At 45.9% G+C, this 72089-nt stretch overlaps 2 protein-coding genes across 5 annotated transcripts; one reads left to right on the top strand and one right to left on the bottom strand.

Moving 5' to 3' along the window:
- Positions 1–17613: 17613 nt before the first annotated feature.
- LOC141085397 (zinc finger protein 574-like) lies at positions 17614–28718 on the top strand. 3 transcript variants are annotated; one of them, XM_073570737.1, is made up of 2 exons: positions 17614–17993; positions 23263–28718. In XM_073570737.1, exon 2 carries the CDS (start codon positions 23296–23298, stop codon positions 26038–26040), a length of 2745 nt encoding a protein of 914 aa, XP_073426838.1. In that variant the 5' UTR covers positions 17614–17993; positions 23263–23295; the 3' UTR covers positions 26041–28718. The 3 variants fall into 3 exon arrangements, with proteins under 3 accessions (XP_073426838.1, XP_073426837.1, XP_073426839.1); XM_073570736.1 differs by having other exon boundaries at positions 17939–18065; XM_073570738.1 differs by lacking the exon at positions 17614–17993 and adding an exon at positions 18059–18143.
- A 16370-nt stretch (positions 28719–45088) lies between these two features.
- GSK3A (glycogen synthase kinase 3 alpha) lies at positions 45089–71859 on the bottom strand. 2 transcript variants are annotated; one of them, XM_073570734.1, is made up of 11 exons: positions 71716–71859; positions 52153–52340; positions 51437–51520; positions 51248–51358; positions 51030–51160; positions 50837–50943; positions 49930–50027; positions 48614–48709; positions 48348–48534; positions 48171–48239; positions 45089–47928 (listed from the first exon to the last, which is right to left on the bottom strand). In XM_073570734.1, exons 1-11 carry the CDS (start codon positions 71828–71830, stop codon positions 47864–47866), a joined length of 1251 nt encoding a protein of 416 aa, XP_073426835.1. In that variant the 5' UTR covers positions 71831–71859; the 3' UTR covers positions 45089–47863. The 2 variants fall into 2 exon arrangements, with proteins under 2 accessions (XP_073426835.1, XP_073426834.1); XM_073570733.1 differs by lacking the exon at positions 71716–71859 and adding an exon at positions 54721–55155.
- Positions 71860–72089: the final 230 nt, after the last annotated feature.

The following is a 72089-nucleotide window of genomic DNA, read 5'->3' as shown; positions in this document are numbered from 1 at the left end:
AGGGAGCGGTTAGCCCATAATAATGTGTACAGGGGAATTGTGGGGGACATCTTACTGTATATATGGGAGCTATGGGCCCATCTTACAGTGTATAAGGGAGCTGTGGCCCAACCATGCTGTGTTTAGGGGAGCTGTGGGGGATTTACATTGTGTATAAGGAAGTGGTTGACCAATTATACTGCGTACTAGGGAACTGTGGGGGATATCATACTGTATTTACGGGAGCTGTGGTCGCACCATATTATGTATAGGGGAGCTGTGAAGGCATTATACCGTGCATAGGGGAGCTGTTGACCCATTTTCTAGAGTGGAGCTCTGTCTGCATAAGACTGTGTATAGGGGAGCTGTGGCCTCGTCATACTGTGTATAGGGGAGCAGTGGGGACATCATACAGTGTATAGGGGAGTAGTTGGATCATCATACAATGTATAGGGGAGCTGTGGGGACATTATTTTGTGTATAGGGAATCTGTACATGTGGAGAACCTAGAGGACATTAATAAATGTTAAGTTGGGACTTAAGCATTATTGTTATAGGGGCACTCAAAGTATTGTGACCATCAAAGTTGCATATATTATTCCTTTTTTGGGACAAAATGTGGAGGGCACTATCACAGGGCATTATTATTTTATAGGGGGGAATTTTACTATCTATAGAGCATAAAGTAAGGGGCACAGTGGTGGCAGCATTTTGTGGGGTAGTAAGAGGAGTATTGTTAGGGTAGCACTGTGGCTCAGTGGATAGCACTGCAGCCTTGCAGCCCTGGGGTCCTGGGTTTGAATCCCACCAAGGACAACATCTGCAAGGAGTTTGTATGTTCTCCCCGTGTTTGCGTGGGTTTCCTCCGGGTACTCTGGTTTCCTCCCACATCAAAAAGACATACTGATAGGGAATTTAGATTGATGATAGTGATGATAATGTGTGCAAACTGTAAAGCTCTGCGGAATATGTTAGCACTCTATAAAAATAAATATTATTATTGTTAGGCCGGGGTCACACTTGCAACTACAATGCGAGAAACTCGCATCAATACCTAGGAGCGGAGCGCTCGGCTGTATAGAAATACATGCAGCCGCACACTCCAGTCCCAAGTGCCGGCGGCAGTGCCAGGTATTGAGATGAGAAATTCGCGTGACTTTCTCGCATTGCAGTTGCAAGTGTGACCCCGGCCTTATTGTATTACACAGCAGGTGCTGTAGGACACATATGGCAGCAGTGGCTCAGTATTGGGGTATCAGCGGAATGAGTAATTTGTGTAGGTTGCGGATAGATATGGACGGTGTTGGAAATGTGAGACGTCAGATGTGTCATTGTAATCTCTGCAGCTGAGTCCTGGCTGGAGAAGTTGTCTTGTTGGTCTGGGCCAGATGGAAAATATGGGAAAAGTGAACGACTTCATAAGAAAGAAATATGGGAAAAGTGAACGACTTCATAAAAAAGACCATCAGCTGTAAGTCACCATCTAAAACTGTACTGTGATATCTTATATGGTCTGCAGGACTGGTATCTAACCACTATATGGTCACCATGTATACAGTAGGTAGTTAGTACTGTAATATCAATGTTCGTTTTTGTATGTAGATTTATTTTCAATCACAGCGCAGTCATCTGGTGATGTTCCCCTATACTCACAATTAAGGGGCGCCACAGCAGCTAAAGTCAGGATTGTTAGGGACCCACTCAGACCCACTCAGATTTTTTGCCATCCCCCAAGCTGAAACTCTAGCTACACCTCTGGCTTGTACTATATATTAATAATAGCCATGCAGATGTTGTGCTTTATAAAATATATTGCCTTTGTTGGAATAAACATTTAAGCACAATCTATACAGAAAAATGTGGCTCCCTGCACTGAAATACACGCCACAGGCCCAATCAGAAGCTGGCAGCTGATGGCATGCCCATTACTGGCGGCGCATGACGTGACATCATGCATTGTGCTGGGCAAGCCAAAGTCAGCTTCCACCATCTATAGAAGGGGACCCACACTTCATAGGAGCAGAGAAAGGTAAAGATAATTGTTTATTTAAAAAAAAATATGTTGGAGAAGAGCTGGGAATGATATTGTTGGAGCTGCCGAGGATGCTGGATGTAATATACAAGGAAGAGACCCAGGTTTGTGGTCATTATACAAGGAAATGGCTCAGGATGGGGGTTATTATGCAAGGAAGGTTCGAGGATGAAGGACATTATGCAAGGAAGGGGCCCAAGATGGAGTATAGTATACCAGAAGGGGACCCAGAATGGCAAACATTATACCAAGAAGGGGATCAGGATGAAGTACATTGTTATAGGATGGGGGACATTATACCAGGAAGGGGCCCAGGATGGGGAACAATATATCAAGAAGAGGCTCAGGATGAGGAACATTATACCAGGAAGGGGCCCAGGATGAAGTACATTGTTTTAGGATGGGGGACATTATACCAGGAAGGGGCCCATGATGGGGGACATTATACCAGGAAGGGTGATATTATACCAGGAAAGAGACCAACATGAGGGGCATTACAACAGAAAGAGGCCCAGGACAGCAGATATAATAACATCAAGGAGCACAGGATGGAGGACATTATACCAGGAAGGGGCCTAGGATGAGATACATAATTACAGTTTGGGGGCCACAATAGGTAAGATTATTAAAGGCAACAGCCAGGATGGGGGACATTATTACATGGAGGCTCAAACACACATGTATTTATAAGATCTAGAATGCTACAAGGGAACATACATCTGACCAACATACAAGTTGGGGTCCAGGTGCAAACTTTGCACAGGGGACCTTTGGACTCTAGTTTTGCTACTGGTCAATACATCATGCTGCCACACATGACCAGGACCCGTTGAAGCGCAGCAGCACAAAACGGCCGTAGTCCGTACTCAACACATTTCTCCCGTGCCGATGTATTTTAGTCCTGAATAAAGCCTTCTACTTTTGAACGGTGAGTGCCATCTGTTGTGAGTTCATTTTCCCCTTCACCATTGAGGTCTGATGAACTCCCTCTCCTGGTGAAGGAAGGTAGTGAGGCTGATTACCAAGCACCTGAGCAGGATGATGATGACTGAGTGACTGGAATTGCTGGCTGGATATAAGGCAGCCGACGCCCTTCTGCCTTGCTGGTGATTTCTCAGTGGGATTCTAGGAGACCAGTCTGATTCCTTCTCCTCAAAAGCTAAGTTTTCTGCTCTGCCTTTTGCATTTGTGTTTTGGTTTTGTTTTGCCTTGTTTTTCTGATTTCTGCCATTCCCTGTTGGGGTGCGCTGTATTCCTTTTTGCTCTGTCTTCAGAAAATACCTTAGTACTGATATAGTCTTTTTGAAGCCTAGTGTCTTCAGGGTTTTTTTCCCTATCAGTCTGTTGGCTCTTGTTTTGATAGGGTTTTGGCGGATTGCAGACAGCAGCTTTTCTATCCTGTCCTATTTAGTTAGCTTGGGCCCCATCATTTGCTTAGCCTATCTTTCTATCTGTGTGAGTGTTTTTCACCTTGCTTCACCGTCATTATATGTTGGGGGCTGCCTTTTGCTTTGGGGTCTGCTCTGGGGCAGTTTAGATTTCCCTTTCTGTCTTTAGGCTATGTAGTTCTCCGGCTGTGATCGAGGGGCCTAGGGCACAGTAGGAACCCCCCACAGCTACTGCTAGTTGTTGTTGATAGGTTCAGGGGTCTGCAATCCGATAGCTGCCAACTTCTCTGGTTTTCTGGACTTAGCTAGTATTTCTCTTTTTGCCTCCTACGGTGACTCATTCATAACAGAATCACCAGCCATACCGCAGATCCTAGGGTAGTCAATAGCAGGAAAGAATTGTAAAAAAAAAAAAAGTGTGTAGATTTTTTCCTCTATATCTCTGAGGCCGTAGGGGGAATTTTTTTTTTCTCTCAATGGAGATAAAGCAATTGTCTGATCGTGTGGAGCAGCTCGCTGCAGAAGTGCGGGGAATTTCCGCCTACCTCGCTCATTCACATGCTGCTGAACCAAAGATCCCTACTCCTGATGTGTTTTTTGGGGATCGGTCTAAATTTTTGAATTTCAAAAATAATTGTAAATTATTTTTTGCCTTAAAGCCTAACTCGTCAGGGAGCTCCACGCAGCAGGTTAAAATTGTCATCTCTTTGCTGCGTGGCGATCCCCAGGATTGGGCGTTTTCTTTGAAACCAGATGATCCTATTCTGACTAATGTGAACGCATTTTTTCAAGCCTTGGGGTTGTTGTATGACGAACCTAATGCTATTGATCAGGCTGAAAAGACCCTGTTGGCATTGAGCCAGGGTCGAGATTCTGCAAAATTGTACTGTCAAAAATTCCGAGTGGGCGGTCCTAACTACCTGGAATGATAATGCCTTGGCAGCTCTCTTTCGGAAGGGTTTGTCAGAAGCCGTAAAAGATACTATGGTGGGATTTCCTGTTCCCTCTGGTCTTGACGATTCTATGTCATTAGCCATTCAGGTTGATCAGCGTTTACGTGAACGCAGGACTGCACGAGAGGTGTTGCCACCTGTTGAACAAGTGTCTGAACCTATGCAATGTGATAGAGTTTTGTCCAGGGAGCAATGTCAGGAGTTCAGAAGGTGTAATAAGCTGTGTTTTTTTTGTGGAGATGCCTCGCATATTATTTCTGTCTGTCCTAAACGAGAGAAACGTTTTGCACACACGTTTCTGTGGGTGGTGTTCAACCTATGTTTCTTCTGGCAATTACTCTGATCTGCTCCCTGTCCACATTTTCCGCCAAGGCTTTTGTGGATTTGGGAGCAGCCCTGAACCTAATGGACTTGGATTTTGCTAAACGTTGTGGATTTCCGATGACACCTCTGCGGACGCCTATCCCTTTGAGGGGGATTGATGCTACTCCTTTGGCGAAAAATAAACCTCAGTTTTGGACCCAGGTGGTAATGCGGGTTGCCCCAGACCATCAAGAAAATTGCAGATTTTTGGTGTTGCATAATTTGCATGATACCATTGTTCTGGGGTTTCCCTGGTTGCAAATTCATAATCCAGTTTTGGATTGGAAATCTGTGTCTGTGGTGAGTTGGGGTTGTCGGTGTGCCCTTAGTGAGGCTCCGGTTTTTTCCACCTCTCCTCAGTCGCATGATGTTCCTGACTATTTGGCGGACTTTTATGATGTATTTAGTGAGAATGAGTCTGCGTCTCTGCCTCCTCATAGGAGTTATGACTGTGCAATTGAACTGAGCCCGGGGTGTAAATTTCCCAAGGGTCGGCTCTTCAATTTATCTGTACCCGAGCACGAGGCTATGCGATCCTATATTAAGGAGGCGTTGGAGAAGGGTCATATTAGACCATCCTCGTCACCCTTAGGTGCCGGGTTTTTTTTCGTGGCCAAAAAGGATGGTTCATTAAGGCCTTGTATTGATTATCGTGCCCTCAACAAAATTACTATTAAATATCAGTATCCGTTACCCCTGATTTCGGATCTATTCTCCAGAGTTAAAGGTGCTTGCTGGTTTACCAAGCTTGACCTCAGGGGAGCGTATAATCTTATCCGCATTAAGCATGGGGATGAATGGAAGACGGCGTTTAATACTCCGGAGGGACATTTTGAGTACCTGGTGATGCCTTTTGGGCTCACTAATGCCCCTTCTGTCTTCCAGTGCTTCATAAACGACATTTTCCGGGACTTTGTGGATAAATTTTTGATTATCTATCTGGATGATATTTTGATCTTCTCCAAGGATTGTGATTCTCATGTGGAACATGTTCGGACTGTGTTCCGGATCTTGAGGGAGAATTCCATGTATGTCAAAGGATCGAAATGCCTTTTTGGGGTACAGAGGATTTCATTTTTGGGATTTATTTTGTCTCTGTCAACTATTGAAATGGACCCGGCCAAGGTACAGGCCATTTATGATTGGGTTCAGCCCACTTCTTTGAAGGCCCTCCAGAAGTTTTTGGGTTTTGCTAATTTTTATCGGAAATTTATAGCAAAATTTTCTAGTATTGCCAAGCCATTGACTGATCTGACTAAGAAGGGTGCTGATGTGTTGAATTGGTCTCTGGAGGCTGTTTCTTCCTTTCAGGAGCTGAAGCGAAGATTCAATTCTGCCCCGGTTTTGCGGCAACCTGATGTCTCACTCCCGTTCCAGGTAGAGGTGGACGCTTCTGAGATTGGTGCAGGAGCTGTTTTGTCCCAAAAGGATCCTGTAACATCTATAATGAATCCCTGTGCTTTCTTTTCCCGAAAGTTCTCTCCATCTGAACGTAACTATGATGTGGGGAATCGGGAACTGTTAGCCATGAAATGGGCATTTGAGGAGTGAAGACATTGGTTGGAGGGAGCTAAACATCAAGTCGTGGTCCTCACTGACCACAAGAATTTGATTTACCTGGAGTCGGCCAAACGCTTGAACCCTAGACAGGCTAGGTGGGCCTTGTTTTTTACACGTTTTGATTTTGTGGTCTCTTTTCTTCCTGGCACTAAGAATGTCAAGGCTGACGCTCTCTCTAGGAGCTTCTTTGCTGATTCCCCTGTGGTGACCAAGCCTGCTACCATCTTAGGCGAAGGGGTAGTTCTTTCTCCCATCTTGCCCGATTTGAGACGTGCTCTGGAAGAGTTCCAGGAGGACAAACCTGAGCATTGTCCCAGTGGAAAGTTGTATGTTCCTGACCAGTGGAAGAAGACAGTAATGTCTGAAGTTCATTGCTCTGCATTGGCTGGTCATCCAGGTATTTTTGGTACTAGAGATCTGGTGAGTCGGTCTTTTTGGTGGCTCGCCTTGTTTCGTGATGTCAGGAATTTTGTACAGTCCTGTGGGACTTGCTCCCGGTCTAAACCTTGTTCTCGCTCTAGTGGGTTGTTGATGCCTTTGCCGGTCCCCAGGAGGCCATGGACCCATATTTCAATGGATTTCATCTCTGATATGCCTGTCTCTCAGAGAATGACTGTTATTTGGGTGATTTGTGATAGGTTCTCTAAGATGGTTCATCTTGTACCACTCCCTAAGTTGCCATCTTCCTCTGAGTTGGTGCCCCTGTTTTTGCAACAGGTGGTTCGCTTGCACAGGATTCCTGAGAACATTGTATCTGACAGAGGAGTTCAGTTTGTGTCTAGATTTTGGAGGACTTTCTGTTCCAAGCTGGGAATTCAGTTGTCCTTCTCCTCTGCTTTTCACCCTCAGACCAATGGGCAGACAGAGAGAACAAACCAGACCTTGGAGTCGTATTTGAGATGTTTTATTTCCGCTGATCAGGATGATTGGGTTTCATTTTTGCCCTTGGCCGAATTTGCTTTAAATAATAGAGCTAGTTCTGCCACTTTGATGTCACCTTTTTTTTGTAACTTTGGGTTTCATCCTCGATTTTCTTCAGGGCAGGTGGAGCCTTCTGCCTGCCCAGGTGTTGACACTGTGGTGGAGAGAATGCACCAGATCTGGGACCAAGTGGTGGATAAGTTATCTCTCTCCCAGGAAAAGGCCCAGCGGTTTTCCAACCGACATAGGACCATTGGTCCCCAGTTTAAGGTTGGTGATATGGTTTGGTTATCATCAAAAAATATCGCTATGAAGGTGGCTTCTCCTAAGTTTAAGCCTAGATTTATTGGACCTTACAAGATTTTGAAGATTATTAATCCGGTCTCTTTTCGTTTGGCTCTTCCTGTCACATTTAAAATCCATAATGTGTTTCATAAGTCCTTGTTGAAGAGGTTTGTTGAAGCAGTTGTTCCTGGGGTGGCACCTCCGGACCCTGTATTGGTTGAAGGTAACATGGAATATGAGGTAGAGAAGATACTGGATTCCCGTCTGGCTAGACGGAGACTCCAGTATTTGGTTAAGTGGAAGGGTTATGATCAGGAGGATAATTCCTGGGTCTCTGCCTCTGATATTCATGCCAAAAGATTGGTGCGTGCCTTTCATCGGGCTCACCCTGATCGCCCTGGTGGCGTGGATGAGGGTTCGGTGACCCCTCCTCAAGGGGGAGGTACTGTTGTGAGTTCATTTTCCCCTTCACCATTGAGGTCTGATGAACTCCCTCTCCTGGTGAAGGAAGGTAGTGAGGCTGATTACCAAGCACCTGAGCAGGATGATGATGACTGGGTGACTGGAATTGCTGACTAGATATAAGGCAGCCGACGCCCTTCTGCCTTGCTGGTGATTTCTCAGAGAGATTCTAGGAGACCAGTCTGATTCCTGCTCCTCAAAAGCTAAGTTTTCTGCTCTGCTTTTTGCATTTTTGTTTTGGTTTTGTTTTGCCTTGTTTTTCTGATTTCTGCCATTCCCTGTTGGGGTGCGCTGTATTCCTTTTTGCTCTGTCTTCAGAAAATACCTTAGTACTGATATAGTCTTTTTGAAGCCTAGCGTCTTCAGGGTTTTTTCCCTATCAGTCTGTTGGCTCTTGTTTTGATAGGGTTTTGGCGGACCAAGAAAAATATCAGAAAGGCAGAGAAGAAGAATGGTGAGAACAGTCAAGGACAATCCACAGACCACCTCCAAAGACCTGCAGCATCATCTTGCTGCAGATGGTGTCACTGTGCATCGGTCAACAATACAGCGCATGCATAACGCCTTTTTGTATGACCAAACAACTCAATCTTTGTTTCATCAGTTCACAGGACCTTCTTCCAAAATGTAACTGGCTTGTCCCAATGTGCTTTTGCATACCTCAGGCGACTCTGTTTGTGGCGTGCTTGCAGAAACGGCTTCTTTCGCATCACTCTCCCATACAGCTTCTCCTTGTGCAAAGTGCGCTGTATTGTTGACCGATGCACAGTGACACCATCTGCAGCAAGATGATGCTGCCGGTCTTTGGAGGTGGTCTGTGGATTGTCCTTGACTGTTCTCACCATTCTTCTTCTCTGCCTTTCTGATATTTTTCTTGGCCTGCCACTTCTGGGCTTAACAAGAACTGTACCTGTGTTCTTCCATTTCCTTACTATGTTCCTCACAGTGGAAACTGACTGGTTAAACCTCTGAGACAACTTTTTGTATCCTTCCCCTGAAAAGCTATGTTGAATAATCTTTGTTTTCAGATCATTTGAGAGTTGTTTTGAGGATCCCATGATGCCACTCTTCATAGGAGAATCAAATAGGAGAACTACTTGCAAGTGGCCACTTTAAATACCTTTCCTCATGATTTGATACACCTGGCTATGAAATTCAAAGCTCAATGAGGTTACAAAACCAATTTAGTGCTTCAGGAAGTCAGTAAAAAGTAGTTAGGAGAGTTCAAATCAAGAAAATGATAAGGGTGCCCATACTTTTGCACCGGTCAAATTTTGTTTAAATGCAGATTGCACATTTTCTGTTAGTACAATAAACCTCATTTGAATCCAGAAATATAACTGAGTCCATCAGTTATTAGATATATGAAACTGAAATACCTGTTGCAAAAACCAAAATTGTTATAAAGAAAAAAGGTTAACATTAATAGGGGTGCCCAAACTTTTACATATGACTGTAGCTAGTATTTCTGTTTTTGCCTCCTACGGTGACTCATTCATAACAGCCATCCTTCATTTCTTCATATGTAGGTACTCTACTTGTTTTGTTTCATGGATTTAGCACCCGTTCCAAGTGGGTTTTCTGGCATTACAGAGTATGTGTGTGATTTCTGGTGGTGCTGAGTTCTTTTTTTCTTTAGATTTCATATAGTGTGATAATGTTCACTATGTTTTGTGTACAGTTTAGGGAATGTGTAGTACTCTTGGTTGGACACTAGAGGGGGGCACTCTAGTATACAGAATAGTTAGTAGGTAGTATAGGGTTAAGTGTAGGAGGGGCTGCTGAAAGTTAAGGTTAGAGTAGAAGGGAAGTTAGTCAGATGGAGTGTCCACATGGGCTATAGGCCCAGGACGGCTCGTCAGCCACGCAACAATAAGCAACTGCAGCCCACGTTATCCACGGCCACTGGGCATCATTGCAGTGGGCCAGTACAGTAGGAAGAAGATGTGGCGACTCATAGCCTGGGCGAACGCCTTTAGGGCAGGAGTCAGTTGGAGTGAGGAAAAGAAGGAAGTTGAAGCTTTGCAGGGAACGGAACAGACAGGCCAGATGCTTTTCCAGAGGCAACTAAACCGGGTGGCAGATAGTTTCAAGTCTGGGGCGAAACAGGCAGAAGGAATTGTCATCATGGCGAGGTTAGGACAGGAAGAATCTGGGGAGCAGTCTAAGACTGTCCGGTCTGGACGTCTGCCGCACAGAAGCATCAGCAAAACAGGGAAAGCTAAGGAAACAAGTAAAGTTGAATGTGAATTCCATGATGTGGCAACAGTGGATATTCTCATGATCCAGGTTGGATCTGACAGACTAAATGTTCAAGTAACCTTTTTTTTTTTCCTTTAGCTGTGCTAAAGGTGGTCTTCCCCCCGGTGGCCATTAGGGTCATTGCACTCTGGTTCTTTTGGTTTAGTGCACGTTATTATTTAACAGGTGTGATTGCTCTATAAGAGAGTGTCAGGTGTGTCAATCACTGTTGGTGATAGTCCTCAGTTACAAGCAAGCCTGGGTGAAGGATGGACCTGAAGGAGAGTCCCGGGCAGCTCAGTGAGAGTCCTGGAGTGGCAGCTATGGTGTCTGCGAGGAGGGCTGGCATGGCTTGGTGGAGTTGCAGCTATGGTGTCAGCAAGGAGTTCTTGCATGTCTTGGTGGTGGCAGCTATGGTGTAGAGCTGCACTCATGATGCTGGACTCGGTTGATGGAAAGCTGCACTCAAGATGATGAACTCTTTTGCTGGAAAGCTGGACTTTGTTTCTGGACAGCTGCACGCAGGTGGTGGACTCTGTTTGCTCCAAGGCTGCACTATGGTGTTGGATCCGGTCGGAGGAAAAGATGCACGCAGGTGGTGGGCTCTGTTGCTGGGAGCGTAAGCAACAGAGCAAAGCTAAGTGGTGTTTCCCTGTTCTGTCTCTTTTCCTTATGTGTGTTTTAGTGCAGTGGTGGGATTAGTTTCCGCACCGTCCACTTCACTAGTGAGGGTTTAGGTGCAGGGCGAGCTAGGGATATTAGGTATCCTGATCAGCGCCCGCTGCGGAACCGGCCTAGGGAACATTAGGAGTGTAGAGACACTGACTCACGGGAGTGCAGGAGGTCTCCACTTCCCCGTTTCCCTATCGCAGGGCCACCATTGTTATTGTTACCCAGGTTTTCCCTTTTATTGTCTTGTATTAGTTACCGGCCTGCGGGCCGCGTCACACTGGACAATTACATGTGCCTTGTCCTGTTGTATTAGTTACCGGCCCGCTGGCCGTGTCACACAGGACGGGGCATGTGACAGATATAATGTGTGAAGTTCTAAGTAAAGAGAATGTTCAAGTTATACTAGACTGTGTCTCCATTACTGGGGGTCGCCTGGAAGAAGGGCCGTCACTGTCTGGGAAGCGCCCAGAGGGACCTAAACCTGAAGACGCAGGTATGCTGAGCAATAGATTACAGTTTTCTGTGAGGGAAGGTCGGGACACAGATGCTTCAGTGTCTCTGGCCATGACCACAGTTCTGGCCTCCCCTTATACACGCACTAGCTGTGCCACCGGGAAGCATGTGCGAGATGCACAGGCCATGAATCAGGGACTTGAGATGGGGACCAAGCCGTGCGGCCGAAGCAGTGAGGATGCTGGCATTTCTTTATGGAGGAGGATGAGGAACCACCACCCAGGGGTGAAGATTAGCGTTCAGGCTATTGAGTGTTCAAGTCCCATAGTAGGATTAAGTCAAGCCATGCTGAGAGTAGTAGTCGCACAACAGCTGGACTGTCACAGGTTACAGATGACTGTAACAAAGTAGTAATAGGGATTATTTTTTTCATAGCTGAATATACAGTATATGTGAAACAGAAGGGCCTAGTTATGGTTAGTAGTGATGAGCGAGTATACTCGTTGCTCGGGTTTTCCCGAGCATACCCGGGTGTCCTCCGAGTATTTTGGCGTGCTCGGAGATTTAGTTTCTGTCGAAGTAGCTGCATGATTTATGGCTGCTAGACAGACTGAATACATGTGGGAATTCCCTAACAAACAGGCATTCCTTACATATATTCAGGCTGACCAGCAGCCGCAAATCATGAAGCTGCGTCGACAGAAACTAAATCGCCGAGCATGCCAAAATACTCGGTCACCCAAGCATGCTCGGAAAAACCCAAGGAACAAGTATACTTGCTCATCACTAATGGTTAGTAAGCAGGATACACGCAGATTAGAGGCTCTATTGCATAAGTAACGTGGATATTCTGACTTTTGCACTGGAAACAGCTATGGCCCAGCTGGTGCCAAGAGCTGCATCATCAGCTTTACAATGCAAGATCTCCTGCTGTAGACAGGTAAGGAAGAAGCCGCTGGAAATCTTTTTTCATGGGGCAGTCTATGCTCATCTACCCTCCAAACTCACACTCACTAAAAACTTCCAGAATTCGCACTTCAGTCGACACAATTTACTCCTCTGCTCCAGAACTGAACCCCCTCACGATCAGACATTACTGCTCACCACTAACAGCAAGAAGTGATAATGATGGATTGGCTATTTTGTAGTTCATTGTTGACGAACCTATTAATGAATATACAGATAATTTACTTCCCATTTCTTTGTGATGCTGATCCTTCATCTTATGTTAATCCTTTTCTTCATTGGTATATTTAAAGGAATTGTCCTATAACGGCACCAAGTAAGGTATGATTGCAGTCGTAAAGGGCACCAACACATCCAGACAGGAGGTTCAGGGTGGCCCAGAGATGTCCATATCAGAGGAAACCACCCGTACTCTGCAGTGACATTGGTGGCTCCAGGGGTGTAACTATAATAGGTGCAGGAGTTGCAATCGAACCTGGGCCCCGGAGCCAAGGGGGTCCCAAAAGTCCCTTTTGCCTATATAAAAAGACCATTCGCCAAGAATAGGTACTAAATCTTACAGTTAAATCATATAAAACAAATCCTTTATTATAATACTTAAAAGATAATTTTTATATTTTTCCATAAAATATAGATTCAAGTCCAAATTTTTGTCTGTATTCAAAAAGAGGAAGTTTTCATCACCCTAGTATCTAACTAGTGTCTCCCTACCTGCCTGCAGAGGTTGGCACACTAAGGGTGTGTGCACACAATGTGGATTCTGCTGCAGTTCCGCAGCGGATTTTGCCCTGCGGATCTGCAGCAGAACTGCAAGTGATGTACAGTACCATTAAAGGCAGTGTAAATCAAAATCGGCAGAGCACATGCTGCGTTTTTTTCCACGCAGATTTGCTGTGGATCGAAAACTGCAGCATTTCCCTTTTTTTTGCCGGTCTGCTGCAGTTTTCACCTGCTCCATTCTAGAAATCCGCAGGTGTAAAACTGCAGGGGAAAACCGCACAAACACTGCAGTAAATCCGCAGTACATCTGCACTAAATCTGCAGGTAAACCGCAGGTCATTTTACCTGCGGATTTAGTAAAATCTGTGCGGAAACTTCCTCAACAGATTCCGCACAATGTGCACATAGCCTAAACCTGCGCAGTGGCGCCCCCTGCTCGTCGTCTATCCCTCCCTTATCCTGGATGGTCCTGTTTAGAGGATAGAGGGTGCAGGAAAAAATCAAATAGTAAGGTACCATATGTTTTGTAGGTCAAGGTAGTATCTTATGTCTGATACAACATATGGTACTTGCACTATATCAGATAAACTATATAAAAACACCAATACCATTAAAAAATTACAATAATTGGGGGCCCCGTTGGAACTTTTGCATTGGGGCCCATTAACTTCAAGTTATCCAACTGGTTGGCTCTGTAATATGGGCAGGCGATGACTTCTCCTTCCCCTGGAAGTTACCCCACTGGTTGGCTCAGTGTATAATATGGGCAGCCGATGACTTCTCCTTCCCCTGGAAGTTACCCCACTGGTTGGCTCAGTGTGTAATATGGGCAGCCGATGATTTCTCCTTCCCCTGGAAGTTACCCCACTGGTTGGCTCAGTGTGTAATATGGGCAGCCGATAATTTCTCCTTCCCCTGGAAGTTACCCCACTGGTTGGCTCAGTGTGTAATATGGGCAGCCGATGACTTCTCCTTCCCCTGGAAGTTACCCCACTGGTTGGCTCAGTGTGTAATATGGGCAGCCGATGACTTCTCCTTCCCCTGGAAGTTACCCCACTGGTTGGCTCAGTGTGTAATATGGGCAGCCGATGATTTCTCCTTCCCCTGGAAGTTACCCCACTGGTTGGCTCAGTGTGTAATATGGACAGGTGATTACTTCTCCTTCCCTGGAAGTTACCCCACTGGTTGGCTCAGTGTGTAATATGGGTAGGCAATGACTTCTTCCCCTGGAAATTACCCCACTGGTTGGCTCAGTGTGTAATATGGGTAGGCAATGACTTCTTCCCCTGGAAATTACCCCACTGGTTGGGTCAGTGTGTAATATGGGCAGGCAATGACTACTCCTTCACCTTGGAGGTTGCCCATCTGTGATAAATACTTGCTAAAATGCCCCATACACAATAGATGGTTCTGTCTCTCCTGTATAGATATACATATAGATATACAATATCGTTACATACCTATATTGTATATCTATATCTCACCTGAAGAAGTCCTGATTGACTTTGAAACGCGTTGAGATTGTGAATAAACCACCAATTTTTCATCTACGAACCTGCCTGGTTTTCAATTTGCACAGCAGTGTGGGGATTATCCACAAATATTCAAGTTTCTATACTACGATTAGGTCACTAGTTTGACCTGTGGATCTGCAGCAGCTGTCGATGAGTTTACATGCTCTTGTGTAAAATACATCAGGTGAGTGCAGTCTGATTGTAATCTCTAATACCTCCATCGGATAATACCTTATTGGCGCTTTTCTCTCCTAGTGTTAATTATAGACAATGAACAAAGCAAGGGTTTGCATGTGGGACCAGAGCCCTATTCTCGGTAAAAGTTGGGGACCTTGCGATCAGTAAGTTATCACTGATACTGTGGATAGTGGTACCTTGCATTTATGGCCCAACATTTTAAAGTGACCATAAACATTTAATAGCTATTACCCCGCATACATAGTTGGGAATACTAAGGGGACCATCATACATACAGTGGCTTGTAAAAGTATTCACCCCTTGGCATTTTTTGGTGTTTTGCTACCTCACAACCTGGAATTTCACTTCTTTTAGGGTTTGCATCAGTTAATGTAAAGAACATGCCTACAACTGTGAACATTTGGTTTTCTTTTTGTTGTAAAGCAAACAACAAATAGGGCAAAATAACTATAAACGTCAGTGTGCATAACTATTCACCCCAGGAAAGTCAGTACTTTGTAGAGCCTCCTTTTGCTGCAATCACAGCTGTAAGTCGCTTTGGATAAGTCTCTATGAGCTTTCCACATCTTGCCACTGGGATTTTCGTCCATTCCTCATGCAAAACTGCTTCAACTCCTTCAAGTTAGATGTCTCCTCTAGTGAACAGCAATCTTCAAGTCTGACCACAGATTGTAAATTGGATTAAGGTCTGGGCATTGACTAGGTCCCTCCAAAACATTTATGTTTCCCCTTAAACCATGCGAGTGTTGCTTTAGCAGTATTGCTTTGGGTCATTGAGTTGGAAGGTGAACCTCCATCCCAGTCACAAATCACTGACATAGTGAAACAGTGTTTGCCCAAGAATATCCCTGTATTTCGCACCATCCATATTCACCTCGACTTGGACCATGCTGCTGAAAAACATCCCCACAGCATGATGCATGATGATCTCATCACTGTGGATAGTGTTCTTGGGCTGATTAGCTGTGTTGATTTGGCCCCAGACATATCGTTTATCATGGTGGCCAAATTTTGAAATCATCTGACCACAGCACCTTCGTCCATACATTTGAGGAGTTTCCCATGTCTTTTGGCAAACTCAAAATAAGACTTACAATTTTTATGTGTAAAGTTTTTGTTCTGCCCATTCTTTCATGAAGGCCACCTCTACAATATGTATGGCTTATTGTGGCCGTATGGACAGATACTCCAGTCTCTGCTTGGGAACTCTACAGCTCCTTCAGGGTTACCTTTGGTCTCTGTGATGCCTCTCTGATTAATACCCTCCTTGCTTGGGCTGAGAATTTTGATGGGCGCCCTCTCTTTGCAGGTTTGTTGTGGTATCATGTTCTTTACATTATATGATAATAGATTTGATGGTGCTCCGGGGCATCATCAGAGATTGGGAGATTATTTTTATAACCCAACCCTGACTTGTACTTCTCAACAACTTTGTCCATGACTTGTTTGGAGACCACCCAGGTCTTCATGGTCTTGTTTGGAAATCTCCTTGGTCTTCATGGTGGTGTTATGGAGATCTCTTTGTTCTTTATGGTGTTGTTTGGAGATCTCCTTGGCCTTCATGGTGTTGTATGGAGATCTCCTTCGTCTTCATGATGTTGTTTGGAGATGTCCTTGGTCTTAATGGTGTTTGGTTAGTGGTGCCTCTTGTTAATGTTGCAACCTCTGTGGTCTTTCAGAAAAGGTAAGTTATATACTGACAGACATGTGACACTTAGATTGCACACAGGGGGACATCCTGTCACAAAGCATGTGACTAATGAAGGTGATTGCCTACACCAGAAATTTTTAGGGGTTTCCGTACAAAAGGGGTGAATACATATACACATGCCAATTTTTAGTTATTTGGTCCCATAAATGTAATTTTTGCTTATATTTTTCTCACTTCACCAACTTAGACTATTTAGTGCCGATGCATCGCACACATCAGATTACAAAAATATTTAAACACTGGTTGAACTATAAGAAAATTGGTAAAAAGCCAGAGAAGGAATACTTTTCCAAGCTGCTATAGTGGAGACTGCTAATGGGGCCATAACAAAGCATGGGGCTACTAAGGGAGAACCTCATACAAAGTGTGATCTATTAAAGAGGCTTTTCTACAGAGTGGGGGATAGTGAAAGGTCCCTGCTACAGAGTGCAATCTCATAAGGGGGGCATGATACAGAATGGTGGCTACTAAGGGTGTCCACATGCAGAGTGGTAGCTACGAAGTGGGCCCTCATACAGAGTTGGCCCCACTAAGGAGCCATCACACAGAGGTGGTGCTAGTAAGAGGATGAGGAGTTTGTGCAGGTTGGGAATAGATGGGGACAGTGCAGGAAATGTGAGAAGTCAGATATGTCTTTGTTGTAATCTCTGCAGTCGAAAAGTTGTCATGTCAGTCTGGGCCAGATGGAAAAGATGGGAAAAATGATCAATTCCATCAGAAAGAACGTCAGCTGTAAGTCACCATCTGTAACTGTGCTGTGATCTCTAATATGTTTGTAGGACTGGTGTCTACCACTGACCATATGATGGTAAATTCAGTGTTGGTCTTTCAGTAACTGCAAGGTCATCTGCTGAGGTTCTCCTATGTCCACAATTAGGGTCATCCACTGTAGTTATAATTAGGGTTACGTGGTTAGGGGCCACTTGGATATTAAAGAACAGCTACACTACTAGTTATCAGCAATCGGACATGTAACATCCTTTTCTTCCCTGACGTCATCTGCCAGAGAGAATTTGGGGGACCCTCATAAACCATAATGTGTAAGTTTAAGGGGGTCTTTAAGACTTTCTGATCTATTTGTATCCTTATTAATTTGGGAGGAAAAGACTTAGAAAACCTAATTCTGCCATTTTGATTAATTTTCCATTTCATTGTTTGCTAATTTTTTCCATAGAATTTACATTCTTGAGACTACCGACATGTGACAGCAGTGACAAGCATTAGAGGTAATGGAACAATGTAACAACTTGATCTTCAGGTGGCCAAAATCAAAGTCCATGACTGCAGCTTTAATGCAACATCCCAAAAGGATGGTCAAACCCAATATACTTTAAAGAAATCAATCAGAGCTCTTATTATAAACCAACCCCCCCAAAGTGTGGCATCAGCAGCCTCATTACACAGCATTTGGCCCAATACTGAAGCTCTGCTCAAAAGAAAAATAAAATAGTCGCCGCAAAGCACTATGGGATTGTTCAGCCTCGTCTTCACCTCAGACTACGTCATTCTGCAAGTCCTCTATTCCAGAAGTGGAGGTGCCGCATTCCTATAGGACGAGGAGTTGCAGCCAATCAGGTGAGAGGATGCTGGAAGGTTCCCGAAGAGACGGCAGCTGAGCAGGAGGAGGGGAAGTCGGGCACTCAGTGTGTAAGTGCCGGGATAGCGGGAGGGCGGAGATATGGCCTCAGACATGGCGGCAAATGGGCAGGGAACGGGAGGCGGAAGGTTAGTGTGAGTCAGCCCGGAAGGGTGAGGTAGAGATAGACACGGCCCCGGGAGTGAGGGAAAAGCTGTCAGCTCTGGGGAAGTGGCGCTGTCGCCTGGAGCAGCCAACTTTTATTCTCCTTGGGGGGTCTGTAAATGAGAGCTATGTTCTGATTGGTTGTTCCGCTATTTTCCATTGTTTTGGCCTTTTTTAGTAGAACTACAACTCCCAGCTATACCAAGATTTGACAGCTGAACTCGCACACGTACGGCCTGTGCGGGGCACACTAGTCTGCTGCATTTAAGGCAGAAATTGGGGAGACGTCCCCTTCCTGGCCAGCGTTTGCGGGTTGCAATATGTTAGTATTAACCCTGAGTCTATAAATAAATATATATATATATTTCACACCTCGCTGTTTTGGACTATTTACACCAGGGGTGGGGAACCTTTTTTCTGCCGAGGGCCATTTGGAATTTTATAATAGCGTTCGGGGGCCGCATAAAATTATTAATAATGATCAGCGAGTATACTCATTGCTCGGGTTTTTCGAGCTTGCTCGGGTGTCCTCTGAGTATTTTGGCGTGCTCGGAGATTGTTTCTGTCGACGCATTTGCATGATTTGCGGCTGCTGGTCAGCCTGAAAACATGTGGGGATTCCTTAAACAGGCATTCCTCACATGTATTCAGGCTGTCCAGCAGCCGCAAATCATGCAGCTGAGGCGACGAAAACTAAATCTGAGGTCCCCAATAGGCAGGTAAATGTCACTATTAGGCAACATAGGTCCCCAATAGGCAGCACAGGTCCTCCAATAGGCAGGTAACTGTCCCCATTAGACAGCACAGGTGCCCAATAGGCAGTATAGGTCCCCATTAGGCAGCACAGGCTCCCAATAGGCAGGAAAATGTCCCCAATAGGCAGGTAAAGGTCCCCATTAGGCAGCACAGGTCCCCATTAGGCAGCACAGGCTCCCGTTAGGCAGGCAAATATCCCCATTAGGCAGCACATACTGACCTGGTGTTGAACACAGTGACTCCTGGATGGCCCCCAGGCCCCGCACACACAGCAGCACACGGTCACCACCGCATTGGTGACCGGGGTGATGAAGGCAGGCCGCAGACTAGTCCAGCGCAGCTCACACTCTGGCGCGCGGTTACTCGTCCTCTTCATTAGTATCAGTGCGCGGGGGCCGCTGGGGTCCAGTGGGGTGTGCTCAGTCCCCGTCAGTGCGTGCACATATCAGTGCGCGGTATCCAGCGGGCGGGGCTAGGAAGCAGAGAAATAGTGCTCCTCTGGCTCCTGCAACAAGGTACCCGATCGCGGCTCTGGAGCGGCTGCGGGCCTGATCAAATGATATGGCGGGCCGTATACGGCCCGCGGGCCGGACGTTCCCCGCCCCTGATTTACACCGTGGTGGTACATACAGCATAGTGGTGGATTGGTGAGAGTTGTAACTTCACAACTGCAAGTCACTGATCTGGTCCCAACACAACTGCAACTCTTGCCTCCTCCTGTACCGATGCCGACGGTCATTCTGTATTATACTCCAGAGCTGCACTCACTGTTCTGCTAATTGTTATATGAAGTGACTGTACAATGCCTGGTAGGAGATTAAAATATGAGCATCCACAGTCTGCCTATAATGAACTAGTAAGGAATGCCTGAACCTGGGATATTAGGTCTCTGAATTCTGCAGAATAGTGAGTGCAGCTCTGGAGTATAATACAGGATCAGTAATGTATGTACACAGTGACTGCACCAGCAGAATAGTGAGCGCAGCTCTGGGGTATAATACAGGATGTAACTCGGGATCAGTGTAATGTACAGTACAGACCAAAAGTTTGGACACACCTTCTCATTCTTTATTTTCATGACGATGAAAATTGTAGATTCACTCTGAAGGCATCAAAACTATGAATTAACACGTGGAATTATATAATTAACAAAAAAGTGTGAAACAACTGAAAATATGTCTTATATTCTAGGTTCCTCAAAGTAGCCACCTTTTGCTTTGATTACTGCTTTGCACACTTTTGGCATTCTCTTGATGAGCTTCAAGAGGTAGTCACCGGAAATGGTCTTCCAACAGTCTTGAAGGACTTCCCAGAGATGCTTAGCACTTGTTGGCCCTTTTGCCTTCACTCTGCCGTCCAGCTCACCCCAAACCATCTCGATTGGATACAGGTCTGGTGACTGTGGAGGCCACGTCATCTGGTGTATCACCCCATCACTCTCCTTCTTGGTGAAATAGCCCTTACACAGCCTGGAGGTGTGTTTGGGGTCATTGTCCTTTTGAAAAATAAATGATGATCCAACTAAACACAAACCGGATGGAATAGCATGCCGCTGCAAGATGCTGTGGTAGCCATGCTGGTTCAGTATGCCTTCAATTTTGAATAAATCCCCAACAGTGTCACCAGCAAAGCACCCCCACACCATCACACCTCCTCCTCCATGCTTCACTGTGGGAACCAGGCATGTAGAGTCCATCCGTTCATATTTTCTGTGTCGGACAAAGACACAGTGGTTGGAACCAAAGATCTCAAATTTGGACTCATCAGACCAAAGCACAGATTTCCACTGGTCTAATGTCCATTCCTTGTGTTCTCTAGCCCAAACAAGTCTCTTCTGCTTGTTGCCTGTCCTTAGCAGTGGTTTCCTAGCAACTATTTTACCATGAAGGCCTGCTGCACAAAGTCTCCTCTTAACAGTGGTTGTAGAGATGTGTCTGCTGCTAGAACTCTGTGTGGCATTGACCTGGTCTCTAATCTGAGCTGCTGTTAACCTACGATTTCGGAGGCTGGTGACTCAGATGAACTTATCCTCTGCAGCAGAGGTGACTCTTGGTCTTCCTTTCCTGGGGCTGTGCTCATGTGAGCCAGTTTCTTTGTAGCGCTTGATAGTTTTTGCCACTGCACTTGGGGACGACTCCGATCTCTCCTTCACCTCCCATATACAATCTCTTGCCCGCTCATGCTGCTTACACCTAAAGAACATCTCTAGAATTCGCCCTTTTCTCACCATGGAAACAACAAAAACTCTCACTGTCGCCCTGATCCACTCCCGCCTAGACTACTGTAATGCTCTATTAATTGGCCTCCCTCTCACTCGACTCTCCCCTCTCCAGTCTATCGTTAATGCAGCAGCCAGGGTTGTCCATCTGGCTAATCGTTTCTCAGACGCGTCCACTCTTCGCCAGTCGTTACACTGGTTGCCAATTCATTACAGGGTACAATTCAAAGTACTTGTTCTCACCCACAAAGCTCTCCACAGTGCGGCACCCCCTTACATCTCCTCCCTCATTTCTGTCTATCGGCCTAACCGACCGCTGCGCTCTGCAAATGACTTTCGACTAACCTCTGCCCTAATCCGTACCTCCCACTCCCGACTCCAAGACTTCTCCCGTGCTGCGCCAATCCTCTGGAATGCTCTACCCCAAAATATTAGGACCATCCACAATTTGCATAGTTTTAGGCGCTCGCTCAAAACACATTTGTTCAGAGCGGCCTATCACATTCAGTAATCAAAGTCATGTTTGTGTGTGTAGCCCATTCACTATCTCCATCTAACCCCCACCCCCTGAAGATGGCTGGACCGTCATTGTAAATACATAATTGTAAATACAAACCTGTGCTTTGTATCCCCCCCACCTCATTGTAGATTGTAAGCTCTCACGAGCAGGGTCGTCTTATTTCGCTTTAATTATTGTATTGTTAACGTTGTTACTTATGACTGTTGTGTTTGAAACTGTTCAACTGTAAAGCGCTGCGGAATATGTTGGCGCTATATAAATAAAGATTATTATTATTATTATTATTAGGGACACTTTCAAAGTTTTCCCAATTTTTCGGACTGACTGACCTTCATTTCTTAAAGTAATGATGGCCACTCCTTTTTCTTTACTTAGCGGCTTTTTTCTTGCCATAATACAAATTCTAACAGTTTATTCAGTACGACTATCAGCTGTGTGTCCACCAGACTTCTGCACGACACAACTGATGGTCCCAACCCCATTTATAAGACAAGAAATCCCACTTTAAACCTGACAGGGCACACCTGTGAAGTGAAAACCATTTCCGGTGACTACCTCTTGAAGCTCATCAACAGAATGCCAAGAGTGTGCAAAGCAGTAATCAAAGCAAAAGGTGGCTACTTTGAAGAACCTAGAGTATAAAACATACAGTATTTTAAGTTGTTCCACACTTTTTTTGTTAAATATATAATTCCACATGTGGAAATTCATAGTTTTGATGCCTTCAGAGTGAATCTACAATTTTCATAGTCATGAAAATAAAGAAAACTCTTAGAATGAGAAGGTGTGTCCAAACTTTTGGTCTGTACTGTATGTACACAGTGACTGCACCAGCAGAATAGTGAGTGCAGCTCTGGAGTATAATACGGGATGTAACTCAGGATCAGTGTAATGTATGTATACAGTGACTGCACCAGCAGAATAGTGAGTGCAGCTCTGGGGTATAATACAGGATGTAATTCAGGATCAGTAATGTATGCACACAGTGACTGCACCAACAGAATAGTGAGTGCAGCTCTGGGGTATAATACAGGATATAACTCGGGATCAGTACAGGATCAGTAATGTAATGTATGTACACAGTGACTGCACCAGCAGAATAGTGAGTGCAGCTCTGGGGTATAATACAGGATGTAACTCAGGATCAGTACAGGATCAGTAATGTATGTACACAGTGAGTGCAGCTCTGGGGTATAATACATGATGTTATTCTGGATCAGTAATGTATGTACACAGTGACTGCACCAAGAGAATAGTGAGTGCAGCTCTGGGGTATAATACAGGATATAACTCGGGATCAGTACAGGATCAGTAATGTATGTACATAGTGACTGCACCAGCAGAAGAGTGAGTGCAGCTCTGGGGTATAATACAGGATCAGTAATGTAATCTATGTACACAGTGACTGCACCAGCAGAATAGTGAGTTCCGTTATGGAGTGTAATACAGGAGGTAACTCAGGATAAGTAGGACATGCTTGCAGATTATAACCTTGGAGGCTCAAGAATTGTAAGGGAGTGGCATCTGATGGGTCAGGACAAGGGGTGGTGATTGGGATGATATATTACCTTATTTGTATTTTTATTGGTTTCTCATTTTCTCTTTACAGCTGTCGTACAAGTAGTGATCCCTGTTTTTCATCATGGCGGAGGATGTCCAGGCTCCAGTGGTCTTTCAGCACCAGTACATGTGCTCAGAATGTGGTTTGCTGTTCAACGCTCTAGAAGACGTATTGGTTCATCAACAGAACCACATTGGAAGTGGAGTCCAAGCGACGCTTTCCCAGGATGTGTCCCTGCAGTTGGGGGAGTTGCAAGGCTTAGTACAAGAAAGCCAGTACCAGTGTTTAGAGTGTGAACAAGTCCTGTTGTCCGCGGACGAGCTGCTGCATCACCAAGAGATGCACATGCGAGAATTTCCTCATGCCCTTGCATCTCCCTCATTAACCAATGGCCAGATACATTACCAGTGCTCCGACTGTAAAGAACTCTTTACGTCTCCAGAACTGTGGCTGACTCACCGCCAGAAACACGAGAAGCAGGAGCACCAATCTCAGCAAAGCGTCGTCCTCCAGACCGGATCCGGCATCCAGGCCGTACTCAGTTTGCAAAATGTTCTCTTAGACGAAAGGACGTTAAACGGGTGGGGAGTGGAAATGCCAGCTGTAGTAGCGGCTGACGGTGCCGTAGAACCTGTGCCAAGAACGTCGTCTGAAAACTCATCTGCACTGGGAGAGGTGATCCAGCTCCCAGAGATGCATCCATACGAGTGCTCAGAGTGCAGCCAGGTATTTCACACGCCTGAGGAGTTCCTTGACCACCAAGGTCGACACTTTTTGGAATCGGAGAAGGAAAGTTCGGCGTCTTCACTCTACGGAAGCTCGGATAATGCCTCCCCTTCACCCATAATTCTAGAGAGGCTGCGAAAAGACTGGATGATAGAAGCAAAAGACGAGTTTACCAAGGATAGGTTTGGGGTAGTTCATAGGGTGTACCAGTGCCAGGAGTGTAAGAAACAGTTCGGTTCTAGTGAGGAGCTACGGAAGCACCGCAAGCAACACCAGAACGAGGAGTACCCCTGTCCAGACTGTGACCGCCTCTTCACCTCTGCTAGCAGATTGCAGTCCCACCGTCGGGTGCATGTGGAGGGCACCTTACAGTGCCCAAATTGCTATAAGGTTTTTAAAAAAGAGGCGTCCCTGGAGCAGCACATGCGAGTCCATCGGGGGGAGGCTCTATACCTATGTGTGGACTGTGGTGTAGGTTTTGGCACAGAAATCACCTTAGTCTTACATCGCAAAAGCCACACGGCGGACCCTCTGCATCGCTGCCACTGTGGGAAAACCTTCAGCAACATGACAAAATTCTTATACCACAGAAGAACCCATGTTGGTAAAAGCGGCACACGTATACCCCGGCCGGAGAGGCCTGCCATCTTCAGCAAGGAGAAGCTTCTTTCTTTGGGTCATTTTCCCCAGATTTCTGCAATGCTGACTCCAGCGATTTTGCACGCCCCGGAGGTGCCGCTTGTGGCCGTGCCCAATGAACAAGAGACTATAGAGAACGTAGGGTCCAAAGAAAATGGATTCGCTACCACCCACATTTCATCGGAAGAACCAAAGACCGGGCCGGACAGTCAGACTGAGTGCTTCAAGTGCCCTCAGTGCAGCAAAGAATTTTCCACCCGTTTGAAAATGGTGCAGCACAGACGGGCCGTGCACGTCACCGAAAGGAAGCACAAGTGCAGCGTGTGCGGGAAGAACTTTAAGAAACAGGTGGACTTGCGGAACCACATGCGCACTCACACAGGCGAGCGGCCATTTCCGTGTACATCGTGTGGCAAGGCTTTTGGGACCCATGCCAATCTGATACGTCACCACCTCATCCATACGGGAGAAAAGCCGTACACGTGCGAGGTGTGCGGCCGTCGCTTCACCCAGAATTCTAATCTTCAGCAGCATCGTGCCTTGCACACCGGGTCCAGGCCTTTCCCCTGTAATGTGTGTGGCCTGGAATTTAACACCGCTTCCAAGCTTACATTGCACCAGATAAAACACACGGGCATCCTCCCTTACAAGTGTCCAGACTGCGATAAGTCTTTCTTGCGGAAAAATTTAATGCAGTTGCATGAACTCGATCACCAGGGCAAAGCTCCTATCTACTGCAAGGAGTGCGGAGCAGTGTTCGTGGACGAATCGGAGCTCTCCGAACATAGATGCCGGAGCAGACGCTCGAGTCAGCACATCTGTCCAACGTGTAACAAGGTCCTAAATTCGAAGTCCAGTTTAAACCTTCACCTTCTCCTACACAGCGGTCAGCGCCCCTTTAAGTGCCTTATATGTGGCAAATGTTTCACCAGCCAAAGAACAGCGACAAGGCACCAAAAGTTTCACTTCGGGGTTCGACCTCATAAGTGCACCTATTGCGGGAAAGCTTTTTCCGCCTCTTTCAGTTTACGGCTCCATCTCAGAACGCACACGGGGGAGCGTCCATTTCCTTGTTTGGACTGCGGCAAAAAGTTTCGCCAGGCTTCTCATTTAAGGGAGCACCGCCGAATTCACACAGACGGAAGGCCTTATCACTGCCAGGTCTGCGGCCTGACTTTTGTCCAATCTTTGCACCTAGCAGAACACAAACACATCCACACTGGAGAAAGACCCCACTTGTGTCCAGACTGCGGAAGGGGGTTTAAGTCCCTTTCTAATCTACGGAGCCATATACAAAAGCACAAGACCCCGGCACAGCCACAGCAGACCATCATGTGCACAGAACTGGGCGAAACCATAGCCATCATCGAGAGCGTGGAACCGCTCCCTTTAGCCGAAACTATCGAAATCTACCAGGCCGCACTTGAGGGGAACTTACAGGTGGAGGATGTGACGATATAGAGATTCCCCCCCCCACCCTGTGTTCAGTGTATATTACAGTGTGTTTTTTTTTTTTTTCTGTTTCGTTAATGTGATAGGAGGTATTTATTCATAATATAAAAGGCCTAGATTTATAAATGGTCGCCGCTTCATTACTGCACTTTCCTGATGTAACTTTGGGCATAAAGCCGCAATTAATTATTAGCCATCTCTGCACTATCCTGACATGGACGTGTTCACACTGACTGCTACAGTGTATGTGTGCACCCACTGCGGAAGGGTCAAAGCGGAAGATTTCTGGCTTCTGAAATACTAAGGCTTTGTCCAGACAGAGTTTTCCTTTTTGCGGCGATCAAAAACAATTTTTTTTTCTAGTGGAACCTGAGTTAGAAAATGCTCCATTTTTTTTCCTCCCCATCTAAAGTGAGCCAAGTGACTAGTTTGCCACGTGCATTTTTTTTTCTTCTTACCTGGGTTTTTTTTTTTTTTTTTTAATTTAAATATCAAGTGGGGAAGAAAAAGAAAACCTGGCTCTGTTCGCACGCTGCGTGTACTAAAAGCACATCTCTTGGCAGCGTTCAATAGACACATTTCTATTTGCGTTTTTTTATGCATTCATTTGCAAAGGTGAAAAAATTGACATGGTGTTTAAAAAAACACACTGTAGCTCAAAAAATGCACTTTGTGAATAAGATTTTAGAAATCGCATTCATTTTGCTGGTACTGTAAAAGGCAGTTTTTTGTTTTTTCTCTTCCGGTGCACAAAATAAAGTCTGCAGAAGCGCAACTTGTGAACATAGCCTAATTTGGATTGACCATGAGGCATCTTTGAAGCATTTTTTTTAATGGATTGGATATATTTAAAGCCCCCTTCTCACTTAGCGAGATCGCTGAAGCGTCACCGATTTTGTGACGCAACAGTGACCTCGCCAGCGATCTCGCTACATGTGACACGCAGCAGCGATCGCCCCCCGCTGGATATCGCTGATCGTGCTTGAATGTCCTGGGCCATTTTTTCGTCGTCGGCGTTCCGCTGGCCAGCGCGCATCGCTATGTTTGACCCGACGACCGACCTCGTTAGCGATGCAGAACTCAGGGACGCAGGCTGGAATCATTCAGAATCGCTGCTGTGTGTCAAGGTACCAACAACTGCCGAGGATCGCTGGATGGTTGCTGCGTCACTGAAAAGATCTGCCTGTTTGGCAGTTTACTAGCGATCATTTAGAGACACACCAGCGATCCTTACCAGGTCGTATCATCGGGATCGCTGGTGCGTCGCTAAGTGAAACGGGACCCTAAGGCTATGTTCCCATGGTGAGTTTTTCATGATCGGTAAATTTTTTTTATTGCGTTTTTTTTTTTTTTTTAACATGCATTTTTATTGCGTTTTTTTTTGTCTCTGGTTTGTGATTCTTTAAATAAAGCTGCTTTGTTTTTGATACTTTTGGGTTTTTTCTGCTTTATCAAAACTTTATTGATATTTTTAGGTGCGGATTACACGTGATTTTGATGTGTTTGTGCCGTAGAAACGCACTGAAAATGCACCTGATGTAAATCTACGGGAAAAATCTGCACAGAAAACTTGGTGTACCCGCGTGAGAAATTGACACGTTGCAAATCTGAAAGCCGCACTGCAGATCAGTTTACGCTGAGAAGCATGGGGGGGGGGGGGGTGGTTTCTATAAATCCCATTCTCTTTGCTGGAGCTGTAAGACGCTACTTTTTTTGACACAGCGTCAAACACTCACCAATAGCTCACCGTGGGAACATGGCCTCGAAGGGAAAAAAAAAAAACACTACTAATAAAAAAAAAAACAGATGCATTGTCTCACAGCGCTGGGTGGTGAAAAATGGTATCGTGAAATTGCAACCCTTAATAGCAAAACTATCCCTGTTGCTTCGGGATTGCAAAGGAGAACTGTCGTGTCGTGCTCCGGTCCTGCGCACTGCATCACTTAGAAGTGGGGAATCCAACATGTATAACATTTTTTTAACTAACAGTGATAGTATAAAATTAATCCCTGCTACAACTATCGTGTCGATATTTCCCCGCCTCTTCGTGCTCACTGGGCTCCAATAACAGTGGGACTGCTGCAGCCGATCACTTCATGCAATCATGTTGTGGGTAAACACGACATCAATGGAGGCTGTTGGGCACCGGTGAAGCATTAGCAATGGGTTATTATAGTAGAATTTATTTTATACCCTTGTTAAAAAAAAAAAAAAATGGTTTGGAAACTTTGGACTCAAACATATTTTTGGAGCATGCCTAAGACACTCGATTAGCACCCGAGCATGCTCTCGAACAGCACGTTCGCTCATCACTACTCTATATGTGTGCCTGACCCACAGTCGATGACCCTTGTGTCATTACAGATGGTAACAATCCCCGAATTTGAAGATGAACTCGTCATTCTGTGTCTTTTTTTTTTTTTTTGTTAAATATTAAAATTGTCGTTGACAAACTGATGGCAGAGAGGAGCAGTGTGGGAGGACACCGAGGTCACTCCAGCTGGTGTCACAACCGTCCCAGTAACCTCTAGCTCCGAGCCGAGGAGCGAACTGTAAAAATGCAAACTCCTCCACTCCCAATTCAGTTTCATAAAAAAATTAGAGTTTGTACAAAATTGATAATAACTTGATTACTGGTGTTCTGATTCAATCTTTCGTCCCTTGCTTGTAGTATTTATTTAGGGCATTTTTTGAGAAATCCATCCTTGAACAGCGGGGCAGACACTACTTCCAGTTCTGCTGTGCGTGTTCCCTTTTCCCCTGTACATGATACGTCTCCCTTGCTCAAGCACTATCATTGTTCCGGTTTGTGTCAGCAGAAGAACTGCTCCTAATGAAGTTGCGAGATCAATTAAATGGTTCCCGCAACACCATCAGGAGCTTACTGCACACGCGCCGCCCCATAAGACAAGAAAACTGGTCAGTGGTGGCACCTGTGCAAAATCTCCAACAAGGAGTGACAGAGAGGAGTGACCTGTCAATTAGACGCAGGTGGGGGAGCCAGAGGAGCTTCAGACTCATGCCTTTAGTGAGGGGTGAAATATCCTGCTGACAGGTTCTTTTTTAAGGCTCTGACAAAGCACAAGGCCGCCATGCACATTAGCTAGACGTTAGCCCAAAAATCATTCTGCCACTGGACATAGCGCCTTATCTCTGGGAATAAAAGGATTGAACATGCCTGATCAATCTAAAGACCCCGTCACACAGCGAGATCGCTGATTTTGTGATGCATCAGCGATCTCGCTGTGTGTGACTCGCATCAGCGACCGGCCCCGCCCGCTGGGTATAGCTGATCGTGCCCGAATGTCCTGGGCCATTTTTTGATCGTTAGTCTCCCGCTGGCCAGCACGCATCACTGCGTGTGGCAGCGGGAGAGCCACGATCAGCGAGCTCCCAGCACTGTAAGCAGACGCTGGGAGCTGGTATCCAAGGTAAATATCGGGTAACTAAGCGCGCGCGTCGCTTAGTTACCCGCTGTGTACCTTGGATACCTGCGTGCTGCCGCTGGTAGCTGGTATCCAAGGTACACAGCGGGTAACTAAGTGACGCGCACGCTTAGTTACCCGATATTTACCTTGGATACCAGCGCGAGCACGCAGGTATCCAAGGTGCACAGCGGGTAACTGATGCGCTCGCTTAGTTACCCGATATTTACCTCGGATACCAGCGTCCTCGCTGGTCCTGATCTCTGGTGAAATCTGCCTGTTTCGCGGCTCACCAGCGATCATGTAGTGATGCACCAGCGATCCTGACAAGGTTGTATCATTGTCGGGATCGCTGTTGCATCGTTTAGTGTGACGGTACCTTTTCCCTTGAGTCATTTATCCTGTTTACATGCAGTGTTTTTTTTTTTCCTGCAGTCAAAACCTGCTCTATTGGTGGTGTAGAAGGTTCAAAGACAGCAAAAAAAAAAGTATACAAATATATATGCATTATTATGAGCCTTTTTAGACTTGTTCTGTTGGAAGGAGTTGGCACAAGGTTTGAGAAGAAAACTTTATATTCTGTGCAGTGTGTGACGCAGGATATAGGAGCTGCAGGTCCAGGAGCGGGCATATCAATGGTGCTCACAAGAAATCGGCGGTGTACAGGAAAAATGAAGGAAACCTGTCATCTGCTGTATATAGAGGTGTTATCAGTCACTGTACAGGGGATGTACTGTGAATGCTGGATCCTCTGTTAACACCTCTATATACAGTGGGTACTTAAAGTATTCAGACCCCTTTAAATTTTTCACTGTGTGTTTCATTGTAGCCATTTGGTAAATTCAAACAAGTTTGGTTTTTTCTCCTTAATGTACACTCTGCACCCCATCTTGACTGGAAAAAAACAAATGTAGAAATTTTTGCAAATTTATTAAAAAAAGAAAAACTGAAATCACATGGTCATGAGTATTCTGACTCTTTGCTCAGACACTCATATTTAAGTCACATGCTGTCCATTTCTTTGTGATCCTCCTTGAGATGGTTCTACTCCTTCATTGGAGTCCAGCTGTGTTTAATTAAACTGATAGGACTTGATTTGTAAAGGCACACACCTATCTATATAAGACCTCACAGTGCATGTCAGACCAAATGAGAATCATGAGGTCAAAGGAACTGGCCAAGGAGCTCAGAGACAGAATTGTGGCAAGGCACAGATCTGGCCAAGGTTATAAAAGAATTTCTGCAGTACTCAAGGTTCTTAAGAGCACAGTGGCCTCCGTAATCCTTAAATGGAAGAAGTTTGGGACCACCAGAAGTTTACCTAGACCTGGTCGTCCAGCCAAACTGAGCAATCATGGGAAAGAGCCTTGGTGAGAGAGGTAAAGAAGAACCCTGAGATCACTGTGGCTGAGCTCCACGGATGCAGTAGGGAGATGAGAAAAAGTTCCACAAAGTCAACTGTCACTGCAGTCCTCCACCAGTCGGGCCTTTATGGCAGTGTGGCCCAACGGAATCCTCTCCTCAGTCCCAGACATATGAAAGCCCACACAGAGTTTGCTTAAAAAACACGTGAAGGACTCCCAGACTAAGAAATAAGATTCTCTGGTCTTTTGAGACGAAAATAGAACTTTTTGGTGATAATTCTGAGCTCCAGAGATGCAGTAGGGAGATGGAAGAAAGTTGATTTTGTGGAACTATCACTGCAGTCCTCCACCAGTCGGAGCTTATGGCAAAGTGGTCTGCCGAAAGCCTCTTAGTGCAAGACATATGAAAGCCCGCATAGAATTTGCTAAAAAAAACACATGAAGGACTCCCAGACTATGAGAAATAAGATTCTCTGGTCTGATGAGACGAAGATAGAACTTTTTGGTGATAATTTTAAGCGGTATGTGTGGAGAACACAGGCACTGCTAATCACCTACCCAATACATTCCCAACAATGAAACGTGGTGGCAGCATCATGCTAGGGTGGTGTTTTTCAGCTGCAGGGACAGGACGGCTGGTTGTAATTGAAGGAAACATGAATGTGGCCAAGTACAGAGATATCCTGGATGAAAACTCTTCCAGAGAGCTCTGGATCTCTCACTTAAGGGCCTGTCACACTAAGCGATATCGCTAGCAATATCGCTATAACTTGTGACGTTATAGCGATATTGCTAGCGATATCGCTGTGTGTGATACTTACCTCCGACTGCTCCCCCGCTGGTTATCGCTGATCGCGCGAGAACGTTCAGGACTGTTTCTTGTCATCAGCTTCCTGCGGCGCTTCCTGCTGTGACGACGAGCGATGTGTGGAGCCGGGCGGGAGGACGCAGGATCGCCTGGTGTGACAGGTAAGTAGCGACCCCCGTCCCCAGCGATGTCGCTGGTGAGATCTGCCTGTGTGGCAGCTCACTAGCGACCACTTAGCGATGTGCCAGCGATCCTGACCGCGTCATATCGCTGGTCGGGATCGCTGGTACATCGCTAAGTGTGACAGTACCTTTAGTCAAAAGTTCACCTTCCAACAAGTCAATGACCCTAAGCACACAGCTAAAATAACAAAGGAGTGGCTTCAGAACAACTCTGACCATTCTTGACTGGCCCAGCCAGAGCCCTGACCTAAACCCAATTGAGCATCTCTGCAGAGATCTGAAGATGGCTGTCCACCAACATTCACTTTCCAACCTGACGGAACTGGAGAAGATCTGCAAGGAAGAATTGCAGAGGATCCCCAAATTCGGGTGTGAAAAACTTGTTGCATCATTCCCAAGAAGACTCATGGCTGTACTAGCTCAAAGGGGTGCTTCTACTCAATACTGAGCAAAGGGTCTGAATACTTATGACCATGTGATATGTCAGTTTTTCTTTTTTTATATAAATTTTAATAAATTTCTACATTTGTTTTTTTTCAGTCACGATGGGGTGCAGAGTGTACATTAATGTGAAAAAGTGAACTTTTTTGAATTTACCAAATGGCTGCAATGAAACAAAGTGAAAAATTTAAAGGGGTCTGAATACTTTCCGTACCCACTGTACAGTAGATAACACAGGGTCTACCAATCACAATAGGTGATGACACATATCACCTCCTCCTCCAGAACAATGACTAACACCTGTATAACCAGTAGATGTCAGTCATTGTACAGGAGGAAGAGGTGATCTGTCACATCAAATGTGATTGGTGGATCCTGTGTTACCTACTGTATGTAGAGGTGTTATCTGTCATTGTACAGAAGGTGGAGGAGGTGAGCTGTGACATCTATTGTGAATGGTGGATTCTGTATTATCTACTGTATATAGAGGTGTTATCAGTCATTGTACAGAAGGAGCAGGTGATCTATTATTTTGCCATTGTTAATTGCAGAAAATTCTCAATTCTATTTTTAATACTGTACATTTAACAAATGATTTTCTTTAATAGCACACCGTATTTCTGCAGTTCCATTTCTCATTCATACAAGAGGTTGTCCGTTACATTTCTGTTACCGGCCTCGATGCCTCATGGTTAGATAACTGGTCAGGGTTATAAACATAAAAAATTAGCCCTATCCTAATTGTATTTGAGCCCATACAGCTGCGTTCCTCCCCTCCAGTTATCAAGGCAGGATGGAGGATCTGCCGCTCCAGGAACGGGCATTCTGTGGTGCAGATAAGACACCGATGTGTACAGGAGGAAGGTAGGAGACCTTGTTCTGTGCCAAGAAGTCTAGCTACAGTGCTGTGCAAATTAATTGGGACCAAGCATTTTTTTAAGTAAAATCGTAAGTTGGTTACCAGTCAGTGATTCAAACCAGTTTTAACTGCTTTGAACCGGCACTCACACCTGTTCAAAGCAGTTAAAACTGGTTTGAATCACTGACTGGTAACCAACTTACGATTTTACTTAAAAAAATGCTTGGTCCCAATTAATTTGCACAGCACTGTAGAAATCCAGACATCAGCCATGTATGAAAGTGGCGCTGATTCTCGGGGGAGTTAGGGGTTTGGGAACAGCCACGTTTTCCTTTAAGGTGACAGGTTTTTTTTACCCAAACTAGATGAAACCGCCAAAAATCAAGCAGCTCTGTTACAGCTGCAAGCGACGCTCTTAGGGTACTGTTACACCTAGCGATGCACCAGCGATCCCGACCAGCGATATGACGCGGTCAGGATCGCTGGTGAATCGCTAAGTGGTCGCTAGTGAGCTGCCACTCGCTGGGGACGGGGGTCGCTACTTACCTGTCAGACGCGGCGATCCTGCGTCCTCCCGCCCGGCTCCACGCGTCGCTCGTCCTCACAGCAGGAAGCGCCGCAGGAAGCTGACGACGAGGAATGGTCCAGGAGCTTCTCGCGCGATCACCGATAACCAGCGGGGGAGCCGGTCGGAGGTAAGTATCACATGCAGCGATATCGCAAGCAATATCGCTGCAACGTCACAAAATCGGTGACTTTACAGCGATATCGCAGTGTGTAACGGGGGCTTTACATAAACCGGATTAGCTGGTGCCACGGCTCAGAGGGAATCAATTAGCAGTGTCCTCGGCTTTCTTTTAGCTCAGTCTTGAAAGCTTTTTTCGGGCTACGCTCTTGGGTAAGCTGTCTGGTAGCGTCTATGCGGCTTTGTTGACGAGTTTGCGTTTGTCCTATGTTCAGCATTATTCCGCAGATACATTAAGAGCTGGAAGAACATGGCAATGAACCTGGCTCTTTCCTACACGCTAATGACTTTCCAAAAGAATGCGTTCAGGGTCAGCAGGTATAAACTGGCAGCAATTAATGGACTGGATCACAATGGCTAGTATTCTTCAGCGCGAGCTACAGGCTCATAATAGAAAGTGGGGGATAGACACCTTAGCCAGAAAGCCAAGTACTTAAAGGGCACTTACCACCTACTGCATTATGGGCCCATTCATTATTGCATTTGCACTTTGATTTTTTAAATCCATTTTAGCTATGCACAGAGTTATTCTATTAATTTGTCTTTTTATTACCATAATTTCAATTGCAACGTTTTACAAAGATGCAAAAAAATGTTGGTGTTAATGAAGTCCTACCCCCCAACACACCCCCACCCCGAAACATCACACTTACATTAGGAATGATAGCCAGATCCATCATTGTCAGTCACCAGCGAGTGCGCGCTTCAGCTGCGTGGAGGGAGCTTTGCCACAGAAGCGCGGCCAGGTAAGAAGAACTTGTTTTTTTTTTTTCATTGAAAGCGGCAATCCGGGCGGCCCAGGGCAGAATGCGAGACACGGGATCAGAATGCAAGACATGGGGGCAGAATGCGATAGTAAGACACAGGAGGGGGCAAAATGGACACGGGGCAGAATGTGACAGTGAGACACAGGAGGGGGCAGAATGTGAGGCACGGGGACAGAATGTAACAGTAAGACACAGGAGGGGGCAGAATGTAACAGTAAGACACAGGAGGGGGCAGAATGTAACAGTAAGACACAGGAGGGGGCAGAATGTGAGGCACGGGGACAGAATGTAACAGTAAGACACAGGAGGGGGCAGAATGTGAGGCACGGGGACAGAATGTAACAGTAAGACACAGGAGGGGGCAAAATGGACACGGGGCAGAATGTGACAGTGAGACACAGGAGGGGGCAGAATGTGAGGCACGGGGGCAGAATGTAACAGTAAGACACAGGAGGGGGCAGAATGTAACAGTAAGACACAGGAGGGGGCAGAATGTGAGGCACGGGGGCAGAATGTAACAGTAAGACACAGGAGGGGGCAGAATGTGAGGCACGGGGACAGAATGTAACAGTAAGACACAGGAGGGGGCAGAATGTAACAGTAAGACACAGGAGGGGGCAGAATGTAACAGTAAGACACAGGAGGGGGCAGAATGTGAGGCACGGGGACAGAATGTAACAGTAAGACACAGGAGGGGGCAGAATGTGAGGCACGGGGAGAGAATGTAACAGTAAGACACAGGAGGGGGCAGAATGTAACAGTAAGACACAGGAGGGGGCAGAATGTGAGGCACGGGGACAGAATGTAACAGTAAGACACAGGAGGGGGCAGAATGTGAGGCACGGGGACAGAATGTAACAGTAAGACACAGGAGGGGGCAAAATGGACACTGGGCAGAATGTGACAGTGAGACACAGGAGGGGGCAGAATGTGAGGCACGGGGACAGAATGTAACAGTAAGACACAGGAGGGGGCAGAATGTAACAGTAAGACACAGGAGGGGGCAGAATGTGAGGCACGGGGACAGAATGTAACAGTAAGACACAGGAGGGGGCAGAATGTGAGGCACGGGGAGAGAATGTAACAGTAAGACACAGGAGGGGGCAGAATGTAACAGTAAGACACAGGAGGGGGCAGAATGTGAGGCACGGGGACAGAATGTAACAGTAAGACACAGGAGGGGGCAGAATGTGAGGCACGGGGACAGAATGTAACAGTAAGACACAGGAGGGGGCAAAATGGACACGGGGCAGAATGTGACAGTGAGACACAGGAGGGGGCAGAATGTGAGGCACGGGGGCAGAATGTAACAGTAAGACACAGGAGGGGGCAGAATGTAACAGTAAGACACAGGAGGGGGCAGAATGTGAGGCACGGGGGCAGAATGTAACAGTAAGACACAGGAGGGGGCAGAATGTGAGGCACGGGGACAGAATGTAACAGTAAGACACAGGAGGGGGCAGAATGTAACAGTAAGACACAGGAGGGGGCAGAATGTAACAGTAAGACACAGGAGGGGGCAGAATGTGAGGCACGGGGACAGAATGTAACAGTAAGACACAGGAGGGGGCAGAATGTAACAGTAAGACACAGGAGGGGGCAGAATGTGACAGTGAGACACAGGAGGGGGCAGAATGTGAGTGAGGCACAGGAGGGGGCAGAATGGACATGGGGCAGAATGTGACAGTGAGACACAGGAGGGGGCAGAATGTGACAGTAAGACACAGGAAGGGGCAGAATGTGACAGACACAGGAGGGGGCAGAATGTGAGACACGGGGCAGGATGGGAGACACATGGTGCAAGATCATGGGGCAGGATGGATACTATGTAGACAAATGGGGCAGGATTGGGAGATTATATGGGGGCAGAATGGATACTCATGAGGGCAGGATGAGAGAAAATATGGCTGGAGCCAGGAATGAGACACACGGGGCCAGGATGGGGGATATTATTACTATAGGGGCTAATTAAGGGATATTATTACTGCAGTGATGTATTTATTTTATTTTTTTGAGAATACTATTTTAAATGGGGGAAGGTCCTGTTACTGTGCAGAGCGAAACTATGTCACCCTTTTTTCTTCATCTGGAGTATTGTAGAAGTTGGGAAAAAATTAATTAATGTGTTCTGCAAGTAGAGCTCTAGAGAACCGTGTTATTTCCTGCAGAGATGAGCCCTGGCTCGAAGATGTGATGGCGGTCTGTGCTGGATGAAAGATGAAATGCGAAGCTGAAGGAATTCACCTAGAGACGTCACTGGTGAGTCAGTGTGTTACCTGTACACTGACACTATACACAGAGTTCCTGTGTACAATATCACCAGTGATCACTGTATTACCTGTACACTGGCACTATATACAGAGGTCCTGTGCATAATGTCACCGGTGATCACTGTATTACCTGTACACTGGCACTATATACAGAGCTCCTGTGTATAGTGTCACTGGTGATCACTGTATTCTATCATTTGTGTAATAAGTAAAATCTTCCAGTAGGGGAAGGAGTCCAATTCTACGGAGAGCCCTTCATCAGCCACGCACAGAAAGCTACTAAGGGTTGATTGAGCATGTGAGTCCACCAGTACTCCAATTATTAAGTGCACTGTTAGTCACTTTGAACACTAAGCGGCGCAACATTAACATTGGTCACTGGCTATAAGAAGAAAAAAAAAATGTACTTACTTACCGATAACAGTATTTCTCAGAGCCCATGACAGCACTATGGAGAGAGGGGATCCACCCTTCAGGGACAGGAAACCTACAGATAAAAGGGCAGCACCTCTCCTTCGCCCCCAGTTGGTTACAGAGCATCAGAGGGTCTCCAGGTTAGTTAAACAACAGAAATATATAACATTATAATATTGATTATCAAAAAACACCATGCCTATACGAAAACACTCTACGAACAGTAAAATGTGCTCACCACACAGGTGATGGGAGGGAATAAGCGGGTGCTGTCATGGGATCTGAGAAATACCATTATCGGTAATTAACTTTGGTTTTCTATATCCCCCATGACAGCACCACGGAGAGAATTACAGAGACTGGTAGTTTAGGGAGGGACCACCGCCTGAAGGACTCTTCTTCCGAAGGTTAAGTCAGACGTAGAGGTTAGGTCTAGTCGATAGTGTTTAAAAAAGGTTGAAGGAGATGACCAGGTGGCCGCCTTACAGATGTTCTATCAAAACCTCAGGTCTCTCAGCCCATGAGGTCGCCATTGCTCTTGTGGAATGGGCTCTCAACCAGCCGGGATGGCTTTCCCGCTGGATGAATAGGCCAGGGCAATCACACCTTGCCAGGGTACTCTTGGACGCTTTGAGTCCCTTCCTGGGGCCCTGGAAACACACAAAGACAGCCTTCCTTCCTACACCTTTTGGTGGCCTCTAAGAATTGAACTAAGCATCTCTTCACGTCTAGGGTGTGAAACCTCTCCTCTCCCCCATTCCTAGGATTTGGGCAGAAGGAAGGACTACTTCTTGGGACCTATGGAAAAGCGATGCTACTTTAGGTAAGTAGGCCGGGTCAGGCTTTAGGATGACTATCGTCCAGAATTTTTGTGGTACTGCAGATAGGGCCTGAATTTCTCTTACCCTCCGAGCTGATGTTAGTGCTACCAGTAGAATGGTTTTAACTATAAGATTTTTAGAGGGGCTGAATCAATAGGCTCGAAGGGGGACCTGTTAGTGCAGATAGTAATAGATTCAGATCCCACGATGGTAATTTTTGCCCAATTATCGGCCTAGACCTAGCTACAGCTTTAATAAATCGTGCTATCCATGGGTTACCTGCCACATCAAGGCATATGTCAGGTTCTGAGTCCATGGGAGCATAAAGGCATCTTGGTCCCGAGGACTCCCCCTGGGGTCTAGAGAACAGAATGCCTCCACCTTTTTGTTTTTTAAATCAAACAGATCTATGTCCGGGGTTCCCCACATCTTTACAATCTGCTGAAAAATGGACTGATTTATGACCCACTCGCCCTGTCTCAGTTGAGTACGGGTCAGAAAGTCTGCTTTTTGGTTCTCGGTCACCCGAATGTGTAGTGCGGAGAGGGATAGCAGATTTTCCTCTGCCAGGCTGATGATTTTGGAGGAAGTATCCATTAGGGCTTGGGACCTGGTTCCCCCTTGATGGTTTATATAGGCCACCGTCACTTGGTTGTCTGAGAATATGCAGACGTTATGACCCCATAGAGAAGGTAGGAAGAGTGATAGAACTTTGGGCAATAGATTACGCGCTTTCTGGTATGAGGAAGCTTCTAGTTCCTGGCCCCTCCATTCCCCCTGAGCAACCCTGCTGTCCATGTGTGCTCCACATCCTATGGGACTGGCATCCGTGGTGATTTTACGTGATATTTTTGTTACCCAGGAGATCCCCCTGGATAGGTTGTCGGTATTCCTCCACCAGGCTAGGGAATGAATAGTTCTCAAATCTAGGGTTATGTGACCCTCTAAGTGACCCCTTAATGCCGATTGGTTTGCTAAAATATCCCACTGGAGATCCCTTGTATGTAGTTGCGCCCACTGGACTGCTGGTAAATCGGCGGAAAGGGAACCTAGCAGTGACATCACTTTCCTTTGAGTCATGGAGGGGCTCCGTATGGCTTTTGCCACTATCTGGGTAATTTTTTCTTTTTTGTGACTTGGGAGGCGGCACTCGTTTTCTTGAGTCCAACATGAGCCCTAGGAATTCTTGCACTCTGGGTTCCAACCTTGATTTTTTTCAGGTTTAGAAGCCAGCCAAGGTTCTGTAGAGTGTGCATTACTCTGTCCCTCTGCTCTTTGCAGTTTTGGGCCGGGTTTCCTGCTATTAAGAAATCGTCCAAGTAAGAGATTATTAGGATGTCTTGCTCCCTTAGGCTGGAGTCACACACAACCATTAAAAAATCGGTCCCATTTTAACGGTATGAAATCGCACAAAGAATTCTTGGCCAGATATCCGTCTGTCATCCCATTTTCCGGCAAGGAACCAATTTTAATCGCATCTAAGCATCAAATTGACATCCAATGCCAATGCCTGATGCCCTATCCTGTAGACCTGGAGAAGTTGTGCGATTTAATCGCAAGTCACACGTTTGGTGCCTTTTCCATGCGTTTTTTTATCGCATCCATAGACTTGCATTGGGGAATCCGATCCGAAAATCGGTGACAATCGCAGCATGCTGCGATTGTCTCGGTCCGAGGATCGGATGCGATAAAAAATCGCATGATGTGAGCTGCCCCATAGAATAATATGGGTTCGAATGCAATGCGATTTTTTATCGCATTGCATTCAACCGTTTTAATCGCTAGTGTGACTCCAGCCTTAGGTGGGCCATCATCTCTGCTACTAATTTTGTGGACACATGTGGGGCTATAGATATGCCAAAAGGCAGGGCTCTGTATTGGAAATCCCTTATTTCCCCTCCTATGGAAACCGCTCGTCTGAGGAATTTCCTGGAGTCTTTGTGAATGGGGACGTGATAGTATGCGTTGCTGAGATCTAAGGGTGTGCGCACACGTTGCGGATTCTGCTGCGGAATTTTCCTCACGGATTTATCTAAATCCGCAGGTCAAAAGACCTGCGGTTTATCTGCAGATTAGCTTGCGGTTTGACACCTGTCATGAAGCAGGTGCCAAACCGCTGCGCAAAGAAGTGACATGCTGCGGCAAATCCACGCGGAAAATTCTGCACGGTGGGCACTGCGGTTTTCATTTTGCATTGCCTTAAATGGTACTGTACAGTGCAGCAGAATCCGCAAAGTGTGTACACACCCTAATAGTCATGAAACAGTTCAGGAACAGAATTTTGATGGTGGCTTTTGATTCCATTTTGAATTTTCGACATATCCATTTAGTTTCTGTAAATTTATCATTGTTCGATATGTGCCAGCCGGCTTGGACTAAAATTAGCGGGGAGTAAAACCCTTTGCCCATCTCCTGAGGGGGACCCTCCTGAAGAACTGCTTTTTCTACTAGATTTAGGACCTCGCATTTTAGAGCTTTTTGTTCTCGTGTAGAGGATCTTATTATTATTATTATTTATTTAGCGCCATTGATTCCATGGTGCTGTACATGAGAAGGGGTTACATACAAATTACAGATATTACTTACAGTAAACAGACTATCAATGACAGACTGATAAAGAGGGGAGAGGACCCTGCCCTTTCGGGCTTACATTTTCCAGGATGGTGGGGAAGGAGACAGTAGGTTGATGGGTTGCAGCAGCTCCAGTGATGGTGAGGCGGGAAGCTCCAGTAGTGGTGAGGGAGCAGGAGGGATCATTGCAGGCTGTAGGCTTTCCTGAAGAGATGGGTTTTCAGCTTCCTTCTGAAGAATCCAAGTGTGGTTGATAGCCGGACGTGTTGGGGCAAAGAATTCCAGAGGATGGGGGATATTCGGGAGAAGTCTTTGAGGCAGTTGGGTGAGGAGCAAATGTGGAGAGAAGGAGGTCTTGGTAGGATCGGAGATTACGTGAGGGAAGATATCGGGAGATTAATTCAGAGATATATGGAGGAGACAGGTTATAGATGGCCTTGTAAGTCAGTATTAGTAATTTAAATTGGATACGTTGAGGGAATGGGAGCCAGTGAAGAGATTTGCAGAGGGGAGGAGCGAGATGAATTAGTCGGGCGGCAGAGTTAAGAATGGACTGGAGAGGTGCGAGGGTGGTAGCAGGGAGGCCACAGAAAAGTCTTAGTGGAGTTACCACATTTTTGAGGTGGGATAGAGAAAGTCTATCCGCAGGCCTGACTCGATTAGATTTAATATCCAAAGGCTGTTTGAGATTTTTCCCCAGGCCGGAAGGAAAAAGGTTACTCTCTCTCTCCCCCCCGGGGAAACTCACTCTGAGGATTTTTTGTCCCGGGAAGAACTGCCGAAGAGTAAACCCCATCCTTCTTTCTTCCCTCATCCCATCTGTTCTGTTCCCTCGATGGCTTTTTACAAAAAACTTTGTTCCGAAAGAACCATTTAAACGCCACAGTCCCAGGTTCGGAAATCCCTTTTTCTTACCCCTCTGCCTTCTGGAGAATATCCAGTGTCTCCCCAAATAAGAATTTCCCCTCTCATGGGATTGAGCATAATTTAAGTTTAGTTTGTAAATCTGCTGGCCAGCATTTGAGCCATAGTGCTCACCGGGCTGCTGCTTCAGACGTTAGGTGGACTGAATCAGCCAATGAGTCCACCATGAAGGCTGCTGCTCCTCTCATCACTGGGATAGATTCTAGATAGGTGCGCCCTCCCTCAGTTGTTTTTCGAGTTGATCCACCCATACCATTAGGGATCTTGAGGTACGTTGCTGCTATGGCCGATTCCCAGGTCCCCTTGAGGAAGGTGTCAGCTTTTTTTTTTCCCCAAGGGATCCTTAAGCATACCCATGTCCTCAAAGGGAAGGGCGAACTTTTTTGAGGCCTGGCTACGGCCACGTCAAGTTTCAGGGCTTTGTCCCAAGATGTGGATGCCTCTTCCTCAAAGGGATATTTCCTTTTAAGGGAAGGGACCGTGGAATTCTTCCTGTCCGGCTTCTCCCATTCTTTTTTTTTTTTTTTTTTAAACTATTAATTTAACAATTTTAACAAGGAAAAGGTACAGTATATTTATGACATTAAGCCAAAATCCCACCTTTCCTCCTACAATCATCATCATTTGAAAGGATTCCTTAAATTGGTGCATGTCCACTGATGCTTTGTAGCAGGTACCTCCCATTCTTTTTTTGATAAAGCCCTGCACATTTTCATTTAGTGGACATCCCCTTCATTGCTTTTGGCCCAGTACCCCGAACTGTCCTGAACTGACCTATCTGGACAAGGGTCCGACGCCCTCATGGTAGATGTTACAGCTTTCACTAGTGTGTCTACCTCATCTAAGGGAAACCAATGACGCCCCATTTCCTCGTTTGAGGATGAGGCGAAAGTCAGTTATATCCAAGTTAACTTCTCCAGATGTAGAGGGATCCGATTGGGAATCTACTAAGGTGTCTTTTTTTTTTTTTTTTTTTTTTACTTTATCCCCGTTTTAGATATGTAAGGTGCACTCTGGACCTCTGATCTAATTACAGCTCAAAGATGAGAGGCGAAATCCAGGGTTTATATCCCATGATTCTGGTAAGGCGCTGTTACAAGTGGGGCATTCCCTGTTCTTCCTTTTCCCCTTCTTTCCCTAATAAGAGAAAAGAAGCCTATTACAAGGGTGAACACATTCGAGGGTCACTCACCAGATGGATGCGGGCACAGGTACCGGTTCAGGAGGTGGAATCGGATCCTGTATAGGATTGATCCAGGGATGGTGACTTGCTCCTTGCAGCTGATCTGTTGTGCTGCGTGGTGACTACTAGACCAGGTGTCACGCCTGTCCTTCTGTTGGTGGTGATGCTGCTGCTCCTACTGGTCACTATCCTGCATTTTGCACAGGACCACTTCCTGCCAGCATTTTCTAATGCCCATTTTCAAATTTCCCAGCGTGTAACATCACTCCCACCCACCCTGCATCGCGTTTACCTGAGGAGCACGCACCACGCATATGCCGACTCAGGGACCTGGAAGGTGTTTTCTATTTCAGGGGCAGTGGCCATCTTTGTTTCACCGCTGTATACTCCGGCACCACGACCGCACGTGCATCTGCCCTGGGTCCCTGGCAGCCCCACCCTCCTATCCAGAGCAGCAGCTCCAATCCCCCCCCCCCCTGCAGACACATCGGTCACAGCGGTGGCAGTTTAGTGAACCACACCCGCCGTAACAGGGGCCTCCCCGCTGCCAGAATCCAGACTGTTCGGCCCCAGATCTTCATCTGTCCAGGTACTGCAACCTGTAGGTCACCCGTCAGGGACAGTAAATTATCAGTAGGTTTCTTGTCCCTGAAGGGCGGATCCCCTCTCTCCATGGTGCTGTCATGGGGGATAGAGAAAAATATATTAAAATATATAAATTGTAATAAAACTACTATTAGTGATGGGCAAGTAGCATTGTTGCTCGGGTGATCTCCGAGTATTTTTGCGTGCTTGGAGATTTAGTTTCCGTGTCTCAGCTGCATGATTTGCAACTTGTAGACAGACTGAATACATGTGGGAATTCCCTAACAGGCATTCCACACATGTATTCAAGCTGTCTAGCAGTCACAAATCAAGCAGATGAGGCGGTGAAAACAATCTCAGAGCACGCCAAAACACACGTCTGGACCCCGAGAGCGTCCTAAGCTATGTTGTGAGGCGAAATTTTAACCCCGAGCATTCCAATTCACCAATTTTGCCCCTATCTACATACTGGGGAAAGTGTGCGTCAAGCCCCGCCCCTCATTATGTCATAATGCCCCCATCTACATAATGGGGAAACTGTGCGTATCAAGCCCCGCCCCTCATTATGTCACAATGGTTGCCATGGCGACGCCGATTCATCATAGGTTGCAAGCCCCGACACTCATTATGTCATAATGGTTGACTATGAGATGGAGGATGTGTGATGGGTATACGGGCACGGGACTATGGGATGGAGGATATGTATGACGGGTATATGGGCACGGGACTATGGGATGGCGGATATGTATGACAGGTATATGGGCACGGGACTATGGGATGGCGGATATGTATGACAGGTATATGGGCACGGGACTATGGGATGGAGGATATGTATGATGTGTATATGGGCATTGGACTATGAGATAATGGATGTGTGATGGGTATATGGGCATGGGACGGTGAATATGTATGATGGGTATATGGGCTGGAGGATGTGTGATGGGTATATGGGCACTCGACTGAGATCGTGGATATGTATGATGGGTATATGGGCATGGGACGGAGGATAATTATAATTTGTTATAACTAACCACAGTTAGTTACTATGCCCGGGCAGCGCTGGGCTCTTCAGCTAGTATTAAATATAATTTGTTTATTCATATAACACACGTATAAGCCAAGGCACCCAGTTTTACCACAAAAAAAAAAATAAATAAATAAATGGGAAGACTTAAACTCAAGTATAAGTCTGGTATGCATTGTCTCTCCCCATCCTATTCAGTAGCACGCAGTGTCAGCCACTGGCTGGTCATGTGTGCCACTAAATTCACCTCTCTCCACACCCATGTGAGTGGAGAGGTGAATATTCATTTCTCTTTAGCAGCAGGCACAGGCTTTAGCTGCAGCAGCCGACTTCTGCCTCCTGTGACCCGTTGCTAATGCTCCCCCTCCATCTTCTTGACACCTCACTCCAATATAAGCAGAGGGGGGGCGTTTTTCAACACAAAAAAAAAAAAAAAAAAGTGCTGAAAAACTCTGCTTATACTGGAAAATATATATATATATATATATATATATATATATATATATATATATATATATATATATATATATATATATATATATATATATATATATTTTTTACAATTGTACTTTATGTACCAGATTCACCTCCATTTTCCAGGTCTATTTCCAATGGGAGTATAGTGGACAAAATAATAACCAGACACGAAAGAAATCAGAGGAGATAAACAGAAGTGAAACGTCTTCATGCCAATAATTTATTGAAGATTGCTGTACATTTCCAGAAACCACAGCAGCCCAGTGACAGGAGGCCGGGCTTCTACCATACTACATCCTGGCTTTGTTTTTTTTTTGCTTCTACAACAATACAGTATTTCACGTCTCAATTCTAAAACAGGAATTAAAAAGGGGGATGGAAAAAAAAAAAAAGTTGATTTTTCTTTTTTTAGGGGTGGAGGGTTGGAAAGAGGTAGGGGTAAAAAAAAAAAAAAAAAAAAAAAAAAAAAAAAGGCTAAAAATAAGTACAAAGGGAGAAGAAAATCAAGGTGGACTCATCATCTTCATTAAGGAAAAAAAAAAATAAAACAAATGAACATATTTACAAAGAAATCAACAGCTACATCTTCTCTGATATAAGAAATTGTAGTAGGCAGAAATATATATATTTACAAGAGGGGGAAAGAATGGCTGGGTGCAAATTCCAAAATGAAATTTAAAACAAAACAAAAAAAAAAATAGGGGGTAACTTAATTGGAAATGAGAAGAAAAAGTTCTACCGGAGTGTGGTGTGGATAAGCGACGTACCCAGTGTGCTGCACCAAAATGCACTGGAATCTGAAGAATATGGTAAAAAGTGAAGCAGACTATGGTTTCAAAGTTGCCCCGGCAGGAAATTTGTGGGGAAAGATTCTACAGAACTGATGGGTGTACTTACTTTCCTGTACTACAGTGCTAGAGAAGGGCAAACCCATACAAAGATGAGAGGAGCATCTTTCCGCAGAGAAATAGGACTTCAGACAACTGGTAGAATCTAGAATTCCAGCTGAATGCACATTATGATATGCTAAAAGTCTACACTAGGGGGAGCTGTGGAGCGCTAAAGACAGATCTCCATCGGATCAAGGGTAGAGAACATGACGTCATGGTCCAAGCTCGTGGTGAGTTTAGAAGATATCACGCTGTAGCGGCGCCTTATAGCTTGCCCAGCTGTGGAATAAGGAGCCATTATGGGCCAATGAAGCCCATGTGATCAGCAATAAACACTGACAGACCACAAATAAAAGGGAAATGTAAGAATACACTGCCAACCTCATCCCCCAAGTAGGCACGGTATTGCAGTATGCAAGTAAATGCATCTGATCAGCAAACATTTTGGTATTGCTCGAGGAAGCCATTTTTTTCCATTAATAACCAGCAAATGCATGTGTGTCCTGATCTACCAGGAACTGCTGCTTCTCTCTGCATCACCCCCCACCAAAAAAAAACCAAAACCATAACATATCCACACGGAGACTAATATGGTCAACGCCATAAGAGTAAGGCTAGTTTCACAGTAGCGTTACCAGGCGCAGCAGATGGCCGCCGCTAAGCTCCGCCCCTGCTGGTCAGCTCCTCCTCTGATCACATGATGCCGCATGCGATCAGCGTACCCTTTATTTAGCATTGGGTACGCTGGTCGTGCGCTGGTACACTTGCGCCCTTTTGGCGCTGCGCCGAGCACACAAAAACGCACTGTTGCATTTTTGTGCGCTCGGCACAGCGCCAAAAGGGCGCAAGTGCCAGTAAAAAGGGCACCAACGCGCATCCAGCGTACCCAACGCTAAATATAGGGTACACTGATCGCATGCAGAGTCATGCGATCAGAGGAGGAGCTGACCGGAGCTTAGCGGTAACGCTAGTGTGAAACTAGCCTAAATCACCAAAAACTTTTGAGACGTGATTTTTTTTAATCTACAAATTTTAGGGGTAAACGAAAAAAGAAAAAAAAAACAGGACGTTAAAAACCTTTTAATATCCAGCACTGCAACCCCTTACTTTCTAAGGAGATCAGATCCCAGTACCATCTAGAGATTATAAAACTCGATACAGACAACGTATACATGGGGGACTGCGGCACAGAGAAATAAGTGTACCAGGGAATGGTGGGGATACCATCTGTCTTCACTTTACTCCCCCAGAAAGGTGAATTCTCCAAGTAGATCATGTTTTTTGCAAACATAACTAGATGAGGTCTTCTGGGAGTAGTAATTGCAAAGCAGCACAAACTTCACTAAACGTGGAGTAACAGTATGAAAGCCTGTGGGGCAATAATGGCTGCAGGTCTTAATGGTGACACCGCAGTGAGGATCTGGGGTCCAGCAATCTCCCCTAAAAGCAGCAGGAGGAAGTCAAGTATTACTTGTGTCTGTGGCCCCCTTTAGATTGGGGAGGGTCAGGCACAAACAGATAGGTTAGGGGAAGCCTTTAACGCTATATGGAGGACCGGCCGCTTTGTTCGGTAAAATAAAATCACGAAAGGACAAGAAGGAAAGAAAAATAGGAGTTTGCACCTTTGCCCGGTTCAAAAAAAAAAACAAAACAAAAACACTTTACAACATGATCAGAGTCTGCAAGAAACCGGTCAAGGAGAAGAATATATCAGTACTAAGATGTCCAGAAGAGGATCAGGCGGGAAGCCTCGACCTTCACATCAATGCTTGGAGGTATCCAGAGCAGCGCTCTACAGTGCTACAGGCAGTTCTTTTTTGTGCAGGGGTAGAGGGATCCATGACTTCTGACCAATAAACTGGGGGGGGGGGGGGGGGGAAGGAAATCAGGGATTAAAACCCATTTGAGGATGACCACAACAAGAGCCATCGAAAGTCTGTGACCAGGAGCTGAAGAGAAGTGACGTGATCTCCCCCACACAGACCGAGCTTGTCTTCCACACGGTAAGTGTAAGATGTCAGCTGGGAAATTGATGTGGAGAGGAGCTGGAAAAGGATGGGGGAAGGGGACGAGGAGCGCTCCTCAGGAGGTGCTCAGTTCTGCTACGTCGCTGGTTTTGAGTCTGTCTGATCCAGTTCTCCCTTCACCTGTAAGAAAAAAAAAAATAATAATATGAGGCATCTTTACAATTTTCTATATGGAGTAGTAGAGGGCTATCTGTGTGGCTTATAATTAATCCTAATTATGGCAGAGAGCTAATCTACAAGAGCTACATCTATGGTACAGATGCACTTGAAGAAATGTTCCCTCGAGATCAGAACACACAATTGTAGCACACCCACCACAAGTCCATACAGCTCACCGCGCCTTGTGCCATCCAGTCACCTACCGTGCAAATGAGTCTGGTGCAGGTGCGGAGGTATGAGGACGGTGTTCAGCGAGGGCTCGATGGAGAGCTCTGCAAATGAGAAGCGACAAGCATTTATGAGAGCCGCCACCTAGTGTGGCCACAAGTCACAACGATGGCAGCCCCGGGACAGTCATTGCACTGCTGTGCCAGACTCACCTACAGAGCTAAAATTGAAGATGGGAGGCAATTCCCTGCCGCTCGGGAGACGCGCATTGGGGTCACGGAGCTCGTCAAAGAAGGAGTGTGCACAGGCTTGTAGAGGGGAGAGCCGGGTGTCTGGGGTGTACTCCAATAGCCGGCTGCACAATGTGATGGCTTCCGGAGAGGTGCGGGGTTTAAAGACCTGTTTGTGAGGAAATGAAACTAGTGAGGTGGAGAGCAGTAACAGCCATGACAGTGGTCAGCAGCTCCTCAATCCTTACCTTCGTCCAGGGATGTGCTTTGATTTGTGGGAATTTGAATTCGGTATAATTTGGATTCATTTCTCTGATTTGTTCCCGCGTGGGAGTTCCCAACACCTGCAGAAATAAAACAGAAAAGGATTTTTAATTCTGGAGTCTAAATACCCCAGAATATACAGAGGATGCAAACAGTTCATAGCTTCTACAACTTCACTCTTAAGCCAGCCATTTTTTTTTTTGAGCCCCAGAGAAGGGTCCAACATCTAAATTACAGGGGTTGTTTATCATTTCACATAAAAAAAAAAAAAAATTCAGGTACGTTTACACTTCCCAACTTGTGGCGCTAAAGAGGTTTTCCACTTGGCCCCCAAATGATTTTATGACCACAGACCGTAGTCCCAACTCCCCCACCTGATGTGCCGCACAGTCATGTGAACAGCTCACATCACAGCTTTGGCGATGAAGATGGCACAGACCGCTGCGCTCAGGCATTGGCTGAAGCTCTGATGTGAGCAGTTGACGTTACTTTACCTCTGCAGCGAGGCTCTATACCAGAGCAGCAGATAAGAGCTAGAAATGGACCAGGGAAAGAAAGGGGCTTGTGTGTTTAGTTTATCTGGACCCTTTTAAAATGCCCGTTTAATAGCAGACTGCAATTCCTACATGCACAAAACTACTTCAAAGCAGGTGTTCTGCGCTCGCCATTATGCTCACCAGCGTAGGTCCTGTTTGCACTGGACAAAGCGCTTCCAAGAACAATTATCCAAAACGATCGTTTGTCGGGTGAAACTATTTTCTAGCTTGAAAATAGTTTCACTTGACAAACGAGCGTTTTGCTTCTTCCCAAGGTGATCGCACCCTGTTAACACTGCGAAATTTTAGGTAAACTTTGTATTCTCAGGAGCACCTATTATCTGATTACCAGCAATTGTAAAGGTACTCTTATAGTAGAGTCATGTGTAGCGGATTTAGTGAGGATCTGCTTGCAACAAAACAAACATGGTGTGTCAATTTACAAACATCAGAAATATCTGTACTTTAGAGTTTTTATCTTTATTGTCTCATTTAGGTAGCTGGCGTTGAGATTCTGCAGATCTGCAGCTAATAAGGTTTGAAGGGAGATTTGCACAGAGCTTGTTACAGGCAGCCACCTCTTCATTTAGAATCCCTGCCCCATAAAGGGGCACAACCCCCTCGCACCTTGACTGTTGTCCTCACCTGTGCCAAGTCAATAAACTGTAAAATCTACAGAACATTTCACCTCTGATGAATCACAATGCGCGTATTCTGCAATTCAATGAGCCACAATGGTCGCCCAGCTCTGTGGTTGGACTCACCTTTATGATTTCCACCAACTGGTCAACACCACTATCCCCAGGGAAGATCGGCTGACCCAGGAGAAGCTCCGCCAGGACACAACCTGCCGACCATATGTCTGACACAGAAAAAAAAATTACTAAATATGATAATCTGCAGGCAAAAGCAGCATTTTTTGGAGGGGGCATATGAACCAATATTGCACAAGTAGCTTGGATATTTGTAACAGCTAGTACCAATTATTGCATCCCTTGCAAATCCTATAAAGCTACATATGATAGCACAGGACATACACAGCCACTAAGGGTCAGTTTACACAAGGTGACAGCCACTACTTTAATGCTAGGGACAATTCAGGGCACATGGGCAGTCTTTTTTTCAGCAGCTCAGGACGAAGAGTTGCCAAGAACAATGACCTTTTGTGCAGCATGACCCACCCACCTCTTCATTCTCTGGGTGTCAGACCCATCGATAAGTCAAAGACCCCTTTTAGGTCCCTCTTTGCATATGCACAGACTTAAGGCCCTTTTACATTTAGCGATGCACCAGCGATCCGACCAGCGATCCCACCCGGTCAGGATCGCTGGTGCATCGCTAAATGATCGCTAGTGAGCTTTCATACAGAAAGACCTCACAGCGATTCAGCAGCGACGCAGCGCACGATACTTACCATTCACACGCAGCGATCCTGGCGTCCTCCCGCCCGCCTCCAGCGTCGCTCGTCGTCACAGCAGGAAGTCTCAGCAGGAAGCGCCCGACGAGAAATGGAGCCGGACATTCTCGCGCGATCAGCGATGGACAGCGGGGGGAGCCGGTCGCTGGTAAGTATCACACATAGTGATATCGCTAGCAATATCGCTATAACGTCACAAAACCAGTGACGTGCTAGCGATATCGCTTAGTGTAAAACCCCCTTTAAGGTCTTACCAATGTTTGCAGTATAATCTGTGGCTCCAAATATGAGCTCGGGTGCCCGGTAATATCGTGAGCAAATGTAGGACACATTTGGCTCTCCTCGTACCAGCTGTTTTGCGCTGGAAAAAGAAGCAATGAGGATTAGTATCCGAGCGACATGACGCACAAATACGCCACCGTTATATCCTCTTCATCCAGGACTCACCTGCCGAAGTCACAAAGCTTCAGTACGGCTGTCTCAGGATCCACCAGGAGATTCTGCGGCTTTATGTCCCGGTGGCAGACGCCTTGAGAATGGATATAAGCCAAGCTTCGGAATAGCTGATACATGTACACCTGCGTGTGAGCAGAACGCAATAAATCTAGCCATCATGCGAGCATAAAACTACCCTCAGAGACACACACAGACCCCAAACTCCCCACCTTCACATAGATGGACGGCAGAGTGGATTTGGCTTTTGCAAAATGTCGTGCAACGCGATACACCGTTTCTGGGACAAAATCTAGGACCAAGTTTAAGTAAACTTCATCCTTCTGTAGGGAGGGAAAGAACAAAATAATGATGCATCTGCAAAAACTTCTCTCAAGCAGAAATCTGTCCATGGTTCTCACCTTCTCTCCGCTGGAATAGAAGAAATATCGAAGACGCACAATGTTACAGTGATCCAGTCTGCGCATGATCTGAAGTTCACGATTCTGGCAAAAAACAAAGTTTGGGTTAGAAGGCGATCACACCACCACAAACCCTTTAAATGTTTCAGTCACCCATGTAAAATGGCCGTGCAGCCGTTGCAAGAAGAGCACTGGTCCCGGTCTACACAGGAAGTCAACAAGACCCCAAACAGTTGGTCGCCACGTCCCGATGTACATTCACTGTAACCAGGTGTCCAGCCCTTGTATCAAGTGTTACATTCAGCGATCCGCTTACAGATTTCACAGCTCCGTGCAAAAAAACAAACAAAAAAAAAAAAAATGCTGAAAAGGCCAAGTGCTTTACACATCATACCAGGTGAGAATCAGCTGATGTATGACCACCGCTAGTGAATTCGACAGTGCACACAGGAAGCGTTATACAGCAACGCCCAGCGTGATGGAGCGGCCAGACGTGGATGGAAGACGTCCGGTTAGAAGTGAGGCAAGAAACGCGAGCCTCAGACTGGCCAGACCATCAATGGACACAATCTGGTGCCCGCACTTAAGAGGAGCCGGGGGGGGGGGGGGACCACAGGCATATTAAAGGCCAATGATAAAAGTCCACAGGCTCTCCGGGGATGTGCAAGGTGCATGGACATTGAAGAATGCGATCATTATCCAGAGAGCACATTTACCTTAAACCTCTTGTCCTGCAGGACTTTCTTGATCGCCACCATTTCTCCGCAGTCCACGAGCCTCGCCTGGTACACCACTCCAAAGGAGCCATTGCCAATGACCTTGATGTCAGTGTACGACACTTCTTGTGGACGGTCTGGCCCCTGACCTGGAGTGGCCACCACCGTGGTCACTTTTCCATTGTCCCCTGGGAAACCAACAAAATAAAAAAAAAAAAAAATAAATAAAAAAAATTATACATATATGAAAGAAATGACCTATAAGGTCCCAGAAACTCGGCACCGTCTGGTACGATAATCCACGCGTGTAAGACTTCACATATTTCTAGTAATCCTGTATTATACTCCAGAGCTGCACTTACTATTCTGCTGATGCAGTCACTGTGTACATACATTGCTTATCTGGAGCTATTCCTGAACTGGACTGCGCTGTGCAGGCTGCAGCTTCCATCTCTGGTGGTGTGTAAGCCATGAGTACACTGCCTGCCAAGGGTCCATGTATAAGCCCCTACACGACTAAGCTGTTGCACATGATGAAAGCTCCAGGCCGATCTTTACTCCTGATGTCTACTTATGACAGAGGACTCGGTTGTGACCGGTGCCTTATGTGTATGGACTTGTATCTGATCCTCCTGGATGTCAGCAGGGATCTCTCTACCGCTACATAACCCCAGGTGAGTCCTCTCCCTCATTGTCGCCTGCAGCGGAGCAAGTCTTAAATATCCCCAGCCAGAAAAAAAAAAAAAAAATGGATAAGAGGCAGAGAACTAATAACCATGAGCTCAGCGGATGAGAAGGCGGATAGTAATCATCCTGATGACACGCCCCAGCATGGATGTAAACCAAGTGCCACCACTACTGGCCCCGACCACCACTGACACTACTGCACAATTACAGCGAACGCATGCGACTGTTTACAGTGCCACACTAGCGTCCAGTTGGTCGACGCAAGGCAGTTTTTGTAAACGTTGTACGGATGCCATGTGTCGCCATACGAGACGGAGCCAAGAAGGGCTCAGTAAAGATTACAGGTTGATTGGTGGGGTCTGGCCACTGGGACCTGCACCAGTCTGTACACCAAAATGTGACCCCCCCCCCCCCCCCCACAGTACGAAGAACAGATATCTGTCAATATCCCGCTGCGTTATTACAGGAGAGGGGGCAGGCGAATGTTCTGTAATGTGTGGGGTCATCATAAATCCTAAAAGACCAAGTTACCCCCCCCCCCCCTTTAACCTATTAGGGGGGGGGGGGGGGGGGGATCATATGGCCCATGTATCACCTACATGCAAAAGGATGGCACCCTTCCTCGCACTTTTGGCAGAGTTTTAATTGAAGCCAACTCCGTTCAACCAAGTCTCCATCGCTGACATCAAGAACAAAATACACAGCAAGCAAGAAAAAAAAAAAAAAAAGTTGTTTTTTTTGGGAGGGGTGGGATTCAACTGGTGCAAATTCTAACAAAATGGAATTCCAAGGGCTGAGGAAGTGGTAAAAGAGAAATAAAAATTAAGTGTTGAATAAATACAAAATAAGTTAAAAAACAAAAGTAAACAATGAATTTCTTTCCTGTCCTCGGCCCCTTCCATGCATTTTGCGTCACTAGGTCCTCACACTGACTAATCTGTGCGCTATGCCATGTGCGACTATGTGGGGCCTGACGAAGAGCAAAGACCTGGAAAGAAGGACGGAGACAAGAGTCATGAGAAAGGCTTTTTTGCACCCACTTTGATTGCCCTGAATTGGTTTCATGCACCTTTAATTACAGGGGCGATTTCTAGAGAATTTGACAAATGGGAATCTCCGGTAGGACGTGTTGCTACGAGGGTCGTTCAATGCAGGGGACCACGGATGAATAGAGGTCGTGGGGTTCGGCCACCATAATACTGAGATGTTTTAAGAAATGGCCCTAAGGACGCTGCGCCCCTACTGTCCGGCCTTAAGTACCTACCCCTTACCCTAAGGATGCCACCCCCCCTTCCTGCCCCAAGGAGGCCCCACTGCCTCCCTCCCCTGTCAGCCCCAAGGACACCCGCACCTCTAGGTCCTAAGGGGTTTCCCCTGGCACCCCTAAATCCTAAGGGCCCCCGCTGGCCGGCCTTAAATACCTACCCCTTATCCTAAGGACACCACCCCCCTCCTACCCCAAGGATGCCCCGCTGCCCCCCTCCGGCAGCAAGGACACCCCGCACCTCTAGGTCCTAAAAGCCAAACAGTGGGGGCCTTAAGTATGCCTCGCTGCCCCCCACTGCCTGGTAGATGGGGGCTCTGCGGACATTGTCTCATCCCATTTGAAGGGACTCTCCAGAAAGTTAAGGGGGCTCCCATTTATGCATGTGGCAATGTGGACCCCAAAAATGCATCTTAAAAGAGGGTAAAACATGAACCCCATCCTCAAAATAGAGATACGTAGATTGGCTGCACATAAGGGTCAGCGCCCCCCAGAGGTTACAGGTCACTGCTAATCATGGCCAAGAGATTAGGGGCCATTTATAACACACCCCATAAGCCCCACAGACTGCCACCTACAGCGGCCATGTTTACCCCCCCCCAGCCCTAGATACTCACTGCCCAGTTTGATGGCGCTGAAGCCCGCAGGCACAGAGGAGGCGCCCCCCGTAGCTCCTCCGGGACCCTTCCCAGCTCCAGACGGATTTTGGTCACCGAAGACGTCGCTCCGGTTCCGGTTGACGCCGCTCATGCTGATGAGCGAAGCGCACAGACGCTGAATGGTGGCCGGGCTCGGCGGCTCCCTCCCCGCGGCCGCCACACACACTCAGCCCCGGGGGCTCCAGGCCGCTTCGCTGAGCTCTCTGGGAAACAGAGTCCGTATCTACCTTCCACCAATCACAAAACACCTCACTGGACTACAATTCCCGGCATAATCTGCGGGGTAAGGAGGGAGGAAAAGGAGTGAGAAGACGAGTTAGACGTAGAGTATGCTGGGAGCTCGAGTGCACGTAAGATCAGGAGACGAGTGTAGAGGTGACAAAATGAAACTACAACTCCCAGTGAGCTTTGCGGGTAGCGGAGACGTATAGAACGTAAGTTACGGGAAAATACGTCGCGCTGCGTTTGTTCGTCATGGTCGGAAATTGTCATAACTACGATACCCAAAACACACCGCGGCAGACAAAGAACTATAAAAGCACGGACGCGACACACTGAAAGGAATGGGCGTGGCGATCACTGGGCAGTTGTCCGTGGCCGCCATTTTAAGTTTGGGCGGAAGAGTAGGAAAGCGCGGGAAAACAATATTTTTGGAGGATTGAGCCAGTTTAGAGTGAAACAGTTAAAAACAAAACAGAAAATTCAACACTGATAGTAAAATGGAATAAAAACTTAGGGATTTCCACCTCACATGAGCCCATGAAGTAAACTACTACCCCCAGTGGCTTGCTAATATTGCATGGCAGTAAACGACTGTTAGCTACACAGAACAGAAGCCGACCGGCAATCATTTATAACCTGGCCGACAATCCTATAGCCATTAATAGATCATGCTGGGTGCGTACGCAGACTTCTTTTCGGCAGCTATTAAGTGTAATAAGATAGTCGCACCCGACAAACGAGCGTTTTGCAAATTTGTATAGTGATCGGCACCCTGCATGATTTGGAATAGAGCGCAACTTCTAGGGGGAAGAAAAAAAAAAAAAAAGGTTGTGACAATCCAGATAATGGCCATATTGGTTGCCCCCCAGCGTTCCAAAGCGCCTGATGGGCGATTACCATGCCCTCTTTCTGAAAGGCCTGAGGCTTATTTCACTCTACTTGAACGAGTCTTAGGCTGTCGCAACTCCGTTCATGAAATCAACATCACCCCAACTGGCAGTCCCCCCCACAAGCCCCAATGAGCGGTCCTTCCCCTCGGTCACCACAGAGGTCTGAAAGCAGCCCTAATGGAGGGTTTTTAGGGTGCGATACTAGGTCACAACATGGCTTTCCATGGGAACAAAACAAATTTTCTACAAAGCTGAGTGACACACATTGCACTCCTAATGTCTCCTATGCCAGTAGCTAGCACGTGCGGTATTAAACAAAGCAAGGCAAACCTCGCCTTTGTCTGATGGGAAGCCATTGCCCATATTTGCCAACTCTTCCATAATATCTAGGAAGTCCCAGAAATAAGGTAGTCCTGGGCCATCGGAGGAGTTGTCCCATCTCATGGACTTTACTCTATAATAATATTTTTATGTAGCGCTAACATATTCCGCAGCGCTTTACAGTTTGCACACATCACTGTCCCCGATGGGGCTCACAATCTAAATTCTCTATTAGTATGTCTTTAGAATGTGGGAGGAAACCGGAGTGCCCAGAGGAAACCCAGGCAAACACGGGGAGAACATACAAACTCCTTACAGATGTTGTCCTTGGTGGGATAGCCACCGTGCTGGCCTGCACCCTCAGCCAACGGCAGCATGAGGACTGCAGCTGCCCATCAGAGGTCCAAAAGACAGACAGCAGACCGATGACATCACACCATAGTGCCACATATGGTAGAAGGGGAGCAGCACTGATTGTTGTTGGAAGGGGGGGGGGGGGGGGGGTTAATGGCAAAAACTTGGCATGGTAGACCTGGAAGGGGGCATAAACGGTGGATATTACCATGGCAGATGGTGCAGGGGAGCACTAAATGAGAGCACTGTGGGGCCCATTACTACTACCTGAGTTATTGCACTGTATAGTTAGCAGACAAGTGGAGGCAGATGGGGAGGGGTTGGGGTGGGGGGAAAGCACTAGAAAAAAAAGAAATGAATCTGCAAAGACTAGTTGGGGTGGTCTGGGCTGAATAGAGAACAAAATTAGAAAAGGAACGCGACTTGTGACTTGCTGGCTGGTGTTACCACTCTTAGGGTGTATTTCCACGGTCAGGAAACACTGCGGGTTTGACGCTGCGTTAAGCCGCAGCGTCCATATGTTACAGCATAGAGGATTCATGAAATCCTGTCTCCACTATGCGTTAAAATGTGAACAGACATGCGGCGTCTTTTCAGAATGCAGCATGTCTTTACGATGCGGCGACGCATTAGATGGGGTAAAACCGCATCTAATGATTAGTCACATTATTATTTATATAGCACCATTGGTTCCATGGTGCTGTACATGAGAAGGGGTTACATACAGATTACAGATATCACTTACAGCAAACAAACTAACAATCACAGACTGATATAGAGGGGAGAGAGGACCCTGCCCTTTTGGGCTTACATGCTACAGGATGGTGGGGAAGGAGACAGTAGGTTGGGGGGGGGGGGGGGTTTACAGCAGTTCCAGTGATGGTGAGGCGGTAGCAGGGATCACTGCAGGCTTTCCTGAAGAGGTGGGTTTTGAGGTTCCGTCTGAAGGATCCGAGTGTGGTTGATAGCCGGACGTGTTGGGGCAGGGAATTCCAGAGGATGGGGGCTATTCGGGAGAAATCTTGGAGGCGGTTGGGTGAGGAGCGAATAAGTGTGGAAGAGAGAAGGAGGTCTTGGGAGGACTGGAGATTCCTTGAGGGAAGGTATATGGAGATTAGTTCAGAGATGTATGGAGGAGACAGGTTGTACAGTAGATGGCCTTGTAGGTCAGTATTAGTAATTTGAACTGGATACGCTGAGGGAATGGGAGCCAGTGAAGAGATTTGCAGAGGGAAGAAGTGGAGGAGTAGCGAGGAGAGAGATGAATTAGTCAGGCAGCAGAGTTGAGAATGGACTGGAGAGGTGCAAGGGTGTTAGCAGGGAGGCCACAGAAAAGGATGTTGTAATAGTCAATGCGGGAGATAATGAGGGCATGCACAAGCATTTTAGTAGATTGAGGGTTGAGGAACGGATTCTGGTAATATTTTTGAGCTGGAGGCGACAGTAGGCAGAGAGCTTGGATGTGCAGTTTGAAGGACAGGGCAGAGTCAAGGGTTACTCCGAGGCAGCGGACCTCCGGTACGGGGGAAGTGTGATGTTGTCAATTGTAATAGAAAGATCGGGTAAGGAAAATCTGTGAGATGGGGGAAAGATGATCAGTTCAGATTTGTCCACATTGAGTTTGAGGAAGCGAGAGGAGAAGGAGGATATGGCTGATAGACACTCTGGGATTCTGGAGAGCAGAGAGGTGATATCTGGGCCAGAGAGGTAGATCTGAGTATCATCGACAAAGGTGATACTGGAATCTGTGGGACTTTATGAGTTGCCCCAGACCAAGTGTGTAGATTGAGAAGAGTAGGGGTCCTAGAACAGAGCCTTGGGGGACTCCAACAGAGACTCCAACAGAGAGGGTGGGATGAGGAGTTAGTGTGGGAGTGGGAGACGCTGAATGTGCGGTTGGAAAGGTATGAGGAGATCCAGGATAGGGCGAGGTCTTTGATGCCAAAAGGAGGAGAGGATCTGTGGTAGGAGGCAGTGGTTAACTGTGTCAAAAGCAGAGGACAGGTCTAGAAACAGGAGTATAGAGTATTGTCCGTTAGCTTTGGCTGTATGTAGGTCGTTGGTCATTTTGGTCAGGGCTGACTCAGTGGAATGATGGGGGCGGAAGCCAGATTGTAGATTGTCAAAGAGCAAGTTAGACGAGAGGTGGGAGGAAAGTTCAGTGTGAACATGCTGCTCCAGGAGTTTAGAAGCGAATGGGAGCAGCGATATTGGGCGATAGCTGGATGTGGCTGTTGGATCGAGGGTTGGCTTTTTAAGGATAGGTGCGATTGTGGCATGTTTGAAAGCAGAAGGGAAGGTACCGGACGTTAGTGATAGGTTGAAGAGGTGGGTTAGGGATGGGATAAGTGTGGTGGTGAGGTTGCAGAGGAGGTGGAAATCGGGTCAAGTGCACAGGTTGTGAGGTGCGATTTGGAGAAGAGGCGATTAAGCTCCTCTTCAGTGATGTTGGAGAGAGGTTATGGGGTTTGGGCATTGGTCTGGTATACAAAGGGGTTGAGGTGGTTGGGCAATAAAGACTTGCCATGTTTGGTCTATCTTGTTTTTGAAGTGTGCAGCAAAGTCCTCGGCAGAGATTAGGGAAGTCGGAGGTGGCAGTGGTGGGCGGAGGAGGGAGTTAAAAGTATTGAACAACTGTTTGGGGTTGTGGGATAAGGAAGATACAAGGGGTGTAAAGAAGGCCTGTTTAGCAGAGGTGAGAGCTGATTTGAATGCAAGTGTTGCTTGTTTGAGTGCAGTGAAGTCGTAAACGCAGATTACTATGCATGCCTACTAATAAAATGACGTTCTCGCCTGCCCTCCAGCCTGATGTCCCCCATCCACTGCAGTTCTCGCGATAAGCCAAGTTATCGTGAGAACTGCTGTGCACGTGACTGGGGGTTATCCCCGATCACACTAGGCTAGTTTTCACAGTCAGCTGACCGTGAGAGCTAGAGTGTAGGTGATCGCCGAAGACATCTCCGGTTGTCACCTAGCTCCGCTATATCTGGATGTCATGCATCCAGATGTAGCAGAGCTGGAAACGTCGTGGGACACTCGTATATGGACCATGTCGGATCAGGGAGTATACGATTGTTTTTTTCTTTTTCTTCAGGAGATTGATGGCTTCGCATGGATTAGTATAATAAAATGGCAAACTTGTGATGTGTTTTATTTCATTAAACTACAGCCAGAAAAAGGTGTCTTTTTAACCCTTTCATACTATAGGATTAATAACGGATAGGTGTCTTATCGATGCCTCTCCATTAACAGGTCAACATCACCCTACAATCAAAGGTGACATTAACCCCTTATTACCCCATATGCCACCGCTACACGGCTGTGGGAAGAGGCGCTAAGCACTGGAATTGGCGCATCTTAGATCCATGGCCCCTTCCTAGGCTATGAATATCAGCCTGCAGCTGTCTGCGTAGCCTTTCTGGCTATTAGTTATAGGGGACCCCACGTCATTTTTTGGGCCCCCCTATTTTAATATTGCGTTTGAGGCCGGGGCCACACTTGCGAGAAATTCGCACCTCAATACCCGGCACTGCCGCCGGCACTCGGGACCAGAGTGCGGCTGCATGTAGTCGCATGCTCCGGTCTGAGTGCCAGGTATTGAGGTGAAAGACTCATGCAAGTTTCTCGTAAAGTGTGACCCCGGCCTAACAGATAGCTATCCATCGATATTTCTATCCATGTCTAGATATATCTATTGATCTATCCATCCCATATCTATCTATCCATTATCTATCTGTAATTGAGTGTGGGTTGAACAAATGTTAAAGAGGAGGTTGGACCAGAAATGACATCACAAATCTTTTTGTTAAATAGACCTTTATTTAGCTTACAAAAAAAAAAAAAACACATACAAATCCGCATGTAAAAACGCAGGTGACCTGCCAGTGACCTCAGGTGCAGATTTTACCTGCATCAAATCCTGAGCAAATACTGATGAAATCCTGACCATGGAAACCTAACCTTACATAGGACTGCAGATAATCAACTACATCTGCAGAAATAAGTTGTTGCAGGACGCTGCACTTCTTGAACCACCCTTATGGCAGTTTTCAAAACTTGGCAAGTCTTCCATTACGGAGCGCTGGTTGGAGCATATTTTAATGCCATTTAACATCATTGTGCCTGAAGGTGCCAACAATTAAAATCGATCACCCCCTCCCTCATGCAGGAGAACCTTTTTTAGATACTGCAATCTTCCATGACAAGGTTGTAATCGCTACAAAGGAAAACCCTCAGAGATGAAGCAGCAGTTTATATCACTCTCCATCATTGCACATCAGCAGGTGGAGATCGGAATCTCACCACACGCGAGCAACTACAAGGAGGCGCAATTCCAGTGTGCGAGAAGATTGTGCGGAAGCGGTGAACCAAACCTAAATAACTTACACTGTGTGATGTCTATAGGGGCTCGAATGCCGATACTTCCAGCCAAGACTGAACCACATGATACAGACACCTTCCCCTCCGTTTCCTGCTCAACTTCCTCTCATTCTAATATCACAGCAATTTTCTGTAACCATTACATACTGGTGTACGAGTGCGTAATCTGACCATTATAGAGAGTATACAGAAGACAATGTCACTGAACACTCATCCAATGAAGATTCAGAGATGCATCCTGTATTATGCTGCATTCACTATTCTGCTGGTGCAGTCACTACTGTACATACATTACTGATCTGGAGTTACATCCTGTATTATACTCCAGAGCTGCACTCACTATTCTGCTGGTGCAGTCACTGTGTACATACATTACTGATCCTGTACTGATCCTGAGTTACCTCCTGTATTATATTCCAGAGCTGCACTCACTATTCTGCTGGTGGAGTTACTATGTACATACATTACAGATCCGGAGTTACATCCTGTATTCTACTCCAGAGCTGCACTCACTATTCTGCTGGTGCAATCACTGTGTACATACATTACTGATCCTGAGTTACTACTGGGGCAGAAATTAAAAAATAAAAAAAAATAAAATGCTAAAGCCAAAAGGTGTCCCTTCAAACTCAGTGCACCAGACTCATCAGGTCAGCAATATCTATTTAATAGTTATTCCTTAATCTTATGTTTACGGCTCCAGTACCTGTGCAATAGTCCTGGCAAACATATCCTTGAAGGAAGACATTGTACTACATTTACATAACAGAGGACCAAGAGGGTTCAAGGAGAAAAAAGTTTTTCTCTGATACAGGTGAGCTCATGTGCACACTGGGAGTTGTACAACAGACAGTGGAATCCCAATCGGAAAGCATTGTTACAGATTTTAATAAAACGCCTTTCTATTCTGGCTCCATCACACCCTAAAATGGTGAACAATCGGCCTCGAGGATTAAGAAGTAAATCAGTCCTTCTGTAAAGCCCTTAATGGTAAGATACCCCTCCTAAAAAGACTATTTACCCAGTCACTCCTCACAGGATACTCCCATCACCTCCAATTGTCCCCCAGTCCATTGTTTACACCATACACAGATGATCAGATTCCCAGTAAATCTCTCGCAAAGTCCTAGATGCAGGAGAGGCTGGTAACCTTGTCATTCTGATTAATAAGCAACTGCACTAATCCGAGAAAAGTCACCACCAGAAAGGTAAATGTATCCTAGGTCGCAGGTAAACAATCACTGCCCTAATCTGTTCTTGGAGTCCAGGTTCTTACAAATTACTGACATTCCAAGACGAAGACCCTTCACCTGGAACCACGACTGGCCGAACAAGCGTACAACCATCCCCAAGGAACACGCTCGCTTGTCATCTGATCCTTCACACAGCCCAAGAATAAGGCAGCTTTCACACTGCACCTTGGCACAGTCTAGGCTTGCGTCTGAACCACCCACCGCAAAACAGGAATCGGACATATGCGCCGATGTGGTCATAGACTATAATGAGGTTCTGCATAGTTTTTGGGCATATACACCTACAGTAGGCGGACACCCAGATGTAGTGATGTATGAGAGCGCACATTGACTGTCAGTACCATCAGCACATATGTCCGAATCCAGTTGTGTGGGGGTTTAGACACAAGCCCTGACGGGGCCACTTAACAGAGGACCAACGGAATGTGAAAGTACCCTAAGTGACAAGCCCATATAAAAAGCGAATATAAAATACAACTAATACTGCCCCTCATGTACAAGCATATAACTACCATAATAGTCCCTTACGTACAATAAACAGTAAACTTACCGTTTCGCTTATTCATTCTCGACTATTGTAACTCTTCTAATCGGTCTCCCCCTTACCAAACTCTCCCCCCTCCAATCTGTCTTGAATGCTGCAGCCAAGATCATATTCCTCGCCAATCGTTACACTGATTCCTCTACCTTGTGCCAGTCATTACACTGGCTACCCATCCACTCCAGAATCCAGTACAAACTTATTACCCTCACCCACAAAGCTCTTCATGGCTCAGCACCACCCTACATCTCCCTTGTTTCAGTATACCACCCTACCCGTGCCCTCCGTTCTGCTGATGACCTGAGGCTAGCATCCTCAATAATCAGAACCTCCCACTCCCGTCTCCAAGACTTTACACGTGCTGCGCCAATTCTTTGGAATGCACTTCCCAGGTCAATACTATTAGTCCCCAATCCCTACTATTTTAAGCGTGCCCTGAAAACGCATTTACTCAGACTGGCCTACCGCCTCAACACATTAACCTAATCGATCCCTGTGTGGCACAGTCAAAAGTTTCACAATAACCAGGTTCCCCGCATCATGTTCCCACATGCTTTATGCATCCATTAGCCCTCTGTGTCTGTACTGTTACACACTTAACATTAAGACTGGTCCATACAATCAGGGCAACGTTACCGCCCACCTTTCGTGTCCACCTCTTTCCTCAGACTGTAAGCTTGTGAGCAGGGCCCTCATTCCTCTTGGTATTTGTTATAATCTATGATTATTGTTATGCTGTAATGTCTATTGTCTGCACAAGTCCCCTTTGAAATGTAAAGTGCTGCGGAATATGTCGGCGCTATAGAAATAAAATTATTATAACTACTATAATACTGCCCCCTTTGTACAAGAATATAACCAATTTTTTTTTTTTTACGCGTTTATATAGCACCATTAATTCCACAGCGCTTTTCAGACATTATTGGCTATATTACTGCTCCTATGTACAAGAATATTAACTACTATAATTACTATATTACTGCTCCTATGTACAAGAATACAGTGGGTGCAGAAAGTATTCAGACTCCTTTAAATTTCACCCTTTGTTTCATTGCAGCCATTTGGTAAATTTATAAAAGTTTGTTTTTTTCTCATTAATGTACACTCTGCACCCCATCTTGACAAAAAAAAAAAAAAAAAAAAAAGAAATGTAGCAATTTTTGCAACTTTATTAAAAAGAAACTGAAATCTCTCATGGTAATAAGTATTCAGACCCTTTGCTCAGACACTCATATTTAAGTCACATGCTGTCCATTTCCTTGTGATCCTCCTTGAAATAGTTCTACTCCTTCATTGGAGTCCAGCTGTGTTTAATTAAACTGATAGGTCTTGATTTGTAAAGGCACACACCTGTCTATATAAGACCTCACAGCTCACAGTGCATGTCAGACCGAATGAGAATCATGAGGTCAAAGGAACTGGCCAAGGAGCTCAGAGACAGAATTGTGGCAAGGCACATATCTGGCCAAGGTTACAAAAGAATTTCTGCAGTACACAAGATTCCTTAGAGCACAGTGGCCTCCATAATCCTTAAATGGAAGAAGTTTGGGACCACAAGAAATCTTCCTAGACCTGGCCGTCCAGCCAAACTGAGCAATTGTGGGAGAAGAGCCTTGGTGAGAGAGAGAGAGATAAAGAACCCCAAGATCACTGTGGCTGAGCTCCACAGATGCAGTAGCGAGATAGTTCTACAATGTCAACTTTCTCCTATCACTGCAGCCCTCCACCAGTCGGGCCTTTATGGCAAAGTGGCCCAACGGAAGCCTCTCCGAGTCCCAGGTGAAGACATATGAAAGCCTGCATAAAGTTTGTTAAAAAAAAACAAAAAAAAAAAAAAAAAAAACACACAACAACAACAACGCATGAAGGACTTCCAGACGGAGAAATAAGATTGGTGTGATGAGATGAAGATAGAATTATCACCAGGGCTGTGGAGTCGGTAAGCCAAACCTGCGACTCCGACGCCTCAATTTCCCTTCCACCGACTCCAACATATATGGCTTATATTTAAGTGAAAAATTTATTGTAGTACAATGTGAACATCAAACATTTAATCATTTTTATGATACAATAATCAAGACATTTAGATAGAACATAATATCTATTTATTGGAATACAACTTTAGAACACAAAAAACTGTAATAAATTGTAAATATGTAATACACTATGTAATATAGATTATATATATACACAGTGTATATATATCTCTATGTAAAACTATGTAAGTGGCAAAAAACAGTTTTCAACAAAAACATACTAAATAACATTTGTGCAGTCTATGAATTTGTTCTAAGAAATAGAATTGCCTCCATCAGATCCTCCTTCATAGATGACCTCACATCTGACCTGATAGTTTTAAGGCCAGAGAACAACCTCTCTACACTAACTTGGGTTGGAGGCAAAGCCATAACCACATGGGCAACATCTAACAATTTCCAAGTATAAAGGAATTGCCTCATGCACAGTCAGTTTTGATGAACGGTTGAATTTTTCTTTGAGAGCAAGTGAAACATTTGCTGAAATATGGTCAATCTGCTTGCTATAGGAGACAGAGTGAAATCTTTTTCCTTGCAGCAACGCTTTGCCTGCTCCATGTCATCCAAATACTTGTCAAAGTCAAACTCCTCATCTGATGAGGATGAAGATATGGCAGCAGTAGCACTGTCAGGACCCAAGTCCTCTTGCACCTGGCAGTCCTCTTGTAGGCCACTCATCCTAACTGCTACCTCAGTCAGAGCTTCTTTTCCTTTAGTAAGCTGTTGATCATCAAGCAATATACGATGACTTGGGTCCACAGTCAAACAGCTGCCAGAAAAAATTTATTTTCCAATAGCTGTGTCTCTCTCAGTTTCATTGAAGCAGCAATGCCATCTGCGATTAAATCTCTTTGGGACAGGCAAAATAGCAAGTTCTTCCACTCCCTTATGAAAATGCCAGGAGTTAAATCCTCAGCTTAGTCACGGTAAATAGGTGATTAAGCAATTCCTTCAATTCAGCCACCTGTGTCCATTGACCTTCATTTAGGGTTCGCCATATCTATAAGAAACGGTTTTAGCCAGGATCAAAACTAGGGGAGGAGGGGAGGAGGGGAGGAGGGGAGGAGGGGAGGAGGGGAGGAGGGGAGGAGGGGAGGAGGGGAGGAGGGGAGGAGGGGAGGAGGAGGGGAGGGGAGGAGGAGGGGAGGGGAGGAGGGGCAGAACCTCATACTGCACACCTCAGCTACTGCAGAACCTTATACTGCACACCCCTACACTTGAAAATAAAGCCTGCACCTTAAGATGTGGTGAATGCAGTCTATTTATTCCAACTATCAATTGATGCTGGTGTTACTGAAGAGAAGCAATGCCTGTCCTGGGAATCCTTTTGGGAAGCTATGAGGTGTACCTGACTGGTGCAAAAAAAAAAAAAAAAAAAAAAAGGAGTGTTAGTCTGTGTGCTACCCGGCTTTCATTCTTTTTGGTACAGATAAGATATGGATAGACAGATATGGATAAATGGATAGATATAGCAGATTTCTAATCTGCTTTTGCTATTGAAAACATTATCTATGAGCTCAAAAACCTTTCAAGTGATGCAGTATTTTTTTTTTTTTTAAAAACCTGATCTGCTTTTGCAGCTGAAAAACGTATCCTCAAAAAACCCAGCAAAAACGCTGTGTGTGAATGTAGCCTTAGGTCACGAATAGAACAGCCATTTATAGGACATTTCATAACTTTCCCAAATTCCTATGAAAAAATATTCAGCACATTCTGCATTGAACTACTGTACCCAATTTATTATATTTTAGGAGTCAGACCATTTTATACCGACTCCACCAAAATGAGCTCCGACTCAGACTCCACAGCCCTGATTATCACCAAGAAGTTTTAAGTAGTATGTGTGGAGAAAACCAGGCACTGCTCATCACCTGCCCAATACAATCCCAACAGTGAAACATGGTGGTGGCAGCATCATGCTATGGGGGTGTTTTTCAGCTGCAGGGACAGGACAACTGGTTGCCATTGAAAGAAACATGAATGCGGCCAAGTACAGAGATATCCTGGATGAAAACCTCTTCCAGAGTGCTCTGGACCTCAGACTTGGCCGAAAGTTGACCTTCCAAAAAGACAATGACCCTAAGCACACAGGTAAAATAACAAAGGAGTGGCTTCAGAACAACTCTGTGACCATTCTTGACTGGCCCAGCCACAGCACTGACCTAAACCCAATTGAGCATCTCTGGAGAGACCTGAAAATGGCTGTCCACCATCCACCCTGATGGAACGGGAGAGGATCTGCAAGGAAGAATGGCAGAGTATTCCCAAATCCATGTATGAATAACTTGTTGCATCATTCCCAAGAAGACTCATGGCTGTACTAGCTCATAAGGGTGCTTCTACTCAAGCAAAGGGTCTGAATACTTATGACCATGTGATATCAGTTTTTCTGTTATAATAAATTTACAAAAAATTCTACATTTGTTTTTTTTCCAGTCATGATGGGGTACAAAGTGTTCATTAATGAGAAAAAAAAAAGTTTTAGTTTACCAAATGGCTGCAATGAAACAGTGAAAAATGTAAAGTGGTCTGAATACTTTCCATACCCACTGTATAACAACTATATAATACTGCTCCTATGTAAAAGAATATAACTACTATAATACTATCCCCTGTGTACAATATTTAGCTAATACCGCTTCCCCCATGTATAATAAAAGGTGACACCGGCTTTGCAAACATACGGCACACATTAGAGACACACGCCCTCCTGATAACAGAGGAATAAGTGACTTATTGAACTTCTCCCGTCTCAGAACAAACAAAACTATAGATGAGATTCCATAGTGAGCGCTCACAGAACCAGAGGCTCAGACGCTGCACGAAGAACAGCCATAGTGCGAGGTTTCCAGCTACATAGTAATAATAAATTTTATTTCTATAGCGCCGACATATTGCGCAGCACTTTACATTTCAGAGGAGATTTGTACATACAATGGACGTTACAGTGTAACAATAAACACATAGATCAAAACAGATACCAAGAGGAATGAGGGCCCTGCTCGCAAGCTTAAGGCCCTTTTACATTTAGCGATGCACCAGCGATCCAACCAGCGATCCGACCCGGTCAGGATCGCTGGTGCATCGCTAAATGATCGCTAGTGAGCTTTCATACAGAAAGATCTCACAGCGATGCAGCAGCGACGCAGCGCACGATACTTACCTTTCACACACAGCGATCCTGCGTCCTCCCGCCCGCCTCCACGCGTCGCTGGACGTCACAGCAGGAAGTCTCAGCAGGAAGCGCCCGACGAGAAATGGAGCTGGACATTCTCGCGCGATCAGCGATGGACAGCGGGGGAGCCGGTCGGAGGTAAGTATCACACATAGCGATATCGCTAGCAATATCGCTATAACGTCACAAAACCAGTGACGTTTTAGCGATATTGCTAGCGATATTGCTTAGTGTAAAACCCCCTTTACAGTCTATGAGGAAAAAAGAGACACAAAAGGTGGGTGGTAACCGTTGCCCTGATTGTATGGACCAGCCATAATGTTAAGTGTGTAACAGTACAGACACAGAGGGCTAATAGATGCATAAAGCATGTAGGAACATGATGGGAGGAACCTGGTTATGGTAAAACTTTTGGCTGTGCCACACAGGGATACATTAGGTTAATGTGTTGAGGCGATAGGCCAGTCTGAATAAATGTGTTTTCAGGGCACGCTTAAAATTGTAGAGATTGGGGACTAATCGTATTGACCTGGGAAGTGCATTCCAAAGAATTGGCGCAGCACGTGTAAAGTCTTGGAGACGGGAGTGGGAGGTTCTGATTATTGAGGATGCTAACCTCAGGTCATCAGCAAAATGGAGGGAGCGGGTAGGGTGGTATACTGAAACAAGGGAGGAGATGTAGGGTGGTGCTGAGCCATGGAGGGCTTTGTGGGTGAGGGTAATAAGTTTATACTGAGTTCTGGAGTGGATGGGTAGCCAGTGTAATGACTGGCACAAGGTAGAGGCATCGGTGTAACGATTGGCGAGGAATATGATCCTGGCTGCAGCATTCAAGACAGATAGGAGAGGGGAGAGTTTGGTAAGAGGGAGACCGATTAGAAGGGAGTTACAATAGTCGAGACGAGAATGAATAAGAGAAACAGTAAGAGTTTTTGAGGAGTCAAAAGTAAGAAAAGGTCGAATTCTAGAAATGTTTTTGAGGTGCAGATGACAAGAGCGAGCCAGTGATCAAATGTGGGGGGCAAAGGAAAGCTCGGAGTCAAGTATGACCCCAAGACAGCGGGCATGTTGCTGGAGAGTAATAGTGGAACCACAGATGGAAATGGCAAGGTCGGGTATAGGTACATTAGTAGCGGGAGGAATCACAAGGAGTTCAGTCTGACAGGTTCAGTTTCAGATATAGTGTGGACATGATGTTAGACACAGCGTTTAGACAATCGCTGGTGTTTTCTAGAAAGGCTGGCGTGATGTCAGAAGAAGCGTTTAATTGGGTGTCATCAGCATAGAGATGGTACTGGAAACCAAATCTACTGATTGTTTGACCAATAGGGGCAGTGTACAAAGAGAAGAGGAGGGGGCCTAGGACTGATCCTTGAGGAACCCCAACAGTAAGGGGAAGATGAGAGGAGGAGGAACCAGCAAAAGAGCGGTCAGAGATAGGAGGAGAACCAGGAGAGAACGGTGTCCTTGAGGCCAATGTAACGGAGCATAGTGAGGAGGAGCTGATGATCCACAGTGTCGAATGCTGCAGAGAGATCCAAGAGAATTAGCATGGAGTAATGACCATTTGATTTAGCTGTTAGTAGATCATTAGAGACTTTAGTGAGGGCAGTTTCAGTAGAGTGTAAAGAGCGGAAACCGGATTGGAGAGGGTCGAGAAGAGAGTTATCAAAGAGATAGCGGAGTTCCTGGAGTTTAGAGATGAAGGGAAGATTCGAGACAGGTCTACAGTTAGCAGCACAGTTTTGGTCAAGGGATGGTTTTTTAAGTAGTGGATGTATGATGGCATGCTTAAATGAGGGAAAGATACCAGAAGGGAGAGAGAGGTTAAGTATTTTAGTAAGGAGAGGGGTGACAGCAGGGGAAAGGGACTGGAGGAGATGTGACGGAAATGGGTCACTGGTGCAAGTGACCTAGGGGGATCTCATGATTATTACAGGCAGTGGAGTAGGATTTTCAGGGTTGAGATCCCGTATACTGTCAGCACTCACGCAGCAGACCCATCACCAATAATTTAGATGCAGAATGGGACAGGTGGAAAGTCATGTTTATAACATGTAACCAACATTCCCATGCACCCTACATGGTGCACAGCAGCACATCAAGCACAGGGTCCCTCTACATGTCTAGAGGGGCCAATAAGCATGGCCGGCATCAGAAGCAGGGAAACAAGGAATTGCTGGGGTCCACTACTCCTAGGAGGCCCACCCAATACATATTTCGACATGTACATACACACTAAATAATACCACACTTGACTGTGGGGTGGCAGAAACATTTTCATGGCAGTGAGGGGCTACCGAAGCCCTCCCGTCTGCCATCTTTGTACACAGGAGGTCAGTCATTTTACAATGCATATTACAAGTGTTCACAGTTGCACATCCCCAAAAGACAAAATATACAACAGGTAAAATGAGCAGGAAAAATAAATTATATATACACAAATTATTATTATGCATTTATATGGCGCTTTACATGTGAAAAGGGGAAATATAGACAAGTATAATAAACATGTGTACATATACACAACCTCTTCCCAGGAAGGAAAAGGACTAAAACCCTTAGTATTGCAATGTCTGCAACGGAAATAGGAAATAAAAAGGGCAAAAATCTATGTTTTATGGTTCTCTAACCTAAAAAAAAAAAAAAAAAAAAAAAAAAAAAAGATAGAAAAGTCATATGGATGCTGAAATGTTGGCTTAGAAAAAAAAAAAAAAAAAAAAAAAGAAAATTGCGAAACCCAACTAGCTTGATATAGTGCCCACTGCTCCCGGGGAGGCTACACAATGCAGGCTGGTGATGGACAGGTACTGCCAGGAGAATGCAAACTGACAGGCCTAATTTTGTCATATTAGTATATAGGAGATCAAATTTTACAATACTACAAGTCAAAAATTCAGTTCTCGGGGTGGAGGTGTGTAGGGGGGGGGGGGGGGGGGAACAGGACAGGTGTGATAAAATGAAGATAAAAGGTGCAAAAAATATATACAGTATATACATATATTATATACACACAGACAGCCTTTCTGTATCTCTATGTATACTATATAGAGGATATGGATAGACATCTATAACCGTTCTGCAGCTTTCTCTATATACACACACAGATTTTTTTTTTTTTTTTTTTCTTAAGGGGGGGGGTGCTTTATTTCCAGCCTTTGTCTGCACACATTCACCCCCCCTTCCCCACAACATGAGTTGATTAATATCACTTCTGTATTGTGGGGTCCGCATCTGTCCAAGCTCAGACCACTGAACGCGAAAGTCAGAATTCTTGAATTTTAGGCCGTTCACCTCCCCAAAATACAGAATAAAAATACAAAAATAAGATTAGTTGTAAGGACCAAAAAAAGTAGTAAAATCTGCAGTAATGGTCAAAAAAGGGGGTCCACAGGCAAAAGAGAGAAAAAAAAAAAATTAGAGCTGGAAATAGTAGAGGAACCTGCAGGGCTGTACACCGCACAGGCTCGGTGGTAGAGCTCAGCTGTCACAAGCCTCCTTCCTCTCACGTTCTACAGATCACACAAGCACATACATGAAGCAGCGCAGCATTCGGAGCTTGTTCTCATCTCTCCACTTACAACTAAACAAAGTACGCCACCATCTTGCTACACCCACTGCTCCACGTGTCTACGTACACCCGGAAGTGTCCCGCCACCATCTTACTACACCCAGCCCCCCGCAGCGATGACCTCTCTGAAGGCCATTCCCGTCCCGTCGCGTAGCGGTCACACACACGCGCTGAGCGAGGCCCGGCACATCTCCACCGTATCACACTCACAATGCAGCCGCTTCCCCCGGTATTTCTTGTGGACAAACATCTTGTGTGCTCCTCTTCCGGGAGCATTACGCTGGGCTTTATAATGATGGTAAGAACTACACCTCCCGGCACGCATCGCGAGACCACAGTGACGCTGACGTCACGCGAGAGACGGCTACTAGAGGGGAAAGTTAGAGGGAAAATTGAAGTCACGTGACTGTCTCCAGCACAGCAGACATTTTGATGACGTTTTTATCCTACTTTTTTTGTATTCTCTGTTTTTGAGCTTTGTATGTGTCTGAGCCTCATGTGCTGCACAGGGACTCTATAGTCTTAGAATGACTTCATATGGCCATAATTTTCTGAACCCCTGTTTAAAGCAGGGTTATGTGGCC

This window comes from Dendrobates tinctorius, unplaced genomic scaffold (assembly GCF_039654945.1).
Source record: "Dendrobates tinctorius isolate UK_male_01 unplaced genomic scaffold, ASM3965494v1 ptg000028l, whole genome shotgun sequence".
NCBI classification, from domain to species: domain Eukaryota; kingdom Metazoa; phylum Chordata; class Amphibia; order Anura; family Dendrobatidae; genus Dendrobates; species Dendrobates tinctorius.
This window is presented reverse-complemented; position numbering and strand designations above follow the sequence as displayed.

Excerpts from the sequence above, each read along its gene's own strand:
- LOC141085397 (XM_073570737.1), top strand. The coding sequence starts at position 23,296 with ATGGCGGAGGATGTCCAGGCTCCAGTGGTCTTTCAGCACCAGTACATG.
- GSK3A (XM_073570733.1), bottom strand. The coding sequence starts at position 54,853 with ATGAGCGGCGTCAACCGGAACCGGAGCGACGTCTTCGGTGACCAAAAT. Across the intron at positions 48,710-49,929 it reads AGTTGGTGGAAATCATAAAG|GTGTTGGGAACTCCCACGCG; the intron begins GTGAGTCCAACC and ends TTATTTCTGCAG. Across the intron at positions 47,929-48,170 it reads GCACCAGACTCATTTGCACG|GTGAAGGGAGAACTGGATCA; the intron begins GTAGGTGACTGG and ends TTTTTCTTACAG.